Here is a 71,168-nt window from a genome sequence, read left to right on the forward strand (position 1 = left end):
CAGATCCCACAAGAGCCAGCTCCTCACGCAGGGCCACCATGAGTGAGGTGGGTGCATGACTGTCCCATTGGGAAGTAGCATCTGAAACCCGGCCCTGAGATGCCCGCTTACCTGTGCCCACAGGAGAATGGAGACAGGACAAGCAGGAGCTGCCCCTCGGGGTCCAGGACATTCAGGTGCAATGAACCAGCTGACAGGCACCCCGGAAGGCAAGGCAGTGGCATCACTGTTTCTACCCAGCCTGCAGGAGCCCATCCACAGGGGCTCTACTCGCCCCTCAAAAGACCCCTCCCCAAGGAAGGCGCCTGCCCCTGATTGCCCTCCTCCAGGACCAGAACCTTGTCACCTGGAGGGGTCTGCACCCACCCCTCCTCCCCGTCAAGGCATTTTTTCAAGCCAGAAATGGGGGTGCATCGGTGGTCAAAGGATTTGATCAAAAGATGGTGAAAGCGCTATCCAGCCATTCCAGTAAAACAACATCTGGCCGCACGGTTGATGAAAACTGCCACTGGAAAGAACAGAGCAGCTTGAAAGCAGTTTTCTCTGGAGGTCCTGCTTCTCAGGTGCCCTGAATACCCATAGAGGGGAATCTCTCCACGTGGTTTCAATGGGCCAATAGCTCTGGCCCCAGAGGACATAGCTCCCAACAAAGGATTCCTAGGATCCATGTAGCCCGATGTCAGGCTTTGTCACCAGGCGCCCCTGCCCCGCAACTTGCCCTGTCTGCGGGTCATCCTTTATGGGCTGCCCCCTTGTTTGCCCGACATAGCAGAACTCTCACCCCACAGGAGGGCTTTGGTTGGCCCCTGTCCAGAGGGCCCCACTGGCGAGGGGTCTCTGCCATGTGGGAGGCCCCTCAGAGCTTCTCTGTGTCCTTCTCTGGACTTGGACAGAGCCGGACTTCGGACATGCCCTTTGGGACTCAGTGAAGGAGGAGGTGCCCAGAAGAATTGGACACCTCGGAAATGGAAAGGTGGTTCACTCTACCAGGTTGTGATGGGGGCACTTCCTGGCCTGTAGCAGGTGGGGCAGAGAAAACATAGGAGCAGGGAAGGGAAGAAAGAGCAGGGTGGTCAGCCCACCCCTGCCCTTCCAGCAGGACCGCCCCCCACCCCAGCCCTGCCCTTCCCTGCCCTCCTCAGAGTTAGAAAGACCACGGGTCCTCGGGGAGGGGAGGATGCTCAGTCCCTCCCCTTGAAGAGAGAGCTTCCGGTCAGGGGTCTCAGAGAGGGCTGCATATAACTCCCCGCATCCTGGCCTTAAGCTAAACGTGCTGTGTGCTGGGGGAGTGGGGGGCACTGACTGACTCAGCCTCTCTTTGTTGTTAGCGCCCAGATGGGCACATTTTGAAATGGAACCATCCATGCCACCTCCCCCGGGTGTACCACTGGGGTGCCCTGAGATCGCGGGTGGAGGGAGGAGGTGGCAGAGGGCTCCCCAGGGGCCTTGGTCCACTGCCATCGCGCCCAGCCCCCTGGACCCCTCACTGACCCTTCCCCAGAGAACCCACGGGCCGCCTCCTGCTTCGACCCCCAGTCCCCGGCTCCTGGCCCCTGGCCCGGCTCTCCCCAGAGCTCTCTGCCTCCCTGACTTTGCCCAGTAATAGCACGAGCAGGCCTTTTCTCCCTCTTTTAGTCAAAATCAATGACAATGACAGAGTTATAAAGCGAGCTGTGGGGAGGAAGAAGAAAGCGCCTGGTGTCAAAATTGATGCAGGAGACAGTTAGAGGAACCTATTAGGATTTCAGTTGCCTTAGGGTGTGCTGCTTGGCGCTGAGCAGTGTGATGTCAGCGAAACCCACTGGCAGGAGGCGGCCTTCTTCCCCGGCACACCTGTCATTAATGTGGAAGGCAGAACACCGCAGCGATTAGTCTGGGGGCGCGCAGGCGGGAGGGGCGGGGGACTCCATAGGGAGCCTTAAAAATGCGATTTGTGGGCAGAGGAAAGGGGGAGCCCGAGGGTCTGCTGTGATTCCAGGAGCCCCAAGTCTGCGGCTGGGGGTGTCCTTCTGGGTGTCTGGGGGCCTCTGGCGAGTGGGGCGCTGTGCACAGGGGCTGATCCTGGCAGGGAGAGAGAGCCTGGAGGATGCAGCCTGGAGCGCCCAGCCCTGGAGGGAGGGCCCTTTGTGTTCTTGTTACTCCTGCTGGCAGGAGGCCAGCACACCTGCTCACGCCTCTCCCTTCACCTCCCCGCAGCACTGAGGACCCACCGTGCTCCTCCCCACCGGAGCTGCACCGGGAAAGGGGGTGAACCCCCACCAGCCATTTAGGATGCTCGGATTAGCTGGGATCCTCGTCCCTTGGCCACAGTCCCTTTTCAACGTCCACCAGAAAGGGAGTGGGTGACGGCACCAACCCCGATCACTCCCCCTCCACCCTCCCTAGAGAGACAAAAACAGACCAGGCACGGGGGCGTTCACGTGGCAAAAACTCAAGCTTCAGACCCTCGATGCCCGGTAATCTTAGGCAGCTGCCTGTTCCCTCATCTGTGAAGTGGGGGTGCTAATATCTGCTTAGGCTAAAGTCAGGGCCACCCTACACCTCTGCCCCACCCCATAACCTCCCTGCGTGTGTGTTAAGTCGCTTCCATCATGTCTGACTCTTTGCAACCCCATGGGCTGTGGCCCGCCAGGCTCCTCTGTCCATGGAATTCTCCAGGCAAGAATACTAGAGTAGGTCTCCATGCCCTCCTCCGGGGGATCTTCTGCACCCAGGAATCGAACTCCGGTCTCTTCCATCTCCTACCTTGGCAGGCAGGTTCTTTACCGCTAGCACCACCAGGGAAGCCCGGCGGCCTCCCTCTCCTTCACAATTGCTCCTGCTAACCCAGTGCCCCTCCCACCAGGGGAAAGCGTGGACAGCCAGGCTGGCTGGGACGGGACTTGGTATGGGATCGCGTGTGGCTAATGTTCCCATTAAATAAATACGTTTTGCTAATTGGATTACTCAGACAGTATAATATACTATTGGATTTCCAACATGATGCTAATAAATTGTGTGAAGAACTTAATCACGTTAGCATCCCAAAAGCTTGTAGGAGATGAAATTAGAAAATCAGGCCAAGCTGACATCTAGGGCTTCTGTGAGGTTTGCAGTCTTGAGGAGCTTCCATGAGCTTCCCTGAGCTGGAGGCTTTGAAGCTATGTATGGGGTATGGGGAAGGGGATGGGGGACGACAGGAGGGGAGAATGGGGTGTATTCAGCCAGAAAGTGAGAGCCCGTGTCTCAGGAATAGGTCCCTGGGATGGGCCCCTGGGGCTGGAGGCAGAGGAGCAAGGGGGAGGAAGGCTCCTGGGTGGATGAGGACAGCCCTCTTGCGGCCCCAGCCCTCACACTCCACCTGCACCACCAAAGTGGCCGTGGGGTCTGGGTGGTTCCCTTAAGGCTCCTTGAAAACAGCACCAGGACCCTGCAAACTGTTCTCCAGGCTCACCGCCCGCCTCCCCGTGATGGAGACCCGCCCTCTTCCTGGTGCCTCTAAATGTGTTTTTCCACCAGAGAACTGGTGGTGGGAAAGGCCTGGGATTTGGGGGGCAGGGGAAGGAGCAAGGGCTGAGTCAAAGTCAAAGACGAGGCCGATCTCCTCTTCCTCAATCCCCTCGCTGGGGCTGCAGAGAAGAATGGCTTCCCCCTCACTTTCTAATCTGGAAAATTGTGGTTGGCGTTTAATTAACATTGTTGTATGTGCTGTCTGCTGAGTCACTTCAGTCATATCTGACTCTTTGCGACCCCATGGTGGACTGTAGCCCACCAGGCCCCCCTGTCCATGGGATTCTCCAGGCAAGAATACTGGAGTGGTTTGCCATGCCCTCCTCCAGGAGGTCTTCCTGACCCAGGGATCAAACCAGCATCTCTTATATCTCCCTGCATTGGTACCCCAGTTCTTTACCACTAATGCCACCTAGGAAGCCCTAATTAACACTGGTAAGAGACTTGAAAAGTGAGGACCGGAATGTATGAGCTCATTACTTCTCCTGACTTCCTGATCACCAGCCCCCAACACCCAGGAGGGGTTGAGAGAGAGGATTTCTTGGGAGGGGGGTACAAAACATGCCCCCCTCCCAGCCCAGTGTGCAAGTGTCAAAGCACAAGGCAGGCCCTTCAAATAACATGCAAACACACACACCCACTCGGGTACGTGCACACATGCACGCTCTCACACGCATCTGCACACACAGATGCCCCAAACTGGAGCATCTCTCGAATGACCAGAACCTCATTAAAATAATAAGTGACTTCATGGCAGCTTCCCAGGTATTAATGCAAATGTTTCTCTTACTCTCCAGGTTCAAGAGCAACACCTTATACAACTCTAATTAGCATAACAAAATCCGGTTAAGGAGGAGAGAAAAAAAAACCCTCTTGTTTGCTGCTTCCTGGCAATTAGCTAGAACAATTATTGCAGCATCCGGAATTTCCAGCCTCAGAGATGCCAGGGACCCACTTGAGCACATCAGGAGCCAATTTTGAGAAGCCAAAATAAGGCCATTATGAAGAATGCTCACCCCACGCACCACATGTATGCTTGTAAGCCAGGAGCACACCTGCCTTTACACCCAGGCAGCGCTCCCCACATCAACACATGGCCACACTCACCCCTGCTCACACACCCTCCTCATGTACCACTCCCCTGTTCATTCAGCAAAGGGCAGTGGGTATCCGCATGGACCAGCCCTTCTGCTCTCTGCCCCATCCCCCAAAGGTCTTGTTCCTTTTATTCAATGTGCCCTTAGTGCTGGCCTTCTATATACCTGTGCTGAGTGATGACCATGTGAAGATTAAGACAAGACAGGCCCTTCTGCAGAGAGGTCATGGAGGAGGGGCTCTGATCTCTTCTGGGCAGGTAAGTATCAGGGAAGTCCTCTTGAACCAGGGGATGACAGAGCTGGGTTTAAGGATAAAAAGGAGTTGGCCAGGTGGGAGTAGGTGTGGTATGTTTTAGTCACTAAGTCCTGTCTGACTCTTTGCGACCCCATGGACTATAACCCATCAGGCTCCTCTGTCCATGAGATTTCCCAGGCAGGAATACTGGAGTGGGTCACCATTTCCTTCTCCAGGGGATCTCCCGACCCAGGGATCGAACCTACATCTCCTGCACGGACAGGTGGATTCTTTATCACTCCTCCAGGGAAGCTCAAGAGGAGCAGAGGGAAGGCTTATTTAGCCACCAGGCAATAAAGTCATGAAAGCCAGGAACAGTGGGGGACAGGCGGCCTGGCAGTGGCACCAGAGAAAGAGAGAGCCAGCGGGTGGCTGAAGGACTGTAGCAGGTCTGAGGCTGGGTCTTGGGGAGCAGGTGAAAGGGACCTGGGGATGGAGGGGACTTGGTGGGAGAGGCAAGGCCATGGTCAGCAGGCCCAGGGAGGATGCTGTTATCATATCCAGCTGAGAGTAGACAGCCCCTCCACCCCAGGCAGAGATCCAGGAGGGAAGCGAGGGTTCTGGACTCTGGGAGAGAGCTCTGAGTGCCTGGATATGAGGAGGAAGGGAGATGGAGGACACGTCCAGAGTGACTACGTGGATGTGAGGAGGAGAAGCTTGGGGAAGGATGGTGTTGGTGCGATGGTTTGGGGCCCCTAAGGAGGAGGGGCCTGATCTAGAATGAGGATGGGGAAAATCCTGGTTTCCTTAGACTTTTTTTCATACTTCCTCTTCCTAATTTCTTGGCCACTTTTGTTACTCTCCTCAAAGATTTCTGTTCCTTTTTTTTTTTTTCCTTCAAATTTTTGGCTGCTCTGGGTCTTTGTTGCTGTGCTTGGGCTGCTTCTAGGTGCGGAGAGCAAGGGCTACTCTTCATTTCAGAGCACAGGCGTCTCACTGCAGTGGCTTCTCTTGTTGGGGAGCACGGGCTCTAGGGCACATGGGCCTCAGTAGTTGCGACACATGGGTTCAGTAGTTGTGACTCCTGGGCTCTAGAGCCCAGGCTCAGTAGTCATGCTGCATGGGGCTTAGTTGCTCCGAAGCACGTGGGATCTTCTGGGATCAATGATTGAACAAGTGTCTCCTGCAGATGGAGTCTTCGCCACCGAGCCCCCAGGGAAGCCCAGATTTCTGTTCTTGACATGACCTTCTGATAATGCCTTTGTTGAAGGCAAAAAGCTGGGGGAACCACAAAGTCATCCAAATGCCATTTCTTATTCAACCCGCAACCCAGCCCTTGCCACACGGCGGGGGGGGGGGGGGGGGGACGGCGTGGCCAGAAGGGAGAGCTCCCCCGGCCCCCTCCACCACTGCTCTTTGTCTCTGCACTGCCCGAGCCTCGGCCGCCCAGCAAGGGCAGGCGGAATCCAGGGTAAATGCGGAGAAGTCTCCATGACAATTACAAGGAGCTGGCAGTGATGTTATTTGCGGCAACTGGAGGTAAGAAAATAATGGGAGTAATTTAAACCCCAGGGTCCTAGGTTGGAATCTACAAGCAGTAAAAAGGGAAAGGAAGAAGAGGGAAGAGGGGAGGAGGGCAGGGCAGGGGAAGGCAGAGGTGTCTGGGCAAAGGCACAAGGAGTTCCAAGCAGAGCCAAGACAGGGGTGAAGCTCAGAGGGCTGGAAGAGCTCAAAGAAACCCTGCCCGAGCAGAGTAAAGAGCGAGAAGCCTGAGGAGAGAGAAGGCCAGGCAGAGAACGCTCTCAGAGGTGGGCAGCGGTGTGCTGGAGCCGGCTTCTACCTGCCCCAGAGACCCAATTATTCACTCCTCAGGAATCCTGTCAGCTGGTTGTTAAATCCAACAGTTAAAAATTAAACTTCCAATTAAATAAATTTTATGAATAAACCGTGGAAATAAAAAATGCAAAGTTCTCCACTTCCTAATAATTTCACTACATTTTATTTTTAGCGGTACGCTCGAGATGGTGGAAATAGTATACAGTGCTGACTAGCCCACGTCTCCTTCCAGCTCTGAGTTCAAGGACGTCATGTGGTTAGTTTGAAATCTGCTGTTTGAAGGAAGATCCACACCACAGAAAATACCACGGAAACCGGCAAACTATGAACCAGAGTTTGATTCACATAGTTTTATTGGTTGTCTAGACCTAAGAAAGTGACAGAGAGAATGTTCATACAGATTCACATTAAAATGGATTTAATGCTATTACACTGTGAAGAACAACAACAAAAAAAAGATGATCAATTTTGGGTTGCATTGCAACCATAGGTTGGTTACAAATACAAGAGCACAGAAAAAAAATATTAGCAAAACCATTCTGAATAATAACTCATCATATAGGATTTACAATAGGGAGTATTGTGTATGTTATTATTTTTTGTAAATGTGTGCTTTTCGATCAGGAAAATTGATAATAAATGCATACACACTGGTTTTTCAGAGAGCTGAGAGTTAAACATTTACCAGAACACCACTCTCTGAAAACCATTACTGGGTGGAAGGACTTCAGCCTGATTCAAAAGGGCTTCCCAGGTGACGCTAGTGATAAAGAACCTGCCTGCCTATGCAGGAAACCTAAGAGACATGGGTTCAATCCCTGGGTCAGGAAGATTTCACAGGCTTTGGAGCCTCCCTGGAGGAGGGCATGACAACCCACTCCTGTATTCTTGCCTGGAGAATCCCATGGACAGAGAAGCCTGGCAGGCTACAATCCATGGGGCTGATAGAGTTGGACACAACTAAAGCGACTTAGCACGTAGGCACACACCATCCCCTAGGACTGAAAGCCCAGAAGGATCTGTAATAGGATTTGGTTGGGGACACTGGTTCAAGGTGGAGAATAGCAAGGCTGTCAGAGAGGAGGCCATGAAAGGTGTCCCTGCATCGTGTATACACCGGTGATGGGGTGTAAGTGGGTGGTGGGGGGTACACAGCTGAGAGCCAGAGATAAAGCCCTCTGATCACTCTCGTGACCCAAGGAGCACGGCCTGCAGCCCACCACCCTCTGCTCCTTTATACTCCTCTCAGGCTGTGAGCCATCTTCCTGGGATCATAGCTGAGCGGACTCACTCCATGAGTTGCTGACACCAAGGGCTGACCTTATTTTGCAGGTCTCCCCCGTCGCTCTCGAATCAGGGCACGGCACAGCATGGGCTTCCACTCTGTGCAGGTAGATCAGTTGTCCAGTCATTGGCCTTCCGCGAGCTTAGTCAAAGTCAATGAATCTGGTTCATTCTTATCAAACAGACAGAGCCGTGTCTGAATTCCTACAGAGGCCACACTGGTGAGGGCCAAGTGCCAGACAGGGCGGCCAAGGCTTGAGATGAGCACTCCTTCCTCCCGACCCCCAGCCCCACGGGGCAGCCCCTCCAAAGCCATCCAGAGGAATCAAAGCTGGCGAGAGCAGCTGCCGAACATCCAGAAGAACTTTCTTTCCTCCCTGGCTTTTCACGGGCTGTGGGGCCTCGTGCCCGCAGGCGCAGTGAGAAGCCAGCAGCCAATTCACTGTATTGTCTGAAGCCCCCGCATGGTGCCATCGTCTGGTCTTTCATCCTTTTTGGTAAAAAGAAAAAATCCTCACTGACCCCTCTGAAGCACAGGAGATGGCTCACTGCCCACCGAGGAATGATGCTCTACAAGGTTAAGCATGTTTGCCCGAGAAATATGGATAATGCTCTTATCATGTATGACCTTTACTCTATGTGGAACACTGTCCATGACAAAAATGCCATTTTTTTAAATGGCTCTCACACCAGGGTATCCAGCCATTAATCACGATGCCTGCGAGTGACTGTGGGCACTGCAGTACAGGAAATCCTGGAGGCCCGGCTTAGATTCCGGGCTTTCTGCTGGCTGCCTGCAAGCCTTCACTTCATTACGATGGGCCCGGCATCCTGAGCTGGGCTCCCTGAGAGGGCTCGCGGAAGGAGCCTGCGTTCTCTGTATCCCTGGCAGCAGAGTCAATGGGGTCCTCATTTTAAGGCATCTGTTTCCTCTCCAAGCTGATAAATAACTCTTCATGATGCCTCTGCTAAGGCTGTATATTGAGGGTCAACTGCATCTGAGATTCTGGGGGCTGCACACCCCCTCTTCCTCTATCTCTGGCTGCAGCTCTGGGTATTGTTTGGTGGGAGAACAGCTGATGTGCCTGCTTCCCCCACCCCCACCTGCCTAATTGGAGGGATGGCAAGGCATAGCATTCAGGATGCTCATTTCCACAAAAGCATTTTCCGCCATCAGCCAGCGAACCCGCGTCCCCATCCAATTAGGTAGCCACCAGCCACACGGGGCTCAGGAGCCACTGGTCCAGATCAAGGGGGGCTGCAGATGTAAAATACACACTGGATTTTAAAAGCTTCACACACAAACCAATGCAAAATGTCTTATTCATAGTTTTCATACTGATGACACATGGAAATAATAATGCTTCTGATAGATTAGGTTAAATACAATGTATTATTCAATTGAATTCCACCTTTTTCTTTTCACTTATCTAACTTGGTTACTAGAAAATTTTAAATTGCAGGTGTGGCTGGCATTATACTTCTGTTGGGAGCACCGCTATAGGCCAAACATACATGCCACGCAGAGGCCTGGCCTGGGTGTCGGACAGCAGGGAAGGCCAGGTCCCTGCCCTGCAGGTGGGTGCTCCCAACCTCATTGGGGTGGGGCACTTCTTACACAAGCGTCTGTGCAAACCAGCACCTTTTGGAGACTGTATTTTCCAAGTCTGATGCTCCAACAAGGATGAGTCGTGACACACTTCACCTTCTGAAAAGACACCTAGTGATGTACTCGGGGATAGACAGAGGCAAGCAGCATCCCCCACGCCCCTTTCAGAAGGGAACCAGAGAGACCTCAACAGGGAGCAGACAGTACGTGTCCACCATAAACAGCTAGCAACGCCCCCACCCCTGCGTGCTGCTCAGATATCCCTTCCCCTGCAAACTGACTCTTGGACCTGTCCTCAGTCACTTCTTAAAATGGCCAGGAAACAAGCACCGAGGGTCTGTTACCGCTGAGCCAGGAACTTCCTGACACCTTCTGGGTAGTTTCCAGGCCACACACAGCTATAACCCAGTTTCCGCCACTGTCCAAAAAAGCACTGGGAAGCCTGGGTACCCGCCCCGTGACGGTGGGAGTGTTTCTCCAACCAGACCGTCCTGGGTCTAACTCACACACAAATGAAGAGTCAGAGCCTTCAAGCGCTGAGGGCGGCAGAGGGTCAGGGAGTCGGCTGTGCGGGCCGCTGTCCCCTCCCCCTAAGGGATTTACCTGGCAGACGTCTTGGAGCATCCTTGTACAGCAGACTTTACCGGGTGCTGAGGGCTCAGAAAGGAATAGGTGGTACCCCAGGTGGGCACATTCACTGATTGTTCCAAACACAGCAGTGAGATAGAGAAGAAGGGCCATGAAATGCCGGGACATTTAGCCCAAACTGCATGGAGGAGATGGGGAAAATGATGCCTCAGATGCTTTAAAGCACAGATTATAGGTACCCGAGAAAAGAGAGGTGTGAAGAGGCATTAGAGAAGCAAGTCTCCGGGGAATGTGGCAGGGCTGACCACGGGAAGTATGTGGGCCCACGCACTCCGGGCAATTTGGTTTTAGTGAACAGTAAAGGCCTTGGGCTTCTCAGGTGGTTCTAAGGTAAAGAATCCTCCTGCAATGTAGGAGACACAGGAGATGCGGGTTTGATCCCTGAATTGGGAAGATCCCCTGGAGGAAGGCACAGCAACCCACTCCAATATTCTTGCCTGGAGAACCCTATGGACTGAGGAGCCTGGCAGGCTGCAGTCCATGGGGTCACAAAGAGTCAGACACGACTGAAGCAATTTAGCACACACACACACAAAGGCCGAGGCCAGGGTTTCCCTCGTGGCTCGGGAGTAAAGAATCTGCCTGCCAATGCAGGAAACATAGGAGGTGCAGGTTCGATCCCTGGGTTGGGAAGATCCCCTGGAGAAGGAAATGGCAACCCACTCCAGTATTCTTGCCTGGAGAACCCCATGGACAGAGGAACCTGGCAGGCTACAGTCCATGGGGTCGCAAAGCATCAGACACAACTTAACGACTAAACAACAACCACCACAAAGGCCAAGGCAGGGACTGACCGGAAACAAAACTGGAAGGACAAAGGGGCAGGGGGGAAGGGCAAGAGGAGCCTTGAATGCCACACCCAGAAATCAATCATTTTTCTCCCATGGGCAATGGGCTGTCCCTAAAGCCTTCCTGGCTGGAGCAGAGGAGGTCAGGTCTAGATTTTTCATTAAGTTGCTCTGGCAACCAGAGCATGGCGTGGGATTAATGCCAAAGGCACAAAGTCTGGGGCCTGAACTCAGACACAGGGATTAGGAATGGAAAAAAAGTGAAGAGCCAAGAAATATTTAAAAGATGTAATTGGCCAGACTCAGTGTCAGATTCAATATGGGGGTCAAGGGAGAACCCCTTATGTGTCTCCCCAGGGTAGGCTCCAATTTCCAGATAAGAGAGAACCACAGGCGTCCTCAAATACATCCTGTGGGCAGAAACAGCGTCTGCCAACGCAGTATCCCTGGGACGGAGCAGCCCTGGCAGCCACCCACTGGCCTCCTGCTGCCCTCTCGCTGGCTGTTGGAACAGCCCAGGGCGCCAGGGTGAGTCCTGAGCTGCCCAAAGCAGCAGGTCAAACCCAGCCAAGTAACTAAATAAAGATGTGATTGTAATAATGATTAAATTGAAGCACCCCATTAATTTCATGTGAGAGGTGGGGAAACACGAGATAGCGCTTCCTGAAACTCATTGTTTGCCTGGCCCCAAGACATCCCCACGCGACGTCTGGTTGGGTCTAATTTAAGTATGTAAATTTAATGGTTCAGTAAGTAAAATTGCCTTTATTGTTTGGAATGGTTTGTGCAATAATTTATGGGCTCGGCTGGTTCATTTGATGGATCTCTATGATGGAGTAGGTGACGGCCATGGAGTGGGTATTTATATAAAGAACTCAGGAAGGGTGTGGGGAGGTATTTAAGCCTGCAATCCAGAGCATCGTATTCCCCGCCAGCAGGAACAGACTGGAAGCCACCAAGGAATGAGGAAAGGTATTCCAACCCGGGAGAGGCCAGCTGCAAATAGCCAGGACTGCTGCAGCCTTGCATATCCTGGAGGGTCAGTGAGCAGGAGCCCAGATGAGCTTCAATCCTTCATTCCTTGGTTTTTAAAATGCATTGAGTGTTGGACTTCCTGGCAGTCCAGTGGTTAAGGCTTCACCTTTCAACAAAGGGGGTGTGGGTTTGATCTCTGGTGGGGGAGTTAAGATCCACATGGCTTGTGGCCAAAAAACCAAAACATGAAAGAGAAGCAATTTTGTAACAAATTCAACAAAGATGTTTAAAATGGCCTGGACTTTTAAAATCTTATAAATTAAAAACAAAATAAAATGCATTGAGTGTAATGTGCCATGCAGAAATTGGGAGGACGAACTGGGAGCACTCTGCAAAAACGTCTAGGCATTTTGGCGTTTCGTCAGCCACTCACTTCTCACCCAGCCTGTGTGTGCCGCCGAGATTCTGGCAGCGTGGGTTTCCATCGCCACCCCCTCCCCCAACACGCACTCCACCCTTTGCCTGCTGGGGGCAGCAGATGACGGTGGGCAACACAGGAGCTGACAGTGACGAGTGAAGATGGCAGACTCAGGGACAGATCCTGACCAAGCCTGAGCAGAGGAGGTCAGCTGGAGGGCCAGGATGGAGGTGCACAGGGGACCCAGTTTCTCTGTCCCGCTATGGATGGTGCCAACAGAGCAATTAGAAGATCCAAGGTTGAGAGGTAAGGAGCTCAAGGCTCTTCCAAACTCCATGGACTTAGGAGGTGGGAGGACAGAGCAGATGGCCATAGAAACTTCATCTTCTTTATTTTTTGCCCAAGATAATTGGTCAATACCCATGAGCACCTGCAGCTTGATAGCAAGAAGATGCTACAAGAAGATGGTGCTCTGGGGGACTGCAGCCCCACTTGTGCTGTCGAGCAATCCCTTAATTGTTCCTCCCTTGGTCGTTCCCCACCCCATCCTCCTTCCACCTCCCCCAGTTCCCTTTGAGCCCCTGTCCCCCCCAAAATTGAGTAGACACAGAAAGTCAGACAGAGACAGAATCCTCTTTTATTGGCTATGTAACTTTTGTCCTGGGCCAGTGTTAAACTGAGTCTTCACAGAAAGAAAATCTGATGGGAAAATAGAGTCTGGGGAGTCTGCTTAGAGTGTGAAATCTGGGAGCCCTGTTAAAAAAATATTCCATCTTTAAAGCATGAAAGTGTTAGTCATTCAGTCGTGTCCAACTCTTTGAGACTCCATGGACTGTAGCCCGCCAATCTCCTCTGTCCGTGGGATTCTCCAGGCAAGAATACTGGAGTGGGTTGCTGTTTCCTGTTCCACAGTATCTTCCCAACCCAGGGATCAAAGCCGGGTCTCCTGCGTTGCAGGCAGATTCTTTACCATCCACGCCACCAGGGAAGCCCCTTTAAAGAGCGGGAGCATTTTAATTCAGGGCCCAAGGATACTGCTTTTGACATCAGACCATGAGTCTCGCCTCTTGGAGGAAAGATGGCGTGTGAGTGAGTGGCTGAGACGTGTGCATTCCAGCAGTCAGCTCCAGCTGGCAGCCTCCCCATTCTGGTAGAGGCTACTGACGCCCCCTCAGAGGAACTGAACCCCTCTTGCTCTGTCCCGGTTTGAACCCTCCCCCTTCTAGGTCTCTCCCCACCCCACCCCCCCCACCACCCCCTGCAATGTGTATCTCTATCAGAGTGGGTATAAATGAGCATCACCACCTCTCAATTTTCCACGGCTGGTTATCCACTTTGTGGATTATCTAAAGTCAATTTTGGCTTCCAGACCAGCATTGCTGCACCTGACCGCCCTCCCCACCCGACCTGAGTGGGGGAGAGTCAAAGGGGAAGCCCACTCATTTGTGATCTGGCCAAAGAAAGATGTTTCTCAAGGTGACAAACCAAACCACTGTCGATGTTGGAGGCTGTCCACATACTGCATGAGTCCCTTCAAACGAAGGGTCTAGAAAGGGTGAATCTATAGAGACAGAAAGCAGAGAGAAGGCTGCAGGGGCTGGAGAAAGACAGGAATGGGGTAGAACTGTTACCTGAAAACTGGGTTCACCTCTTGGTGGATGTTGAACCAAAAGACAAAATCAAGCTAAAGGTTGGAAGAAGAAAGGATTTCTTTTTACTAGCAGCAGGTAAGGAGACTACAGGGGCTATTTCCCAAAGCATTGTCTCCCTGAATGGCAAAATTGGGGGATTTTTAAGCTAAGCGTGAGTGATTGTTCATGAAGTGGCTTGAGCAGAGAATTCACTGGGCAACGGTGGACAGAGTCCAAGCTTTAGTTGGTTAAAGTCAGGAGGATCAGCACCATCCTTTCATCCTCCACCTAGGTAGGGGTCTTAGTTCCTGCAGAGCTTTAAGACTGTATCAGATTGTGCTGTATCGGTAAATTCTTGAGGAGGAATTAGGACTCTGTTTTATCTCCAACCTATTATTTTGTCTTGTTTTATTGAAGTGCAACTGTGCCGAAGAATTAATGCTAATTGTGGTGCCAAAGAAGACTCTTGAAAATCCCTTGGAATGCGAGGAGATCAAGGAATCAGTCCTAAAGGAAATCAACCCTCAACATTCACTGGAAGGACTCATGTTGAAGCTGAAGCTCCAATACTTTGGCCACCTGATGCGAAGAGCCTCAGGAAAAAAAAAACTCTCATTGGAAAAGACCCTGATGGTGGGAAAGATTGAAGGCAAAAGGAGAAGGGGGCAGCAGAGGATGAGATGGTTGGATAGCATCACTGACTCAATGGACATGAATATGAGCAAACTCTGGGAAAATAGTGGTGGACAGAGGAGCAGCCCCTGGGCTTGCAATGCGTGGGACACAGCTTAATGACTGAACAACAAAAAGAAGTTGCTTTACAAGATTGTATTAGTTTCTGTGGTACAACAAAGTGAATCAGCTGTGTGTATACATGTGTCTTCTCTCTTTGGGGCCTCCCTCCCACTCCACCCACCCCGCCCATCTGGTTTCTTGACTGCTTTTCCTTTGTTCCTGCATTCTGTTACTTTCCCTAAGATCACTGATAACTAAGACTGGTTTAAGGGCAAACATCGTGGCCAAACTTAGATCACAAAACGGCTTAGACCAAAAAGGCTTCTCTTATGATGTCAAGAAAGCCATGTCTGGTTCTCTTGCTCCAGGGACACCCTACCCTATCTGCTTTACATACGTGTGTGTTGTGGGGGTTCCTTTTGCGGTGATAAAGATGTTTAGGGGCTAGATAGTGGTGATGGTCGCACAGCACTGCAAGTGTACCAAATGCCACTGAAATGTATTTAAAATAGCTTAAGTGGGAACTTTTAGACAATGCATATTTTACCACAGTAAAAAAAAAAAAAATAGCCACTCACCCAAGAGGGGAGGAGTGATATTGACTTTATAAACAGTTACTGCACATAATTCAAAATGGGCACTTGAGAAGCATTAGAAATCATGACTTTTTTTTTTTTTTAATGCCCATAATGGAGCCTGGGGAAAAACCCAAACCAATAATAATAAAATAGTAAGGCCTAACAGCTGTGGGGATAAAGTCATCTCTTTGGCTCACATGTGGATAATCGAGAGTTAACTCTTAATAAAATAATAAAACGCGAGAGCAGCGGGAATAAAGATTACCTCCTTAGCCAACTGTCAGAGACCATCTTCATAAAATAATGACCCTCTTTTTTATTTCCCTCATTTTATTGTACAAGATGTAATTGTAGCCAGGCTGTTCCCCAACTTCCAGGGGAAGGTAACTGTCAATCAAGATGAAAAATGTCATCATTTAAGTCCGTCCCGGCCTGACAGGAAGGTCCATATGGTCTATGAGGGAGGCCCGTGGAGTGGTGATTTATGCCACCACCAGCAGGGCAGCTTTCTCCGAGACAGTCATGGCCCGCGAGGCCAGGACAGTCACCTCCAGAAGCTCGGGCCACCAGGTCATGTTCCCCACTCAGCTGCAGACTGAACAGATGACGTGCCCCACCGTGGGGGTCCTTGGTGAGGCTCCCAAGATGGGAGAGAGGGGCAGGGTCTCCACCCAGAAAACACAGGTGGAGAGATGGTGCTGAAATAAAACAGCTGGTTTCCACTGTCCTCCGCTGAAAGTTTTTATCTAGAGAGCAAATGCCCGAACCTGGGAGTCTGGGCATCATTGTGTCGGGTTTTGCTATTGTTGCCTTGTTGCTTTTTTTCTTTTTTTGGCTTAAGTTTGGAAGTGTTGTTTGTTTCTTTTGCAAGGATGCATACCAGAGCTAAATTTTCGGGCGTCCGTGTGCTGCCCCTTGAACGTGCACCCAGCCAGGGACACTCCTGGTCCAGAGAGCCTGGTCCCCGCCTCAGCCTCCTATAGCTTAAACCAAGGCTCTATGGGCTGAGCCCTGTCGCCCCCACCCTTGACTCCAGCCAGGAAGCTGGAGACCAAGTTGTCAGACTCCCACAACCCAAGAATCAGAGGAGCCCGGGGTTAGTAGATCCATGAAGCAGGACCATGCCTGGTCTGTCTGATGTCCAGCCTCGCTGATGAAGCGTCCCCCAAAACTCCCCCCAGGTAACACAAACCTGGAAGCCCTGCAATGGGGCTGCTGCTGCTCTGGATAAACAGACCCAATCATGGCTCCTCCTCCTTTTGAGCCTGCCGCCACCTCCGAAGTTGTGTTCTTTTTTTTTTAAATAAACACCATCTGAATAGCAACACAATCACACAGTGAAGGCGTCTGCCTGTCAACCCCACCCCTCTAGTGTCCACTTGCCCAGGGAGGCCAGCAGAGTTTCTCCTAGGGAATCAGGAGCCCGGGGAGGCTCCAGGAATTTCTGAGGACAACAGCAGGAGATGGCAGAGCGCATGCCCACCACCCACACTGCACACACACACACACATGCTCTTGCACGCGCATGCACACTCACTCACGTGCTCTCCCTACTCTTAAAAGTCACCCACACACCTCACTGGCATCCAGTCCCATTAACTGACTGCTTCTCCCTGTCGTCGTAGTAGACTGTTCAGCAAAGCTCCTTCTTTTGTTTCTGCTTCTCATTTTGAGAGGGGTCCATTTTGATGAATATTAACACTCCGTCTGAACCTCTTTCTTAACCATTTTAAAGGGCAATTTCTCTCTTCGGCAGAGGCATTGATCAATTGACCCAAAGCAAGGGATGGGGATCAATACAGAGAGCAGGAATGGGGAGCATGTTCCGGAGTCTTTGGATGGCCAAGATTTGACATCTCTTTCTTCCCCCAAAACTCCTCCTTCTGCTGCCCAGACTAAGCTTCAAACAGTAGGGCTGGAGGGGCTTCTAGAACATGCAGGGCTCTGCGCCTGAAGCCGACCAAATTACCTCTGAAACAATGTGATAATCAGCTGAGCAAGGGACGGCTGCCCCGGGGCACCGTCCTGCTAATCCTGCTTGGCAGTCTCCTCCCCTCTCCTCGAGAGGCTCCAGGCCCCCTGCTCTGGGTGGCAGCCTCCTCCCTCAAGAAGCCAGGCTCCTGGCTGGCCAGCTCGCCTGGGCCGGGGCACCAGCCCAGGGTGGGCAGCAGGACGAACCCTGACAATCCCCGCCAGCTTGTCCTCCCCGTCCCCTCTCCTCCCTCCTCTCCTTTCCTCCACCCCACCCCGTCTTTCCTCTCCCCAGATCTGCTGTAACTGACATTTTCCATCTGACAGGTTCTGTTTTCCCTGCCTCCGGTTGCCAGGGAAACAAGCAGAGAGGACTGCAGCCAGGGAGCCGTGAGCTGCCTTTTTTAAGGGGCCCTGGACATAAACAGCACTTTCCATAATGGGCACCCAGCACAGAGGTCTTAAAAAAAAAAAAAAAACAGCACAGAAGAGGCTAAAGTGGGAGAGGAAAAAAGTCAAGTTTTAATCCACTCCCTGATGAGCTGAAATACCAGACACCTGGTCCCCAGACCTCCATGGGCCCCAGCTCCTACGGGGCAAAACCAGGAATCTCTGTGGGCAAGACTCAGCACCACTACCTGAGACTCAGGCTCCGCTGAGCTGCAAGGGGGATGTTAAGAGTGAAACCACCTTGGGGTTGAAAAGAAGCTCTTCAAGACGTGACGGGGACCATGCTGCTCCCTCCTCGCGTGCGGGTCTGTAAGCCCACCTGTCACCTTTGGATTCTACCTCTGCAGTATTTCTGACCCATTCCCCATCTTCACCACTCCTGCCCACGTGGGCTTCTACCATTTTCCACGAGCCTATAGACTTACTCCTAGTCAGTTCCCACCCCCTCCACCTCCCCTACAATCTTGCCACCCAGTGATGTTCCCCTGCACAGACCTGTTCCCCTGTGGAGCCCTCAGTGATTCCAACTTGAGCGCATTTGCTGCCAAATCCTTAGCCTGGCACCCAACACCCTTCACCATCTGACCTTGACTAACTTTCCCGCTCCTTCTCCCATCTACATCCTGCACCCTGACTGGGTCACATGGAGCCCCAAGCCCCATGGGCTCTTTCATACCTCCATTTCCTCAACCTGGAAGCCTCTGCCTCCTTACCCCCACCCTGCTACCCGCAACCCAGTTAAAATGTCAACTCCAGGCAGAACCCCCACTGCCCTTCCTGGCCACATGGGTCCTCCTCCTCCATTTTACTCTCAACTCCTCTGTCGAGCACCCCACCTGGGGTCTGGTTACAGGTCCTTTGCCCTCCCAGGTCTGAGGATTCTGAGGGCTAAGAAACAGCCTACACCTGGCACAGTCCATTGCATACAGCAGGTGCTCAATAAATGTTACTTCTTTGTCCTCCTGGTAGACCCATCAAGGAAAAAGGCAGATCTCCTTGTGATAGAGAGGACCCAGCAGTGGCATCTCAAACACACCTGCAGGGCAGGTTCACCTGATCACAGGCAGGACCACATTCCTGCCTGATAGAAAAAACCATCCAGTTTAGAGGAAAAACCTCTTTTAAATAGATTCATTTGAAAATCCTCACGATGTAAGGTTGGAAAATTTTTAAAAGATTAAAAATAGATTCAACTTTCTTCAATAGTAACAACTCAAAGGGAGAAATAAAGTATTGTTCATCATCAGATAACCTTTTCAATATTTTTAAAAAGTAATAGAGAACCACATTGTTATTGTTGCTCAGTCACTAAGTCGTGTCCAGCTCTTTGTGATCCCATGGACTGCAGCACACCAGGCTTCCCCGTCCTTCACCATCTCCCAGAGTTTGCTCAAAGTCATGTCCATTGAGTCGGTGATGCCATCCAGCCATCTCATCCTCTGTCACTCCCTTCTCCTCCTGCCCTCAATCTTTCCCAGCATCAGGGTCTTTTCCAATGAATCAGCTCTTCACATCAGGTGGTCAAAGTACTGGAGCTTCAGCTTCAGCATAGAGAACCACACGGTTCCTGTATAAGACTAATTCACAGCACAGGTCTCCTGAAGTCCAGGAAATGAACTGGAATTGTTTGGTAAGCACCACAGAGGAGGGTAAGTGAGCTGGACTACAGCTGGAGAGGGGACATCAGACACGGGGCAGCCGAGGTCCTAGCCAGAGGGTGGGAAAGAGGGGGTACAAGGGAGGAGAGGGGACAACCCAGGGCGACTGACCTGGCAGGTCTGAGAGCTAAGGATTCAGGGTCTGCGAGGTGCTAGTTGACAAATACACAGCAGTATCTGAGAAAATCTAATTGGATCAGATTGGGCTTCCCAGATGGCTCAGAGGTGAAGAATCAACCTGCCAACGCAGGAGATGCAGGAGATCCCTGGGTTGAGAAGATCCCCGAGAGAAGGAAAAGGTAACCCACTCCAGTATTCTTGCCTGGAAAAAGTCCCATGGACAGAGAAACCTAGTGGTCTATAGTCCACAGGGTGCAAAGAGTCAGCCACGACTGAGCAACTAAGCATGAAGCACACACGAGTTTGATCAGATCAGAGAATACTGAAAACACGCAGCAAGGGGACCATAAGATGTTGTGTGTGGGACTTCCCTGGTAGTCCAGGGGTTAAGAACTCACCTTCTAATACAGGGGAGGAAGGTTCGATCCCTGGTCAGGGAACTAAGATCCCACATGCCACCGGGTGACTAAGCTCGCACACCGCAATGAAGGCCCAATGCACCCAAATAAATACTAAAAAAAAAAGAAAAAAGATGTTGTGTGTGATGCAGGTAAGAGGGGGAAGGGGGAAGGCCTAGGTGGAAACTAGGACTCACAGGTGATTGAGACTCAGAAATGCAGTTGATGTTGTCGTGCTATTTTTATGCTTATAAAATTAAAAACTAAAACTGAGGGCAATCTCAATAGAACCATTGTGAGATCAGCCTGCAAGACACTGAGAGGCCTGAACGGGGTGAGGGACTTGGGTGCCGACGTGCATATGCTAGTCGGACAGAGAGGGGGGACTTTGCAAAAAGTGGACCACCAGGTCGAGGCAACTGGGTAGATGCCGGGGGAGGTGGAGCGGGAACCAGTGGGTTGGACGTGGCCTTCAATGACCAGCTTCCTCATTCCTGGTGATTCAGATCATGCCTGCCAAGTGGTAGGTAGTTGGCAGCTTCTCCTGCAATGCCCAACACTGCTGAATAACAGAGTGAATGAGTTTTGAACTGGTGCTTTGGGAGTGATGGGGAGAGCCTCTCCAGGTGGTCTACTCCCCGGGCAAAGGCTGGCTGCCAGGGGCTGGTTCCCAGAGCATCCTCCTGGCTCAGATGCCGTTGACGTCCACAGTGGGGCATCTCCGCACAAGGCTTGCTCCCCTTTTGGACATGCTGGGGGCTCAGGGGTGTTCTGTGGGCCTCCCAAGAGTACAAAACAACCAGAGGGAGGGTGAAACAGTTCTGAACTAAAGCAGGGGCTGTAAGGAGCCACCGCTCTATGGGATCCAACCCTCGGAAATCTCTCCTGTATTTTTTTCCAGGACCAAAGGGAGCTGGTGTGATAAATGACAAGTCTGTCTCAGGAAGCTCAGGCCCACCCAGCATCCAGGTGGCCACATCCCAGGGGGATGAGAATTATCATACACCTCATTTGCATCACGGTTTTTAATTTACCAAAGTGCTTCCCCATCTTCATTTCTTCTTCCCTACAATCCTTTAAGTACCAGAGACAGAGACTTAACCTTCCTTTCTGTGTGTAAAGCTCAACCACTTCATTATGTAGATTGTCAAGTCATTGTGAAGGAAAACTGAGGCCCAAGAATGTTAGAAAAACTGCCCAAGGGGCCAGAGTCCGAGCAGAGACTGAATGGGTGGTTTGTATCTTCTAGGTCAGGGCATTTCTTAGACAATACTGCCTCCTGGAAGAGGTGCTTAATAGACAGTGGCTAATATGATGACGGTGATGACAATGATGGTATGTATCAGATTCATGTTTTATAAGTTTGCAATAAATGATGAGAGTTTCCCAGATTACTCACTGGGTAAAGAGTCTGCCTGCAATTCAGGAGACATAAAAGACCCAGGTTTGATCCCTGGTTTGGGAAGATTCCCTGGAAAAGAGCATGGAAACCCACTCCAATATTCTTGCCTGGAGAATCCCATGGACAGAGGAGCCTGTTGGGCTATAGTCCATGCAATCACAGAGTCAGAACTGACTGAGCGACTAAGCATGCAATATATGTTAGAATCAACATTAATGATGAAACTAGAGAGGAGATCAGGGACCAGACTGAAGAGGAGCTTGGATACGAAGGTTAAGAGTTTCAACTTTTCCCAGAAGAATTGGGGAACCAGGCTGTTTCCAGCAAGGAGTGTGTTGGTGTTCCCCCCCTCAACTCCCAGCACCCCCCCCCCCAAAAAAAGATACATCCATGTCCTAATCCCAGGGAATCTATGAAGGTGACCTCATTCAGATAAAGGGTTTTTGCAGATGCGATTAACTTGAAATCTTGTTTTGTTTGTTTTTTTTTTTTTCTGGTGGGACCTAAATGCAATCACAAGTGTCCTATAAAAGGGGCTGAGAGAGATGAGAGAGACAGAAGATGAGGCCATGTGATGACGGAGACAGAAACTGGAGGGATGCAACCACAGGCCAGGGAATCAGAAACCAAAAAAAGCAAGAAAGATCGTGCTCTCAAGGCCCTGAGAGAGAGAGCACAGCCCAGCCAATGCCAGACTCCAGGCCTCCAGAACCAACAGAGAATAAATCTCTGCTATTTATCCCCCCAAGCCTGTGCTAGGCTATCACAGCGGCCACAGGGGATTGATATGCGGTGCCCCATGCCACACCCAGGGAGACGGGCTCCATTTAATTCTCCGTTCCCTTCACAGGCCGGTCGGGCATGGCTTGTCAGCTAGGCTAGGACCGGAGAGCAGGCCCGAGGGAGCCGTGCCCAGGTTCCTGCCGTTGGTGAGCACAGAGGCTCGGCCAGGGCCCAGGTGTCCTCCCCTATCGCAGGTCTCCCTCGCCAAGCTCTAGAAGGCCCGGCACCCTAACTCAGGACTGTGCCCCCACCTGCTTTTGCTCCTTAACACAGACCCCACTCCTGGGGACCTAAAGATATTTCCACCTGCTTTTTGAATCAGTTCAATAAAGACTTAAAAGAAATCTCGCCTTAACTCAGAATCCACTTAAAAAAAAAAAAAAGCAGGGTGAGTTGGGAGACAGACCCCAAACTGTAGGAACAGACCTCCTTTTCTCTGGCTGTGGTGACTGGTCACCCCTCAGAGGCCACGACTGAGCCCCGGGGGGGGGGGGTCTGGGGAGCCCTCAAGGATTGCTCTCATCCTCAGGTTACCCTCTGAGGAGGTCAGACCCAAATCTCTCTGGTCTTCAGTTTACTCATCTGCAAAATGGGATGGTTTTAGTGACTACTTCCCAGGGCTATTAGGAAGGATTAAGCTGACGAGAAAATATGTGCCATGTGTTCAGTGAGATGCCTGGGCAAGTCAAGATCTTCCTGGGTGATGGGCATGGCATGAGGTTGGGGGTGGAGATGGGGATGGGGAACAAAACCATGTGATGAGAGTGGGCAGCACTCCCAGGAGGCCATGCAGCTTGTTTGGCGGCTTGAGTACTCAATAGGAAGGCATCAACTCTCCAGCCTTTCCAAGTGGGGCAGGCTTGCTCTGAGCCAGGCCGGTGTCCACAATGCCCAGGGCTCCAGGACCCTGCCCACCACCCTCCAGGAGAGGCCGCGCCACGTCACTGGCCAGGGAAATCCTCGGGGCACGTTCATCCCAGGGGCACGTTCATCCCAGGGGCACCGCCAGCCCTGCCCACCTTTTCTGGCTCCAGGAACACGGCCTGGCCAGCCCCCTCCCTGTGTGTGTCATCCAAATTAATTGTCTTTGTTAGGGTAATCGTGCAAGTGTCCCTCTGATTCCTCCTCATGCAGCAGATTCCTGTGTGTTGCTAAAAATACAAACGCATGACTCACAGCTTCTGAGGACCATAAAGGAGAGAGAACACTGCATGGCCTTTCTGCGCCTTGGAGTCAGGCCAGGGTACCAGCTGGGGCGGAGGGGGCTGAGCACAAGTACTGCGCTTGCGCCAGCTGCAGAAGGCAGAAAGAGGAGGGGTCCAGGCAGCCCGGAGCTCCGAGCTGTCCACAGCTGGGTGGTTCTGTCTTCAGGGCCTGACACCACGGCTGTTAAGAAAACTTTTGGCCTCGTTTCTTTGAGCTCTTCATCCGCTCTGCTGTTTGGAGCGTTAGCTTGAGAAAGGTTAAGATCCCAAGATCCTGGTTCTTGTTCGTGGCCTTTTGTATCCACCTCCCACCTGCTCACACCTGCCCTTCAGAGGCAGCGAGTGGTTCCCATGTGCGTGACCAGGTGTGCCCGCCGTCTCCGGGCCTCCATGGGCTTGCACCAGCAGAGAGCGAGCCCTCGCTCCCCGGCGCTGTCTTGGGAACGTCTTCCATGTTCTGCGAGGCTGACCTTCATTTGCTTTGGGGACAGACCTCGGGGGGCCAAGAGGCAGCATCTCATGACCTTGAAGAGATGGGACTTTGGAATCAAAGACACTCTCTCTCTAGCAACTTCTGCTTCCTCCTCATCCAATCAGGGCATTAGCAGATGCCCCCACCCTCACTCTCAAGGGTGAAGTGATAGGATTATGGGAGAGCAAATATGCAAAGCCCTGGCCCAGAGAAAGGCTCCATACACATCCCCACTGATCCGCGGGTAGTGGTACTCTTACCATCTTCATTGCTCCCACATGCAGGGCCCACACTTACCCCATCCTCACCTCACATCTGGATCTTCAGGGCTCTCCTTCCTGCGTGCCTCGGCCTCTGAGTCACAGACAGTTGGCTGAAAAGCAAACGCTGTCAGTCCCTGACCCTGGGAAGCAGCTGCTGAAGAAAAGAAAGCCTTCAGGAGAATTTCCTTGGCAGCCAAGGCCCTCCGATGAATCAGGGGTCTTTGATTACTTTATTCCAGGCAACCTTCTGGGTCATCTCCCGTTCCCCTCCAGGGTGGGGACAGAGCCTGCAGGAAGGGGCACGCAGGAGAGGTAAAGGGGAGAGGAGACAGGTTTGGGCTCAGAAATAAGAGGCTGACAATCCCTACCAGGCTCCCAGGGAAATCAGAATTGCCGTGGCTGGAGTTGAAGAGCCAGACATCCTTTCCCACGTCTGAAGCCCTTCACAGCGGCCACCACCTCCTTCTCCCTGAGGCAAGGGTGATACTAGGGCCTGCCTCTACACCAGCCCCCTGGAACCCTCCACCTCCAAGTGGGCAGAAGTAAATGTGACTGGCATCAGGTGAGAACTGGCTGCCAGGGCTCCATCCATGCCAGCTCCACTGTATTCTGCACCTTGTTCAGTATCTACACAGAACAGGACAGCCAGATGCCTGGTCCCCGGGGCTCTACAGCCCGACACTTTCAAACATACTGGGAAATGTTTAAATGTAGCTGTTAGCAGCAAACCACATTAAACAGCAAAACAACCCAGCTGGAGATCTGGTTGAGGGCACTTTGTACCCTCCCCCACCTCAACACCACCACATGTACCCTCTTTGTAAGCTCTGGTTGCAGCCACACTGATCCACAGGTAGCTAACTTTCCTGCAGCCAAGCCCATAATGAAAACTTGGAGGGCAAAAGTCCTTTTCATGTTGAACACCGATTGAACCAGAAAGTATTAGATTCTATCAGATCAGTCCCCAAATTGGCTACTACTGGTCTACCTTGGGAGTAATGTGAGATTTTTTTTTTTAATTATTAAGATGGTAGACCATTTGAATTTCATCTTCATTATATTCCTGGCCAAGATAAGTTTTGTCTTCTTGCCCGTCTGGGGTAGATTATTGTCCAGAACAGCCCTGGCTTGCTCACGCCTGCCTGTAGCTATGCCCCCAGCCCCTGCATTGCTGGTTCTGAGCCTGGTCATGTGACTGGCTTTACCAGTGTGAGGACAGCAAGCATGACACCATGGAGGCTTGGAAGGTGCTTGTGCACTTTGGACCCCTGAGACCAGAGGGCAGAGGCTGGGACTCACCTCCTGGGGGATGAGAGGTCACATGGAGCAGAGATGGGAGGCCTCGGCCGGGATCCCTGGACAAGCGGCCTGCCAGCTGCCACAAGGTGAGTAAGGTGGTCCTAGAACCCCCAGCCTCACTCCAATCATCAGCTGACCACTCAGTCAGCTAAACCTGCCCAGAAAAGAACTACCAGCTAACCCATGGAAACCCAAGAAATCATAGGCACTTAATTTAGGGACAGTTTATGATGGATACAACTTTCCAAACTCTGAGCATCATGAGGTGCTGGAAGGCAAAAATGTCTTGGATCAATATGCATTTCCATGCCTGAAACAGTACATTATGGAGAAAACGCAACAGGGGTTGCATGGAAAATGCACATACACACAAACACAACTCACACGCATGCAACAGGCATGCACACAGACAGACACGTCTCATGCATTTATCTTCTACATGAACTGTGGACATGTGAATTTCAAGTATTGCTCCTGCGACTTTCCTGGTGGAAATTTTCACTATAGGTACCACACCTGGCAGCCAGGTCAGTGGGCATGGCTGCCCTGCATTCTCTGGTCACTCTCAACACTGCCTGGGACATACCCCCACCACGGCTGGTACTCCAGCATCACAGGTGAAGGTTCATCACCACGTTCTTGACTAACTGGGCAGTGGGACCTACAGGAGAGTCACTGGAGAAGGCGATTGAGGTCTTGCAGGGCAAGAGACCAAGTCACTCCTTGACAACCCTTCCAGGAGTAGAATTTAGGGGGTCCTAGGCTATCTGCGGGGATCACCACTTTCCACAAGTTAAGACTTACCCCTGACTGTTTTGCCCTAAGAGCCCATGTGCACTTAGGTGTGACTGGAGTTTCTCCCTACAGAGGGAGCAGTCTTTTGAACAATCTAAATTGTTCTCTGAGCCTGAGAAATAGATGACCTCCCTTGTAGTTCAGTCAGTAAAGAATCTGACTGCAGTGCAGGAGACCAGGTTCTATTCCTGGGCCAGGAAGATCCCCTGGAGAAGGAAATGGCAACCCATTCCAGTATTCTTGCTGGGAGAATCCCATGGACAGAAGAGCCTAGCATGCTACAGTCCTTGAGGCTGCAAAGAGCAGGATACGACTGAGCAACTAAACAACAGCAGCAGCAGAGTTTATGGGGTCCAAGGTCAGGTGTTCTCAGAGCATCCCAGCACTTAGAGCTGCCTTGCACAGACAGGCTGGCGAGACAGGAGCCCGCCTGCGGTTGGGTCTCCTGCCAGGATTCCCGCCGCAACTCCAACCCCTCAGCCTCCAGCCTGCTGTCCAGTCCCACGGCAACCTCCCTGCCACCCTGGGAGTACCCAGACCAAAAGTCACCCTACTCCTCTCTCAGCCCAAGCCCAACCCAATTCCCCGGGAAATGCTCAAAAACACTGAGCTTAATAAAGTGCTGCCCACGGGGACTATCATGGACCACTTTAGGAAGACAAATTGCTCTAAGTTTTATGAGGGCAATCTGACAACATACATAAAATTTTCAAGTGGCCATATCTGTTGACATAGCACTTTTCCAAGTTAACCTCAAGTATAGAAAATTTAAGAATGCTTATTTCAGGGTTATTTGTAATAGCTAAAGAAATTGTGAGTGGCTGATCTATACAACACAAGCTCAAATATTCAGGGAACCAAAAGCAAAGGCACACCAAAAAAAGGTATTTTATTTTTGAGGAGGGGGAGAAGAGAGAGGCCAATTAGAATATCTCCTTTTTAGGGTTAGAATAGCATACTCAAATTGATCACCTACTGTGAATATATCCTGGTCCTGTCACATGACTTGTAGGATCCTAGAGAGAGTCAATTCCTAGGTAGGTTGATAAGAAGTCCAGGGTTCCTGAAGAGGAGAAAGGGATCCCGAGCCCTCAAAAAGGAGAAAGGGGCCTGGGACTCTCAAGGAGAAAAGGACAAAGGTTCTTTTCTACATTGCTTTGTCTTAGTCAATGTAACAATTGAGGACATATTTCTCCTTAACAAGAACCTTCTTACTAATCCTTTCATCTTAAAATGCATTTTATGGGAGCCGGTCTGGTAAGGTCTGTCTATTGTTCATTCTAATCTTGTTAATTTAAGATGTATGTTGGGGGAGTGGGTCTGAAAAAAATGTATAAAGCCTTGAAAAGACTAGTGAGGGGGGCATTCTCCGTCCCCCTTCCGTGTCCATGTCAGAAGCTTCCTCTGTCCCTTTTCTTACTTTAATAAAACTCTGCTACTCAAAAGCTATTGAGTGATCAAGCCTGGTCCCCGGTCCCAAAGCTAAATCTTCTTCAGAGATCACGAATCTGACACGACTGTGGAAGTCTAACCACTGGACTGCCAAGGAATTCCTTACTTTCTTAATTAAGTTAGATCTTTTGAAACATCTTCTGTGAAATAATAATTTAGAAATATGACTTTTTTCCCATCCATGTATTTTGTACAATAGTCTCTTCCTCTTCACCTTCAGCCTGTGTCATCACCACCACATCTTCTTTTGGGTCATCGAACAATTTTCAGGAGGCATCATTCCACTGGAAATTTCATCCCAGGCCACAGGGGCCCATTCACTTAATATGAGGACAGTGTTTCATTGTGTTTTGTTTGATTCATTCATCCTGTCGGGCATATTCCCAGTTTTCACAAGGTAACCTCTTATTGTATTGCATTCTAAATTGATATTTAAAGTCTTGTTTGCAACAGCATTGATTGAAGTCTAATAGATCAAATACAACATAATTCCTGTGTTTAAAAACTCTTGCTTTATACTAAATTACACAGAATAAATGTCTATCAAGGAGGGATTCCCTTCATCAGTGAGGCACCTCTATGCAATGGAAGACTACACAACCTTTCAAAAGGATATGATAGATCTCGAACATCTGCAATATATTTCTGAATGAAGAGAGCACACTGTGGAACAAGATGTTCAGAAAGATCCTATTTTTAAATACATTTATGTGTTAGTAATTGCATTAAATGTTATAAATTGAAATAGATCATATTAAAAGTTATTATCAAGGCAAGTAGGATAGTAAAAGCACTCACTTTTCTGAATTGCTGGCACTGCCTGGGGAGTAGGAAAAGTATTATATTTCCTTTATATTAATGTATAATAAACCAAGGAAGAATGTTGCAACTTCTAGTAGGATAACTATGAAAAGAACAGTAAGAGAGTTTAACTAATAAGCTTATGATGAAGGAAATGAAATAATAGCATTTACTTGATTAATCCAATAGAAAACAAGAAAGGAAATAACAGGGAATGCAGAATAGGTGGGACAAGTAAAAACCCCAGGGTACCATGGTAGATTTAAACCCTAACAAATCAGTAATAAGAATAAATGCAAATGAATTGACTACTCCAATTGAAAGACAAAGATTGTCCTTTAAAAAAAAAATCAAACTATACAGCTTCCTGTAATATCACAAAGTGTTGAAAGTAAAAGGTTGAAAAACAGGACAGGTTTATTTCTGGCTCACGAGATTACCCTGGGAGGACTGGGTGCCTTCCAGGGCGTGGCTCAGCCTTGCCCCTCCTCTGCGCTGGTGAGGCTCACACAGGCAATTCAGCGCCCCCTTCAGGATGTGGCAGGCATCACCCTGCTCACGTTCCTCACAGAGCACGTCACAGGGCCTCGACCACCTCAAGGGGCTGAGAGGAGCATCAACCACACACTCGGAAGGAAAAGACTCTACCACACACACACACACAGTGAGGAACACACAGTAGGACACAAGGGAGTGCAGAGGGCCACCGTGGGGCACAGCCTTCTGACTCAGACCTCCATCCCCTGAGAGGGTCCTCCGGATGGCTGGTCGTCCTACTGTGCGTGCGTGCGTGCGAAAGTCAGAGACAGAGACACACATCTGTAAAGTTGACTCCTACAATCAGCAGAACTCCACCCGGTCTGCTGGCCAGGTGTTGGTTGCCACCAGGTCCAAGGAGGCTCCCTTCTGAGGCTTCATTCAACCTTGTTGGCTGGAACTAGGTCACAGGTAAAAATGAGTCATGGGCCAGAGAAGCAGACGACGCAGGAAGCGGAGGGGAGTAGAGCTTCCAGGCCTCAGTGACCCACGGCAGCTCAGCACTCCCTAGTGCTGAGGGACTCTAGCTGCCCCAGCCATGTCCTTTCAAACCCAGCCTCCTTCTCCTGGCTGAACTCTTCTCCACGCTGTCCGAGCAGATGGCTAATCCAGTGGTGGGAAGGCAGTACCCACAGGCCAAGATCATGCCTTCAGCCAAGTACAGTCTTGTCTATTGCTTCCTTCCATGGCCAAACACTTCCCTGTGGCCAATCTCCAGCGAATGTCCTTGCGGGCCACAAGGGTCAGGGTGAGCTTGTAAACGGGCTGGTGGAACTGGACTCCATGCTTGCTCCTCCTGTCTGTTGGTCTTGGGGCCTCACTTGGTCCAATTTTACTCAGGTTATCACCAGGGCTTTCAAATGTGGATGCTTCAGCCTAGGGTGTTTTGGTCTAATGCACCTATGGAAGATTCCAGGTGCTTTGGAACCTCAGAAAAGTCCACCAGGCAGTAGGATGTATACATCAGAAGCTCAGAAGGAAAGCTTGGCCTCAAGATATAGACATAGAGACCATCTCAGTTATCTGTGACCAGCCACTCCAAATGTGGTATAAAACAGCCACTGTATCATGCACAGTGGTGGAGCAGGACCTCAGATGGAAAGCAGTGCAGATGGCTTGTGTCTGTTCTGCAAGGTCTGAAACCTCAGCTGGAAAGACTCAGAATATGGGGGCGATCTGAATGATTGGAGCTGAGATTCACTGAAAGTACCTCCCTGGCACCTGGACTGAATGCCTCAGCAGAGCTGGTCCATCTGAGCACCTACCTCTCGGGCCTCCGTGGGCCTTCGGTCTCCCACAGATGGTGACGGAGTTCCAAGAAGGATGTCCCAAGAGAGTGTCTGAAAGTGACTATTCCAAGGGACCAGATGGAGGCTGCTTGGCCTCTTCTGACCTTGTCTCAAGTCATGTGATCCACAGGATCTACTGGTAACAAGGGAGTCACGCAGGCCAGAGTCATTCTGGGGTCATTGCGGGGAGGGGAATGAGACCCTGGCCCTCAGTGGAGGGGGGGTGGCAGGATCACGCAGCCAGAGACAGTGGGAGAGGCAGGGGAGATGTGGATATGGCTGGGGTGACGTGGCCCCAGGTGTCATCAGCCCCTGGTGGGATTTGGAATCATGGAACTGACACATAAAATGAGAAGAGTGTCGTGCAGGGCAGAGGGAAAGAAACCACGTGGGAGACAGGGAGACGCATGGCAGGGAAGGAAGGCCCCTGGTGGACAGTGTCGCCAGCACACGCCCAGCGGCGAGGCTTCCCGCTCACCTGCTACAGCCGGACCAGCAATCTCTGTGCCGACTTCTCAGTTCCCTGCCAGTTGGGAGGAGACTTGGACAAACTCCAGGAGATGGTGAGGGACAGGGAGGCCTGGCATGCTGCCATCCATGGGGTTACAAAGAGTTGGACACGACTTAGCAACGGAAAAACATCAACAACATGGGAAGGAGTTCTGAAAGTTTAAGGTGTGACCCTTTTCCATTGTTCCCACTGAATGTCCTTGAAGTTACAGTCAGAGCTGGGGGGACAGGGAAGGAAGGGCTCACCGATGTGGATGAAGTACTGAACAGAGAGTCTGCAGGTGGGCATCCATCTGAGCTCCGACACTGAGCACCTCGGCAGAGCCGCCTCTGCTGATCCCGCTGCCTCTGTTGAAGTAAGGACCCAGCTGGAGGTCCTCAGAGCCTCTACAGCCTCGGGAGAATCCTCACCCCTTGCTTCCATCTGCTCTCACCTGCACACACGTACACACACACACACACACTCTCTCTCTCTCTTCCAGACAGACATGACGGTGGCTCTTACTCCATAGGCTTGGGAGCTTTCCCAGATCAAATGACAAGAGATGAAAAGCATGGGCTTGATTCTTCCTCATCCAGTTCCCACTTTTATTGGAGCCCAGGATCCTTCAGGCTGTGGAGAGGGAGGCAGACACTGATGAAATCTCACATAGAAGCAGCAGCCAGAAACATCCCACTCCAGGGAGCCACTCTCTTCCAGGGACGAGTCACCGGAATTCCCCGCTTGGAGGAGGGAGGTTAAGGCGAGGCCACCTCACATCGGAGGAGTGTGGAGAGTGTCCTGCGCTCCCACACAGGGATCACACCTGCCTGGCATCTCCCCCAGTGGACTGGTACACATCTCTGTGTACCAGTCAATTATTTGGGGCCAGCCTCAGTTCCCACATCTGTAAAATGGGAATTGTAACATCATAAAACTTCCAAGGCTTTTTTCAGAACATCCCAGGGCAGTGCTCATGACAGCATTTGTAAATCATGAATGCGTGCATTGTAAAAATATTGTATTTTTTTAAATGATGTTTTGTGTTCATGGGAAGGGCAAAACAACAGATTCTGGGAACTGTGGGTATGAGCTCAGAACATCTCTGAGCAGGACATGAAAGCGATTCCTGTGGCCCCGGGACCAGGGCAGCAGTGTGAGGGATTGGTGGATGGCGAGGCCGCAGCACAGCCTCTGCCTGGCCCGACCCCATAGGGCTCTGCAGCAGCCAGCAAGCCAGAGCTGGTCCCTCGCCTCCTGCCTTCCCCTCCAAATGGTTTCCAGGAAAGGCACTGTTGCCATGGGAACACATGTCCAATTATTCTACTTGCAGAAAATCACTCATCAGCCAACTTGGCTGGAACATACTCCTTTCTGCAGAGCAAACCTGCATCTTGTTTTTTCACCTCCGCCATGACCAGCTCTTTGAGCAAAGAAATGGAGAAGCAGGCCAGAGGACTCAGGCCACAAGAGAGATGGTCTTCTGGGCAGAGAAGACAGAGGGTACGAGAGAGAAGCAGGCCCTTTAGTAAAGCGCAGGCAGGCTCCCAGGTCTGCAGGGTGGTACACAAGCTGGAGGCAGAGGGATGGCAGGTGGGCAAGGACTGGGACCATCGATCACCACCAACCAGTATTACTGAGCACTCACTCTGAGCCAGGCTCTGCTAGATGCTGAGCAGAAATGGATGCTTCCAACATCTCTTTATGCCTTCAGTGGGTGGGGATTCAGAGTCCAGAGGAGGGCAGAGACTGGTGAGCAGATCGATCACAACAAGTGATCAGGACACAACAGAATGTTTAGAGTAGTCAGGAGTAGACCAGAAGGTGAAAGAATGGAAGGTAAATGACAGGCTGGGTTTTGATGTATGAATAGGAGTTTGCCAAACAGACTAGGTATGTGGGTGTGTGCTCTGGGCAGAGGAGACATGATTAAGTAGTGGACTCCTGGAGCAACAAAGTGCATTCTGAGAGCCAGTGGTTGAGGCTGCCCCAGTGGGGTGCTCGGATAGGGAGGGAAGGGGGAAGAGGAGGGCAGGATTAGAGGCTGGAAGCCACATGTGCCCCCGCAAGGAGTGTGGCCTTCAGCCTGCAGTGCAGCTGGAAGAACTCAGTCAGATTCGCATTGGGCAGAGGCAGGCAGGACAGAGAGGAGGATGGGAGCCTGGAAGACCAGCCAGAAGGCGGGGCCACCGTCCAGGGAGGAGGCCCAACGGGAGTCAGCACAAAAGGAACAAAGGAGGATCTGCAGGTCGGGGGCACGGAGCAAGGGTGGAGCCCAGGACCAGAGCTCCGCCCAGTTCTCAGCTCTGGGAGACAAAGTTTGGAGGTGGCCTTAACCAGATGAGAATAGTGGAGAGGTGGGGCTGGGGGAAGGAACAAGATCAGATGGGGTCACGCTGAACAGGAGGCAGTGAGGTGTCGACAGCCTGAGTTCAAGTCCCAGGCTCTGCTTAGTGGCCATCTGTGCAGCCCTAGGCCAATCACTGACCCTCGTCTCTGTAAGATGACCCCCACTTCCTTGGGTTCTCATGAGGACTCACTGAGGTCAGCCCCAATGGTGGGTGTTAAGTACCTGAGGATGCAGCAGCTCTGAGCCCGTCACCCCAGGGGTTCCGGGTCAGGGTACTCCTGCAGACGCTGCCATGCACAGCCCCCTCGGAGTTCAGTAAAGAAGCTGGTCCCCTGCTCACCCAGCCACCTGACACTTTGCACCCGGAAACAGCTGTCCTCCCAGATAGTGTCCTCTGAAGCCCACCGACCTGCCATTTCCAGCCTTCCAGCCCCACCTTGTCACTTGGAACATACTGACTGGGCCTTCATCCTCGGTTTGGGGTCCTACCTGCCCAGAGGGTCGTGACTTGTCTCCCAGCTGGCATACTCGGTAGACGCTGTGTGTTCGTGTGTCGCCCCTTCTACCGAGGACCTCCTGGCTCTTGGGATGGAGCAGTCAGGCCTCTGGATCTTGTGTCTTGGAAATGTCCAAGAAGATGACTTACCTTGACTACCTTCACCCACAGCACCTCTCAGCAAGACACACCACTAGCTCCCTGCAAGCAAAGCAATAACAAGGGGATCTGGCATGGAGGGCTTTCCAAAGTGCTTCCCCCTTCTTAGGACAGAGCCTGCCCATCAGAGACCCTTGGTAAATGTGTTAGCAGAAGAGTTAATGAATAATCATACAACTGCTTCTCTAAGGCAGCCTCCATTCTCCCTAGTGGCCAGAGTTCATCTGCAAGGAATTGAGTGTGTGTCTGAGCAGGAAGTCCCCAGCTGAGACCGGATAGGGCCACCTGGCCATTGCAGAGCAAAGGGGAATAGCTGGCATGCAGGACCAAGCAGGATGAGTCCAGGGAGCAGGCACAACCAAGGCTGGTAGCTGCTGGCAGGGGGAAGGAACTGGGGAGAAAGACGGCATAAAGATTAAAGCACAATCTTGACCCCAAGGAGCAGAGGAGGGGCTGAGGCAGCAGGACCCTTCAGCTGGGGCAGATGGCCCAGGGTCACTCCCGTAGGGCGATTGGTCAGTGCTCTAGGGAGCATTTGACTGGAGCTCTGTGGGGGCTGTCCCCACCCTGATTCTAGTACAGCTGGGCTCCTCTGGGCAGCAAAAGCTGACTTCTACAGTCCAGAAGTTCCTAAGTCCTCAGACTGTCTGGGACCTTCTCTATCTGCACCTCCCTCCTCCCAGGACGAGGACATCATTGCTGGCCTCTTGGGGCCTTTCCTTGGTGGCACCTGCTGGGATGACCACTGGTTCTCCAGCTAGGGGACTTCCAGGGCCTCAGACACTCCACGCACACCCCACCCCAACTTGCCGGACCACACAGCAGTCTCCTCGAGACTTATCCTGGGAGGGAGGAGGAAGTCATCAACTTTGGGCTTTACAGAACCATGATTGAAAACCTCCACTATAGCCAAGTGACCTTGGACAAGTCAGGCTCCCAGGACTGAGGTTTCCTGTCTATTCCGTGGAGGAGATGACATCTGCCCTCCGGAGCCCCAACATACCCACCGCAGGGAAAGGAAATCAGGAGCAGACAAGCTGGGAGCACCGTACATGGGGCTTCCCTGTCCCCGCCCCCATTGCCTCCTTCCACCCTGCTCTGTGGTCTACAGAGCTCGCCTTCTGAACCAAAATTTAGAACATGCGACTTTACAAAGGATTGTCGTCCTCTTGTTTCAACACACAAAGGAGTCCAGACTGATTCCTTGGACAGACACGTGCATCAGTGACACCCTGACCCCAGGGGCCAGCCCTCCTGCCTCACCTGTTACCTGGGCCGTGACCCCAACACCTGATCCTTGTCACAGAGACATCCATTGGCCTGGACGTCATGGCTCAGCCCTGAGTCAGGCAAACAACAGCCCCTGGAGGGGAACCAGGCCCCACCCCTACCCCAGAAGCAAAATGATGCAAAAAATAAGGCCATCAAACACTCACCAGACCCTCCAGGTGGAGCCGCACAGGGGCTGACACCAAGCAGGTCCTGGGGATCCGTTACAAATTACTCTATTTGGGAAAAAAAAAATGGTGGGAGGAATCATCACAAAGGAAAGGCTCATTTTTCTATGTTTTTTTAGGGCAAAGCTCTCAGCTCTGCAGAACCGTCCCAATTTCCTCCTGCTTTTATCAAAAAGGTGGGTTCTTTTGGTCCCCTGCGAAGTACGTGGCAACATTATCTGGATATCTACTCCCTTCCAAAGAGAAAAAAATCTCTTCCTGTCTAAAACAATAAAAAGGTGGGTAATTAGCGTGTAACGGTTAATGGATAATTTTAGACGGGTGAGCCGAGTTCATAACATCATTCTGAATAGATTTACTTTTAACTGAACTCTCTTTTTTTCCCCTCCTTTCTTCTGCGATAATTTTTTTTGTTGTAACTGTAATTAGCTTAATTGAGATCTTCCCTAACGAAAACAAAGAAGAACGTGTGCAGGAGAACTGGATTCTGGGGAAGCCGCACGGCTAGCAGCACCCTCTTTCCCCAGGCAACCTCCAGGTCCCCCGGGGGACCACCCTCTGCCACTGGTGGCTTCTGCCCTCCGTCTGCCAGCTGAGCAGGCAGGTAGGCTGTTGCATGTCTAGTTGTCTTCATTCATTTATTCCCCTTCTTCCAGAACCACAAAAGCCCAAGAGCTCTGGATTTTTATTCCTACTCACTACCATTACCCAGGGTAATGACTCTGAGCACAAAGCCCAGAAAGAGAAGGCTGCCGGCAGGTCCCGCCCTCTGAGTGTTAGCATCAGACCTCGAAGGAGAGGGGCAAAGGTGAGTTGACAACAAAGGAAGGCCCCCCACCCCCACCTCCACCCCCCGCCCCGACCTGTGCAGCCAGGAGTTCTGGTTCTGGGACTCTGCCCCCGCCCACCTTACTCTGGGCAAGAGCCAGTCCTCTGCCTCCAGGCAGCTCCTAACACTTGGCCACTTGATTCTGACTGGGCAGCGGCCCAGGTCTCATCGCCCGAGTTCCTGACCACAGCTCCCACGCTGCCGACTCCGCTTCCCTCAAGGCCCTGACCTCTGGGTTTCTGCCCCAACCCCCAAGCTGCTCACGGGCCCCCGATTCTTGGAGGCATCTTCCATTCAATGGACAGGACCCTGAACTTTCCCTGACACCCCTTGGACTGCTCCAGTCTCTTCCTCTGGCAAACGCAGGGATGTGGGGTGTTTGGAAGTGTTCCCGCAGACCTGTCTGGGTGGCTCCCGGGCAGGAGGTCTGGCCCACATCTCTGAGGACTTCCCAGGCCAGACATCTACACGGGTCTTTCGAGTGACAGTTGAGAGCAACTGTGCAAAGGCATAAAGTAAATGCCCGGGAAGGTCAGAGAGAGGACATTGGTCCACGGGACAGGCAGCCCCAGCAGGTTCCAGAGACGTGGTCAGGAATGAGCTGTAGGACATACCTTACATGTGTACCACCCACGGATCTAAGGTCCTAAATGTGCCAAACGCAGCGAGGACAGTGGGATGTCAAGTTCCCACTCAAACAAATGTTTCTCCCCCAACACTGGGGGGTAGGGGCTGTCCCGGCGACCTCAGCTCCCTGCCTTACCAGCATGGGCCCAGCTGCCTCTTCCCCAGGTCACCAGGACCTTTGCCATGATGGCCAGTCCCTGGGAGACAACAGTGACCTTCAGAAAATGACCACCATGGTTAAGGCCACGATGTAGCCATTCATGTGGTGGGCAGGCCCCAGGTCAACAGAGGACACAGGCCAACAGCAGAAGCAGCAGCAGTTGGCAGGCCAGAAGCCATCTCCTGAAGGACTAGTCCAGAGGGCCTCGGGGGCACCTCTCTCTCCAGCCAGGCCCCACCCCTCCAAACAGGTCCCTCCCCTCCAGCCAGGCCCCGCCCCTCCAGATAGGTCCCTCCCCTCCAGACAGGTCCCTCCCCTCCAGCCAAGCCCCGCCCCTCAGCTAGGCCCCTCCCTTCTCCTTGCCCACAGAGCTTTCCTCCCAGGAGGGCCGAGCTGCTCTGGGGAGGAAACTCCACCCAGATTTTTCATTGTTTTTACAGAAAAGTTGGTTTCTGCCAAAAGGGAAAAATTAAAATGGGAACAGACTTTCTCCGCCCCTACCCCCACCCCCAGCCTCTGGGAATCGTTATGCTCTTCATGAAACCCTGTGGCCGGGTCTGGCCGGCCACCAATCCTGGGCCTGGCGAGTTCTCTCTCCTCACTGACTGAGGAAGGCTTCCCCTGCCTGGGAGGCCCAGGCCCCTTCGCTGTCTGGATCAAAGGCAAAAAAAAAAAGAAGCAGGACCATCAGGAGGGTCCTGAGTGGGCGGGGCGGGAGCACCACTGGCAGAGAGAGCAACAGGCAGGCAGGGACCCCTGCAGACCCTGGTCATCTCAGGGAGACCACTGCCACTCTGGAGGCACAAGTCAGGGTTCCAATTTCAAAAGCGCATCTGTGAGTTTCTGTAGCTCCCCAGCCCTGATCATGAAGCACAGCTCTCTCCTTCCGAAAGTCTTCCTCTCATTCCTTGTTGAGATCCACCAGATCCTGACTCCCAGAGGCCACCCGCTCAGCCACCAGCTCACCTTCAAGCCCGCTGAGCTATGGGCAGCTTATATTCCCTTTCCCGGTTCCTCTGACTCACACAGTCTTGGGTTGAGGGGGGCACCCTGCTCTCAGAGGCAGGCCCTCTTCTGCCCCTCCTCCCCACCTGAGGAAGTCCAAGGGTAGCCAGGTCTGCGTTCCTGCCCCAGCCAGAGCCCGGGCCTCCCAGCCCCTAACAGTCAGGTACTCTGTCGTCTGTCCCAGGCAGGCAATGTCTTTAAACAATGAATCAGGGAGGTCAGGTGAAAGGCACCTGGGCCAGCAGGCTTGGAAATAATGCTGCCTTCATACACGACAGGAGAGAACAGAAGACCTCCACCACTTCCCGCCTCCTCCGGAGAACTCCAAGGATGAGAGAGACAGAGGCTGGCATCCAGGCTTTACCTGAGGGCAATGGAGGTGGGAAGGGTCCACGGAGGTCCGCCCACATCCCTGCAGCCCTTTCCATCTCTGGGCTCACTGACCTAACATCCCACCGCCAGCAGGCCAAGGGGTCTCCTTCCCAGCCCTAGGACCACAGAGCCAAAAGACCAGGGAGTTCACACCTTCTCCCCACCAAAGCAGCTGCAATGAAAACCCAGAAAGTTTTGGTGGGGACACAGCCCAGGCCCCTTGCTCTGTGGGGAGGTGACCTCTGTTCCACACTGTCTCTCAAGAACCTACCGCCCTACCAGTGCTCCCGAGGGCCACCCCCCTTTTATACCCCTGGACTCAAGTCCTTGCTTTAGGGTCTGCATGGAGGGCTCCAAAATAAGTTGGGGGCACAGGCAAAGCCACAAGCACCCCTTTCCCTGTTCCTAGTCACACACATCACACAAATAAGGGTACAGGCCAGCGGTCAGTGCAGCCCGAGTCAACAGTGCAGTAGGGCTGCCTGAGAAAGCTTGTAACATTGCAGTCATCCTTGGGCACAGAAACACAAAAAATTGTGTCCAGTGAAATGTAGCTGAATATCTAGTGGAATCCTGGAGGAGGGCATGACAACCCACTCCAGTATTCTTGCCTGGAGAATCCCATGGACAGAGGAGCCTGGTGGGCTGCAGTCCATGGGGGTCGCGAAGAGTCAGACGTGACTGAGCGACCAAGCACAGCACATCTAGTGGAATGCAGCTGACCACTGCCATGTGGATGGTGACCAGTTTTGCATATTTCCACATTTGCTTTAGCCTTCCTGATGTGAGGTTCTTGGAATCAGTTCTAATATCATACCAGTTCTAACGTCAGACATCATACGGTGTTTTCATTCATTAATGAGTTAAACAAAATTTTTGGCACGTATCCCTTGTGAATTGGTGTGAGAGTCATGGTCTTACCTTTTACCAAAAAAAAAAAACAAACCTGTAACTGGCTTTTGGGGGGAGACACAATTCAGCTCATAACATATGGTCTGTGCATTTTGTCTCCATAAAGCTGTTTTTCTTTAGGAGTGAAGGTTCCCTACAGCTTTTGCCAAAGAAGGGGATCCGACTCCTCTCCAAGGGAGGCCACCATTGAACCCCCTCCTTATTTCTCTAGATGCTGAATCAGAGGGTGACTCTCAGCTTCCCTACCCCACAGCAGGCAGACCAGGTGGCAGGCAGGAATCTAACCAACAGATCTTCAACCCAGTGGGGCAGGGGGATCCGGTGGGGCTGGAACATCTCCAGAAGTCACAGCCCATGGCAAGGTGACAGGTATCTCTCCAAACATCCACAGAAGAGCTAATCAAGCCTGTTGATGTTTACTGAACATTCGGGGCTTCCCTGGTGGCTAATACAGTAAAGAATCTGCCTGCAATGCAGGAAACCCAGATTCTATCCCTGGGTCAGGAAGATCCCCTGGAGGAAGGCATGGCAACCCACTCCAGTGTCCACGCCTAGAGAATTTCATGGACAGAGGAACCTGGCGGGCTACAGTCCCTGGGGTCACAAAGAACTGGACACAACTGAGAGACTAACAATTTCACTTTTTTTCACATGGGAAGTACAGGAGAAGAAAATATAGCAAGTCAACTACCAGAGCCTCACCCAATGGGGGCACCAAGGGGGTTTCAGCCCTGACCTCAGACAGCTCACAACCTGGCCAGCAACTCCCCACACAAGCCTGAAAGGCTGGCTGTGCCCCAGACCATGAGTATGGGTGGGATGCTGGGGTATGCTGGGTGGCAGACATCCTACACCCTCTCCTCTTCCTGGTGCCCCAAGGGCTCCACAGAGATGGCTTGAATGTGGAGCAGAGCCGTGGGGGATGGGCTTCCCCAGCACCAGGCGTCCGGGCGAGACAAGCCCCAGAGGGCTCTGCTCCCTCTCCAAAAATGTCTCACCCATCATGCCGCTTGTCAGAGCCTGCAGCCCCCTTGTGACGCCCCCGCGTGACGCACAAGGTGGGTGATGGCTTCAAGACTTGGGCTGTCTCTCCTTTTCTTATGAGTCACTCTCCTTGGCATATGTCTTGGGCTCAGGCACCTTCAAAGCCCTCCATGGATATTAACTAATTAGTGTAAATACTGGAATGCGGAGATTACCTATTAGCAGGTTGCTGTTGGTATTAGATCATTAAAGGTGATGAAAACCCTCCCTGAGCACTCCTCCAGGACTCAGCTCCAACTTTTTCCCCTGCAAGTCTGATCTCGGGGCTGAGAAGAGCATAATGAGGTAGATTTCGAGTGGGTGAGAAACAGTAGCTCCTTCTGTCCCCTACAGCAGACTCGACGACCGTGGATGCTCAAGAGGAAATCTTGGCCTGCACCATGGGAGGCGAAAGATGCAGACCTGTTTGTGAGGGTCCCTGGGTGTCCAGGCAATCTATGGCCTCCAGAGTGTCCACATGTCAGCACTCAGCTGGTGCCAGGGAGGATCCTCATCCTTGGAGCCTCCAGAAGGACAGCCGTGGGGCAGAGCGGGTCATGGGAGCCCATGGTTTCTGAGTTCTGCTGGGATACTGACCAGATCAGTAGCCCTAGAAAGTCACTTCATTCATTCACTTAGCAAATTCCCCAAGGCATTAAAAACAGAGATTCTCAGTTGACAGTAAAAGCAAAGGCAGCAAAAGCAAAAATCAGCAGGTGGGACTATATTCTGCTAAAAAGCTTCTACACAGCAAGGGAAGCCATTTGCAAAAAGAAAAGGCAACCTATTACATGGAAGAAAATATTTGTAAACCATCCATCTGATAAGGGGTTAATATCCAAAATACAGAAATAACTAAAACAACTCAACAGCAAAAAAACCAAACCGATTAAAAAATGGACAAAGGATCTGAATAGACATTTTCCAAAGAAGACATACAGGTGGCCAACAGGTACATGAAAAGATGCTCCAAGATGTTATTAACCAAGGAAAATACAAAGCAAAACCACAGTTAGATACCACCTCACACCTGTTAGGATGACAACCATCAAAAAGATAAGAAATAACGAGAGTTGGTGAGGATGTGGAGAAAGGGGAACCCTTGTGCACTGTTTGTGGGAATGTAAATTGGTACAGCCACTGTACCAATGTGGAAAACCATGTGAAGCCTCCTCAGAAAACTAAAAATAGAACTACCCTATAATCCAGCAATTCTACTCCTGGGTATTTTTCCAAAAAAATAAAAATAAACGGCATTAACCCCAAAAGATACCTGTACCCCGTGTTCATTGCAATGTTATTTATAATAGCCAAAATATGTAAACAACCTAAGTGCCCACCAACAGAAGAGTGGATAAAGAAATTGTGAGATACACACACACAATGAAGTATTATGCAGCCGTTAAAAAGAATGTAATCTTGTCATTTGCAACAACATAGATGGAACTTGAGGGCATTATGCCATCATGCTAAGTGAAATAAATCAGACAAGAGAAAGACCAAAAAAGAAAAAAAAGCCTATAGTTACAGAGAACAGACTGGAGGTTGCTAGAGGTCATGAAGGGCAAGATGAGTGAGAGGACTTAAAACATACAAGCTTCTACTTATAAAATAATTAAGTCACATATAATATACAGTATGGCAACTATGGTTAACACTACTAGATAGTTAATAATACTGGGAGTTGTTAAGAAAGTAAATCATAAAAGTTCTCATCGCAGGAAAAAAATTCTGTAACCATGTACAGCGATGGAGGTGAGCTAGATGTACCATGATGATCATTTCACAGAGTATACAAATCCTTACTCAATGTGTTGTACACCTGAAACTTATATAATGTTATATGTCAATTATTCCTCAATTAAAAAGCAAGCCCCAATATTCTTATCTCATCAGCTAGTCCTGGCACTGTCACTTTCTACATTTATCCAAAATTGACCACTTCTCATCATCCCCAGGCAGTCACTACGGTTCGAGACAACTAGGTCAGCACAGTAGCATCCAAACAGGTCCCCTTGCCCCTGCTCCCAACACACACACACACACACACACACACACACACACACCCCACACACACACACACACACCATGTGGCAGTCAGCACAGCAGTCTCTTTGTAGCTCCCAACCCTGCAGAGTAAGAGCCAAACCCTTACAGCCCCCACCTCACTTACTCCCACCATCCTCCTCGGCGCCCTTGGCCACACCTGGCGCATCCGGTCTCAAAGCCACAGTACCTGCTGCTCCGGGGCCCCGAGCCCTCCTCCCACAGACATCAGAGGGGTGCACTTCCTCCCTTTCCCTAAGTGGCTCTGCCCAACCTCATGTCTACACAGGGGTTGGCAAACTTTTCCCATAAAAGGCCAGATAGCAGATAGTTTCTCCTTTGGGAGCCGTAATCTTTGTGGCAACCACTCAACTCCAAAGCAGTCACAGGCAACATGCAAGGGAAGGAGTGTGGCTGAGTTCAAATAAGTTCAAATAAAACTTTATTTATAAACACGGGCTACAGTGAGCCAGATGTGGCCCAAGGCTGGTCTTAAAAGAACAACCCCCACCATTCTCTCATCTCTCCCTCTGCTACCCATCACCACATGTTGTTCAGTCGCTCAGTCGTGTCCTACTCTTTGCAACCCCATGGACTGCAGCATGCCAGGCTTCCTTGTCCTTCACTGTCTCCCAGAGTTTGGTCAAACTTATGTCCATTGATTTGGTGATCACCACGTGATGACACATGAATTGTCCACATCTTCATTATCTGCGTCCCCTGCAGCATTGATGCCACCAACACAAGGCCTCTATTTTGTTCATTGCTGCGTCTCTAAATCCCAAGACAGTGCCTGGCACATAATAGATACTTGATATAACAAAAATAGATAAATTAAATAGTCACAAACTGTTAAAATTTTAAAGAAAGTAACAGAAAGTCATAGCTAACATATAGATAAATATAGATAAGTAGAGTATACACACACACACACACACACACACACACACACACACAGTGCTTAAATGCTAAGGCAATAAGGAAGCGGAGTGAAGGAAAGGTTAAGTAACTTACTAAAGATCACAGACCTGAAAATAACACAGCCAAACAGACCCAGTTTCAGAGCCTGTGTCTCAACCCCTTTCCTGTGAAGTGAGGAGGTGGGAATAGAATTGCATCCCCATCTCTCGAGGCAGACACCGTCCTTGATGACAGCCAGGTCCTCCAGGCAGCTGCCACCCACAGATCACACGGATCTGCGAATGCATCTCTCCCATTTACCTGGAAAAGGTCACCAGAGCAGTCTCAACCCCTCACCCAGCCTGGATCACACAGGCAAGCGTCTGATTACTCCCCAAGGTCTTCTTCTTCTGCCTCAATCTCCTGAAAAGTCACGAAGACTTCAACTTAGGAACAGAAAAGAGTTCAGGCACCTTTTAAAACAAATCTGCCCTGAATGTGAACTGGCAGTGTTAATATTACCTATGACTTGCTGCAAAGGGTGGTGAGTAAATGGGAGAAGGTATCACCCTCCAAAATCCTGGCAAGAAAACCAGTCTGTGTCTCTCAGTTACTGCTCTCTCCATCTTTCTCTTTGTCTTTTTACCCAGGAACCAGTCCCTGGTAGCCTCCTATGTTCATGAAGGTGACTCTTAACCCCTTCCATCTGCCTGATGCTGGGATGGAGGTGGGGGGGCAGCCCTCATTAACTTCGGGGAAGCAATTCACCAGTTTCAATAAAGATCCCAGAATCACTATCTCTGGGGCCAGTCTCTCTATCAAGAGATGAGGGGGCCAGGTAGGACTAGCAGGGCCTTGAGACCAGCTCCCGCAGGCTCTCAACAAGAAGCTCCATACCAGCCTTATTTGGAAGGGAAACTCTCCAAGTCTCCAAGCCCCGTGAGTCACCCAGCAGGAATGCCTGTGACATTTCATAACAAATAATAACAATGCCTTACCTCCCTGGGCCTCCTAACAGGCTGTCACATTAGCTCATTCGACCTGCAGAAACCTGTGAGTGGGCAGGTCTAATATTTTATCGATAAGGTGCACAGAGCGCAGACAGCCTGACCCGACATCCAAGCTGAGCCGAACGATCCAGGCTTCCGGCTCGTACCCCGGGGCAGCTCAGACACTTCCTCCCCGCAGGCCAGGCCTCCCGCTTCTCTGATGCATGAACCAGCGCTGAGGCAACAATGACCGAAGTCCAGGTGCCCTCGAGCCCGTGCTCCGCAACAAGGGAAGCTACCGCAATGAGAAGCCTGCACACTTAGAGAGTAGCCCCTACTCGTCACAGCTAGAGAAAGCCCGTGTGCAGCCACAAAGACCCAGTGCAACCAGAAATAAAAATTAATTAATTGAAAAATAACACACTTCCTGGACCAGAAGAATAAAATAAATGGACCAAAAACCTTACCTAGAAGTTGTTGTGCTGTGTATGCTTAGTCGCTCAGTTGTGTCCGACTCTTTGCAACCCCATGGACTGTAGCCCGCCAGGCTCCTCTGTCCACGGGGATTCTCCAGGCAAGAGTACTGGTGTGGATTGCCATGCCCTCCTTCAGGGGGTCTTTCCACCCAGGGAATCGAACCCAGGTCCTCCGCATCGCAGACTGAAATTTTACCAACTGAGCCACCAGGGAAGCCCAAGAATACTGGAGTGGGTAGTCTATCCCTTCTCCAGGGGATCTTCCAGACCCAGGAATCGAACCGGCATCTCCTGCATGGCAGGCAGATTGTTTACCAGCTAAGCTACCGAGATGTACTAAAAAACTACTCCAAATAAACTACAAAGACAAAATAAGAAATTATTAATCGACAACTAGAAAGGAATAAGATTAATATATTAAAAAAAAAAAAAGTCACATCTCACACCTCTGTGAGTCAAGAGCTTCCCACTGCATGAATACAAGCCCAAAGTGGACATCCTTGGCCGGACCCCAGACCCTATCCTAGAAGTTTCCTCTAGAGGCTTCTAGAGGGTGCATCAGCTGTTTTATTAAAGTGCAATACACATAAAGAAAAGCATAAAAGTGTGTGTCCAACTCTGTGAATTTTCACAAAGTATTAATAGCACACCTGTGTGAGCAACACCAGCTCAGCACCAAAGAAGAATACCGCCAACCCCCCGGGTGCCCTCCTGCCTTCTCTTGTCCCAGACCACCCCCCACCTCACCTAGACAGCCACCAACTTGACTTCCAGGCGAGAGACTGATCTTGACTCTTCTTTTAAATCCCTGGCTGCTCACTCCAGTATTCTTGTCTGGAGAATTCCATGAACAGAGGATACAGTCCATGGGTTCACGAAGAGTCGGTCATGACCGACTTTCTTCCTTTTTCACTTTCTTCCTTTTCAAAGGCTTCCCAGGTGGCCCTAGTGGTAAAGAATTCACCTGCCAATGCAGGAGACATTAGACAGGCGGGTTTGATCCTTGGGCCGGGAAGATCCCCTGGAGGCAGGCATGGAAACTCACTCCAGGATTCTTGCCTGGAGAAACCCATAGACAGAGGAGCCTGGCAGGCTACGGTCTATGGGGTCACAAAGAGTTGGCCAGGACTGAGCAACTGAGAACACATAGGGTATAATCGCTGTTGTTTAGTCACTAAGTTCCAATTGGCAGGTGGATTCTTCACCTCCAAGCCACCTAGGAAGCCCATAATGCTATCTCATTGTATTTTTAATGTATGTTTCAATGATGATTATGAAGTTGAGCACCTTTTTATACCCTTGTAATTTGTCTTTTTCATATCGATTTGTAGAAGTTTTTTATGTATCCTGGGCACTAAATGTAGATAGCGGTGTGACTATAAATGCTAGAAACAGAGATGAACCCAAGTGACAGACGCCCTCTCAGGCTCTACCATGGTAAAGTCTTTCTCCTTTATTCCATTAGTGCAGTGAGTTACTGTGATAGAATTTCCACTGTGAAAACATCTCTCTGTTCCTGGAATGAACCCAGTTTGGTTCTGGTGCATCCACCCTTTCACACAGCATCGGGTCTGGTTTCCTGGTGTTTGGTTCTGGACTGTGGTACCCACATTTGTGAGCAAGGTCAGCCAGTGATTTCTGGACGAGACTCTGGAAGGTTTAGACGTCCGTGTTTGACTCACACAGCGAGGCAGACGGTATTCCCCACCACCCCCTCACGCACTCTGCGTCCTGCTGATTAGTGAAAAGTTGGTTCGATGCACACATTAGTTGTTGATTTGGGGAAAGGCCCACACAGCTCATCTTTCCAGGCCTGGGGACTGTGTCTGGGGGTCCTGTCTGTGGCCTCATCTGTTTTCTGAGTATGGGGGAGGGGGACTTGGCAGGTCTCACCTGACAAAAATCCCTGAAATGAACAGGGAGTCGGGGCTGCACCCCGGAGGCTCTGCTTCCCAATCCTTTCTTCCCTCTCTGCTCCCATCTCCCGTGTCCTCTTCCTCCTACCTCTTCCTCTGCCTCCATCTCTCTCTCTCTCCCTTTCAAGACCCCTCATAGACCCCTCCTCAACGCCACGTGTGTGTGTGTGTGTTTGTGTGTGTGCATGCACTCACATGAACCCAGCCACAGCACCCACCGCTGGGAGATGCTGGAAGCTGCTGACCGCACCAATCACTCACCTGCTGTGGTCAAATTCAGGTCTGTAGCTCCCCCAACCCCTCCCACGCCTCCACAGTCCCCCCACCCTGGCTGATGCCCCCGCCTCCTCTGTCTTGCTCTTTGCTGGAGCTGCAACCCCGCAGTGCCCCATGGCACTTCGGAATGCCATGAAACAGCCTTCAGAGCGCTGTGAAAGATTCATGAGGGCGAGAGTGTGGAGGCGGGCAGGGGTTATAAAGGCTGGCACTGGGCTCTCAGCTGGAGGGCAGGCAGGGAGAGTGAGCCCTGGCCACAGAGGAGGGTGCCTGACTGCGTTGCCCCCAAAGTCAGCGCATCACTGCCAAGGGAGGAGGGCGAAGGGCGCAGGGGTTCCACCTGTGCAAACACGAAAGGCCTGGGCCAGATATTGACGCCTGTGCTGGATCAGGTGCCTGGGCCACCCACCGCCTTTCGAAGGGGTTGTTCCCTTAACGACAATTAAAGGTTATGGAGCCAGCATGTGCAGTCACCCAAACACCTGAGTGTCACTCTAAAAATGGAGCTCTCTCAGGGATGTGCCCACAGTGGAAAGGTAAAGTGAATGGGTGGGTGCGGCTCCAGAAAGAGGGAGCCTAGGAAAGGAGATGCGTTCTACCACCTTCTGTGCCAAATCCAGGGGGCTGTGATGACAACTGAGAGTTCTGCAGAGTGGTCCTCCCGGTCTCCTATCCCCCCCATCTTCAGCCTGACCTCCAGGCAGAGGCTGATGAGGACAAACATCCTGGTCCCTCCCCTTTCACTGGCCCATGTGGCTGGTCTGAGCCACTGGTCCTGAAAAGGGAGGAGCAGGAGGAAGGCCAGGGCTGGAGCCGCCGAGTTCTGACCTGGGCACTGCCGCTGAGTCGCGTGATGCTCCTGGGAGCATCCTTTCACACCGTAGAGCCCATGGCCCTTCTGTGAAGGGACACAATTGCCCCAAGTAGCATGAGCCATTCCTTTCCATCCTGATGGTCCCCCAGTCCATGCGATCTGGGGTCAGCGGAGCAGGCCCATGGCACCAGGGGTCACAGTGGGAAGCTGCCCCGCATCCCTGGAGGAGGGTCTGCCTGCGCTTCCCCCAAGCCAGGGGCTTCATGGGCTCTCAGCAGGGGTTGTCTCACCATTATTGCTAATTGCAATAACGAGAATAATAGTTATCATCCTAATCATAGCCTGGCTGAGTAGGATTGTGGCAGGCTTAAGGGAGTCATTTACACCAAAGAGATGATATTCTTAGAAGCAAGAGGCATCCCTCAGGCTCCAGATGGCTGGGGAAGTGGCCAGGGAGGAAACAAACCCCAAGACCTGGACTGTAATTGGTGGCCACGGGTTGGCACCTGTGCCAGGAGGCCCTAGTGACAGCACAGTAGGTAGAAGGACTTCCTGTCTGGGCTCAGCAGGCAGGGGTGTGTGCTGGCCCTCAATCTTATTACTAGAAGCGCCATGTGCCATGGGACCCCCAAGATTAGCCCTCCGCCTGCACCCCCGGGGAGCACACCTCCTGCTGGCCTCTGCACCTGTTTTCAGGGGAGATTCTAACACACGAGAGTTTGCCCATTTGGTGATCGGGAGAGCAAGGCAGGTAAGGACAGTGAGGGAGAGAAGGTAGGTTGGAGAAACGGTGCTGCCAAGCACTCTGGGTGCCAGAGGGGAACCTGCACTGGTGGGGGGAGTAGGCTGGCTTTTCAGGGCCTCAAAGACCCCCCAGCAGAGCTGTGCTTGCCCTCAGGAGGGTGAGAGCAGCTCTAGCTAGTGTCAGACAGCAGGTAGTCCGGTCTCTCCTCCTTCTGCCTGGTCCCTGTCCCTGCTTCCTGCTACCCAGCCCGGCAGGAGGGAGCTGCCCTCAGCAGATCTGCCCTAGAGGCTTGCCGGACACAGGGACATCTGACCCAGGAGTCCAGGAGAGAAAGCTGATGGGCGCAACCTGGGTCTAGTTCATCGCCAACTCAGATGCCTGAGGCCAGGGAAGAGTCACACAGGATCCACGTGGGGTAAACAGTTAAAGGCTGGGCATTACAGGCTTCCCAGGTGGTGCTAGTGGCAAGGAACCCGCCTGCCAATGCAGGAGACATAAGAGATGTGGGTTCGATCCCTGGGTCAGGAAGATCCCTAGAGGAGGGCATGGCAACCCACTCCAGTATTCTTGCCTGGAGAAGCCCGTGGACAGAGGAGCCTGGGGGGTTACAGTCCATGGGATCGCAAAGAGCCGGACAGGACCAAAGTGACTTAGCACATTACCAGCTGAGCCGCTATCCTTGATGGTGTCGTATCGCATCCTATGAGATGTGGCAGGAGTGTGCAGCCCACGGACGCAGAACGATGTCTTGCCGGAGGCCGTGAGGGAGGGGTCTTTAGAAGCGTGAGGGGCAGCCAGGGGAAGATGAGATGAGTTCTGTGGCCTGCGACCCTTGGAGGGCAGAGCAGGGAAGGGCGGTGGCACTAAGGAAGCAGGCTTGATGTCAGGAGGCTTCTGGTAGCCAGGGGAACTGAGCCACCTCTCATGGAAGGGCTGCCTTGGAGCATCTGGGTTCCACACCACCTAAACGTTTGGGTGGACTCATGCCCAACCGCCAAGGACAGTGGACAGCAGGGTCCCGTGAGGCCTCTGAACTGGTCAGGGCCCTCCAGAGAAATAGAACCAACAGGAGAGAGGGGTAGAGACAGACACAAGAGAAAAAGAGGCTGATTTACTCTAAGGGATTGGCTCCCACAATTACAGACACTGGGAAGTCCCGCCATCTGCCATTTATAAACCGGAAAAGCCCGTGGTGTAAGTTCCAACCTGAGGGCGGGAGGAGACACGTATCCCAGCTCAACAGTCAACCAGAGAGAACTCTCCCTCCCTCCAACCTTTCTGCCCTGCTCAAGCCCTCAATGGATTGGATAATGCCCACCCACTCTGGGGAAGGCAGTTTGCTTTATCCGGCCCCCCAGTTCACAGGCTAATCTCTTCTAGAAACACCCTCACAGAAACCCCTGGAAAGAACTTTTCACCAGCTCCCCAGGTGCCCCGTGAAGCAGTCCAGTTGACACATACAGTCAGCCATCAGAGCCCTGCCCTATGGCAACTCCGGGTCCCTCGTGGTCCTCAAAACCCCACGTGACCAGGCTCCTGTTCATCCCTCCTTAACCCTCCCTGAAGGGCCCCCAGGGTCCCTCAGGGCCACATTATCCACCTTCCAGGCTGGGCTCCTGCTGGTCCCTCCGTGTCTCTCCTATGCACCCTCTACTTTTCATCATAAGCATCACCTCTGGAGAAGACTCTTGAGAGTCCCTTGGACTGCAAGGAGATCAAACCAGTCAATGCTAAAGGAAATCAACACTGATATCCATTGGAAGGACAGACGCTGATGCTGAAGCTCCAAACTTGGTCACCTGATGCGAAGAGCTGACTCACTGGAAAAGACCCTGATTCTGGGAAAGACTGAAGGCAAGAGGAGAAGAAGACAACGGAAGGTCAGATGGTTGAATGGCATCACTGACTCTACGGACATGACTTTGAGCAAACTCCAGGAGATAGTGAAGGACAGGGAAGCCTGGCGTGCTGCAGTCCATGGGGTCGCAAAGAGCTGGACAAGACTTAGCGACTGAACAATAGCAATCATCTCTTCCAGAGAGCCTCTCTGATAGGGTCAGAGATCGCCCTTCCTTGGTCATACTCAACTCTCAGGGCGATTTGCAAACTGTGATGACGGAAGGGAACTGGGAGCTGTGAAGGAAACCCCCGGGAGAGGGGGTGGGGAGGGTCTAGACATCGCAGGAGGGCCGGCTCCCTCCAAGCACTGGGGGTGAACACAGCATCCAAGAAAATCTAAACCACATTTCAGTCCTCCTTTATCAACATGTTACATGACCCTGAAACCAGTCAGTCAACAGACTGCAAGACCCCATGTCCAACTCCAGCTCCTGAGCAGTTTTCAGAAGACCGAGTCCCCCATGTAACTAGCATAACCCCAAGCAGGCGGCTGCGTACTGTCCAGAGAAGGGAGAGACAGCAGGGACCCTGCTGGGTTTCCTTTGCCTGCAGTGGCATCATGACTGAGCCCTGGGTGCCGGAGGGAGGAGGGTCAGAGATGGGGGAGGACGCCGAAGACGGAAGGAGGGAGGCAGGGAAGTGGGGCAGGGGAGCACTGCTTCTCATTCCCCAGTGAGGCCCCGAGGCTGATGCATGCAGTCAACCCAAATCTAATCTCAGAAAAGAACAATGAAAAAAAAAGGAGCCGACCTGACTCCCAGGCTTTTGCCTTTTCTGCCTTGAGATCAGGGAGGAATCCAGGTATTTGAGGAGTGGTCCCATGGTGGAAGCCTGTGCCAAGACCACTGCTTGCTCTGGGGTCCTAAGCAGACTCCAGGAAGAAGCTCCCACCCAGGGAGGCCCCCGAAACCAGCCAGGCCTGAGCAAAATTGGCCAGACTCCCCAGGCCCCTCCTCGATTCTTTCTGCCCACCTCCTGCCCCAGAAGAAGTCACGGGCTTCTCCCAGCTGGCTCCCTGGTCCCACCTCTGGATGGGCCCCTCGGGGTCTAACAAGACCAATTACAGTCCTTGGTGTGTTAAAGGCACTTATGGAGGAGACCCCCTCCTGAGCCCCAGGCCGTGGGTTCCTGCTGAACGGACCACGTGCTGCTGTGAGCGAGGGAGCCGTGGTGAGCCAGGCACTGACCACACCGAGGGGGCTCCTTGCAGACCCTCTCACCCCTTCCACTTCTGTCTGGTCAGCAGTTTCCATCAGGTCTCTCTGCCCCCTGTCCCGTCTGCTTCTGCCTTATCTCGCTGTCACCTCAGAGGGATGAGGAAGTAGCAGTTGTTGGGTTTGTTGAATATGGAACATAGATCCAGAAGGGGCAGCACGTGGCCTGACCCCTGGGGCGCCTCAGCCTTAATGCAGAGACCAAGATCCACACATCCAACCTGCCTGGGTAAACAGAAAAAATAATGCCCACCTCAGGGTTATTTGTCAGATGCATGTACATGTGGTGATGAGTAATCAGATACAAATTCATTTTAAACCACGACAGAATTCAAAGTAGCTTTTTGTCATTGTGAGTTTTCTCAACCAATGAATCCTAAAAATAAAAGCACCAGCATGTGAAGAGATCCTCAAAGAGTCTGACATTAAAATGCCGCTCAGAGACTCAAAACGATGGGGCACCTCCTCTCCATAGAAGATCCTTTCTTTTTGCAGAAGAAAATGAAGTTCAGAGAGGTTGAGAGGCTCGCCAGGGTCACACAGCTTATTAGGGTCATGATGCCTGGACCGACCCAGGTTCTGACCTCAGGCCAGGGGACTTTAATCCCTCTGACTCTGCAGTCCTCTTCTGTACAATGGAATTGTTGAAAGGATTCAATGGAAGGATCCGGGCACAGGAGTTGACACGATGCCCAACTCATAGGAGGTACTCAACGAGTGATGGAGATTATTACTATTGTTATCATTGTCACAATGATAGCCTGCAACCCTGTGCATTCTCTATCTGCTTCTAAGCCACACTGACCCTGGGAATCACTGACCACACACACACACACACATTAGAGCTGGTTGCAATGTGGTCAGGTAGTACAGTCCCCTTTAAAGCTTCCCATCCCTACCTGCGTGTGAGAGCTGAGAAATAAACATCCCTTGGCACGGAGCCCTGCTTGTGAGCTCCCATAGCAACCAGTATTTTTCCTACCACAGCGCTGATCTTTCTGAATTGCCTTCACCTGGGGAAAAGTCCGAGTCCCACATCAAAGAGCAAACAAAGCGGGATTGAGAACCAGGTGAAGAGTTCACTGGTTACCACTAGTGCTTAACAGAGTAATCAGCTAATCAGTTGATGGATAGATATTGGAAAAATGGACGGACAGATGGATGGATGGGTAGGTCAATTAATGGAAGGATGGTAGATGATGGATGGAAAGATGGATGGATGGATGAGTAGGTGAATGTGTGAGATGGATGGAAGGATGATAGATGATGGATGGAAAGATGGGTGCACAGGTGGATGAATGGGTAGGTGGATGGGTGGATGGATGAACCATTTTCTCAAGATACTTTCTAAAACTTCAGAGAGGAAAGTATTAAACAAGAGGGTGAAAAAGCCAGGCCCAATACTTCAGATGGACTCCAGATGACATTTCCAGAGCTATGGAACACCACAAAGAGCTTCCCTGGATTCCAGCATCTGTGCCCACCCTCACAGGTCAGCACTGCCTTGGAGATGAGGATAGGAGGCCAGGTGGGAAATAGAAAAAACCCATGGATCCTCATCCCTGTCCCAGGAGCGAACTGCCTTCTGCCCTGAGCAGAAGAAGGTACACGCAGAGGAGGCCAGGTCTACTAGACCAGGGAAGGAAGGAGGGACTTGAATGGTGACTGAATTGATACAGCAGCTGCAAGAAGGGTTTCCTCTGAGGACTCCAGTCTCTGGCCCTGGAAGAAGGTGGAAGATCGGGGGACTGGGCCTCTCCCACTCCCAGCCCAAGGCCAAGGACGAGCATCTAGGGCTGTGGAACTGGCCTCACGCTGTTGCTCCCACTGGGGAGGGAGTGGGTGGCTGCCTGTAAGCTCCTCTTGCCTTCATCTATTTATAGCCCTGGCTGCTTGTTTTATTTATTTGTTTTTTGGCTCCTGCATCCCAAGATCCTGTATGCTTTGTTCTGCTGGAAGGAACACAGCTGCGTGGCCTTGGATGCTGCCTCCCACTAGGACCCCCACCTTGATGTGACAACAGAAAGCCTCCCACAGACACACAAGCATTCACGTGTGCACACCCACAGGGTGACCACACTCTGGGTCAGGGCCTCCTTGCCCTCCCTCCGCCTCAAGCCCGCCCCACTGGTCCCAGTCCCAGCCCCCCGCCCATCTCTGCTGACCAAGGCAAACCTTATTTTACACAAAAACTCGTCTCTGGAGTGTTCACATTCATGTCTAATTTTGAAAATCAAATATCTTTAAGGATTGAATATTCAGATCCTTCTGCAGAGGAAACTCTGGAGCAGGTCTTGGAGTAAAATGAGAAATTCTTTTTGTAAGCAAAGGCCTGGCCATCAGTAATCAGCTGGGAACCCGTAATAGGGACTCAGAGTTTCAACTTCAACTCTTAGAAACAGTCCATTTTGTGAGCAAATGGGTTTGGGATCCCAAGTTTTTACTGTCAGTCCAAAGGGATCAATTCTAAGAATTAGTATCTGGGTTCATTGGGATGCCTGGAGCCAGCCCCCGTCTCTCTCCCCTGGTCCCCTCAGAGTGGGTTTCTGGGCAGTTTGGCCTGACCCAGCACAGGCTCTCCACACTTCATTGGTGCCTGGGCAAGACCTGGACCCACCAGCCTGGGGCTGTCACTCCTTTGTGGAAGGAAGAGCAAAGAAGGGACCCTGCCACCCATTAGTAGGGGGTGTGGGGGAGGGGCAGGCCACTAAGGTCCCCCAGGGACCCTGGGTGTGAGTGAGTGCTGAGGTGGGCACCTTGGGAGACACTCTTGCCTCCACCAGACAGACCCAGACCAGATCTGGCTGTTGGCAGAATAAACTAAAAAGTTGCCAATGTTTTAGAAACATCACAATATCCTTCATTAGTACTGGACCAGGGGGGCTAGGTGGGAAACACTACCAGCTGAGAAGCTGAGGTTGGACCTAAAATGTCTATATCAAGTAGGGGCCATGGTGAGAGCAGTGGGCAGGGGTGAGCGACCCAGGGTGCCCAGGTTTTTTTTCCTTGGGTCCTCTTACTGAGATCCACAGTTCTGTGTGTGCATGTGTATGCCGTCTACGTGTTTTTGATCATTTCTTTCTCTGCAGAGAAGAGAAGTAAGATAAACAGCCATCCAAACTTGGCCCCTCTGGCCAGAATTCCCACTCAAACAGTGAGACGCCCAGAGAGCAGCTGTCCCCCACCTACCACCCACCCAAGTCCCCCAGGGCCCCCACTCCACCCCCTGGAGGTGGGCTCTGCCAGCCGGACAGGCAGGCCCAGGCTGGACCCTGCAGACCAAGCAGCTAGTGCTCTGGGGGAAGACTTCTTTTTCCAGCTATGAAATTCCAAGAGGCATCTTCAGGAACCAGCCAGACCCAACCAGGCAGACCTAGCAGCTTAGCCTCCAACAAAGGGCCCTGAAGGAGACCTGTCCCGTGAACGTCTCTCCAGGCCTTTTACTATTATTATTAAAAGATGATATGAGGACTTCCCTGGTGGTCCAGTGGCTAAGACTCCACAGTCCCAGTGCAGAACCAGCTTCAGTCCTTGGTTAGAGAACTAGATCCCACATGCTGCAACTGAAGATCCCACCTGCTGCAACTAAGACTTAGTGCAAGCCAAGTACTTTTACATATTTACTTATGTATAAATAAATAAATACACTTTTTAAAAAGAGTTCTTACAAAAAGACCATTCAGTCCAGAGGTTAAGAGCCAGGACTTTGGCTCTGAAAGGGCTGGGTTCAAATTATGCTCTACCACTTATTAACTGTGTAACTAGGGGCAAGTCACTTAACCTCTCTGTGCCCCGTTATCTTCAGCCTGTGCAGTGATGATAATGTCAATATCGCCTCCCCGGGATATTGTGAAGAGTGAAAGGGAGGACATACATAAAGCAGCTAGCACGCTGCCCAACACAGGTGAGTTATCGGTGATGAAGATATTATTGCCCTTTTTATTTACAGCTCATTATTTAGTGAGCCGTGTGATTCTATCTGGGCTTCCCTGGTGGCTCAGTGGTAAAGAAACTGCCTGCCAATGTAGGAGATGCAGGTTCAATTCCTGGGTCAGGAAGATCCCCTGGAGAAGGAAATGGCAACCCACTCCAGTACTCTTGCCTGGCGAAATCACGTGGATGGAGGAGCCTTGTGGGCTATGGACTATGATTCTATTTATAGCAAACTGCAACTTACAGATGTCATGGGCCCAATGGCAGCTTCCAGCCCCATGCACTAAGCCACGTTCAGCCTGCTTTGAAGTAGGGCTAAGGAGGCGCAAGGCTTCCAACCTGGCCGGACCCACCTACCCCTCATCTTCTTTCTCCAGATCCTCAGGTGCCATTGTTCATCCACGCTGGGCTGGGTGCTCCCTGCACAGCCTCACCTGCAGTTCCCCAGATCCAAACCTGCCTTCCTTTGGACAAGCATTGAAGCTAAAGGGGTAAGTCTTTCTGGGGCTGCCCACATCCCCCTGGGCTGGCCTTCCCTGGGAAGGGGAAGGGAAACACTTGCCAGACTTTCAGTTCCTCTGTCTCCATTTACTATTGAGCCCAGAGAGGGTAAGCCACTTGCCCCAAGACACACAGCAAGGCAGTGGCAGAAGATTCTCGGGGTTCTGCATTCCAGCCTTTGGTCTTCTTCACCAGACTTGAAGCAACCTAATTGCTTCATGTCCCAGGAACATGATGAGCCCTCAGAAAATATTAAAGGCCCCCTCCTCCCTCCTGAGGCCTCCCGAGAGCTTCTCACACACTTCCTGCTGTCTTCACGCTGCGGTCAAAGGCTCATCTCTCTCCTCCACCTGCAGGAAGACAAGCTGCTGTGCTGGAGGAGACATTAAACCCAGCCGGGGATGGGGGGGAGGGCGAGGGGGACAGGGCGCTGGGAGAGCTAACAACCTTGATGAGCAGCTGTGAAGCCAGCAGCCACCTCCGCCCACAGCACGGAAGTCAGGCTGCACCCTGCACAGAGCCTGGGGTCCTCAGCCAAGCACCTGGGGTGTTGGGCAAGCCTGCTTCTCCCGGGCTCAAGCGGGGCCCCCGGGAGCTCTGACATGGCCTTCACCGCCACAGAGCCCTTGGGCGTCCCAGGGACAAGCTCCTCTCCGCCCAGCAGGCAGCCTCTCAGCAGTCCGAGAGCCTGCAGAGCCTGAGACGACTGCATCCACAGATTAAAAATAACAGCGTGGATCCCTTCCCGTCGCCGCATCCCAGGACCTTCTGTGGTTCTGAGCCCTGCAGGGCAAGCTCAGGAATTCACGGCCACAGATCTGAGATGGGGAGACAGGCGGGTCAGAAGCACCTCGGGCACTTGGTCCAATTCCCTCGCTTCTCTCCTCGGACCCGTGAGAAGACAGCAGGCTCGTGGACCAGAAGCTGTTTCAGGAATGGACTTAAATTCGAGCCCTGCCACAGCCCCGTGGGGGAGGCCAGAGCGGGTGTGCCCATCCCGTCTGTCAGGTGAGGCAAAGCCGTGGCTGCTGGCCCGGCAGCCTGTCCTGCGCACCCCAGGGGCTGAGGCAGTGTCTGTTCTCTCCTCACCCTCCTGCCTGCAGGACAAGGTCGGCCACCTAAGCTCCTGGACGGGGTGCTGGAAGCGCACAGAGAGAGCATTAGAGAAACAGGTGGAGTCCTGTTTTACTGACTGACGGAATTGGTTAAAGCGACGCTCAGGTGGTAAAGAACCCACTTGCCAATGCAGGTAAACATAAGAGATGTGGGCTAGATCCTTGGGTCTGGAAGATCCCCTGGAGGAGGAAACGGCAACCCACTCCAGTATTCTTGCCTGGAGACTGCTATGGACAGAGGAGCCTGGCAGGCTACAGTCCATGGGGTCGCAGAGTCGGACACGACTGGAGTGACAGCATGCACACAGGTTTGCATGGAATCAGGGCTGCCTTCCTGGAAGAGGAGGACTGCAAGCCAGGTTTGGAAGGATATAGGCTCCATCGCTGACCTGACTCCCGGCGTTAGAGTGGGTGTGCTGTGCTGCCCGCCTGCTTGCTCAGTCGGGGGGCCTCCTGTCGGTGCTGTTTCATGGCCTCCAAGAGTGGCTGTCGCCTCCGAGGGGTCCTACACAAACCGAGCTGGGTTGTGTTCGGGGTATATCTGAGCATCGAGGGAGAAAGATGAAACGGCAGTCTTTTCCACTGACTCGCTGTCACTTTCCCGTTGTGAGCTTCTAGTGGCGCTGGGGAAGCGTTGAGGCTCCAGGAGCAGCCTCTTGCCTACAGCAACGGGGCGTGGGAGGAAACCAGGGGTGTCCTGGGACTGGGCACCCCCTCCCTCCCTTGCCAGCAGCGTGGATTCCCCCATAATCTCTGGGTTCCAGATCAATGGCTTGGGAGAGGACAAGCTGTCCACAGCACCACCAGCCTCTACACACACACACACACACACACACACACACACTTAAATACACACACACACAGAGAAAGAGTCCTGGCAGGAGGGCCAGCCAACACAATGCCTTGAATGAGGAGAAAGAAATGGGCAGACGCCCTGTCCGGGAGTTATATCTGCCAGGAGCCCCTGTAAGAACAGCATACTAAGTCCCTGTGGCTGGGTGGACCTCACTGAAGTGTGGGGAAAAAAGGGACCCAATGAGGGCCAGAGCAGGCAGCCAGCTGCCGGGCCTGGAGCCCACAGAACTCACCACAGGCTGCAGGCCCCCAAATAGACCAAGAAGCTCTGGAGGCTGGGCCCCAGCTGCCAGGGAAGCCGGTCCTGCAAGGAGGGCCCTGGGGAGGCCTGGGCCTCCCAGCCTGTAGCACCTTCCTCTGGGTTGTTTAGTCTCTCAAAGCTGTTTCCTATTTAACAGGGAAGGGGAACGCTGTTCAGACTTGAAGCCAACCGGCCCACTTGGGAAATCTCCTACCCCATCAGCTTGGAAATTTCCTGCCCGCAGGCCTATAGATGGAGGAGGGCGTCACCACCCCCGAAAGGCTTTTCTGAGAAAGAGCCAGGGACAGCCAGCTGTCTGCACGACGAGAATGGACACCGCCTCCCGGGTCATGCAAATCCAGTCTGTCTCCATCACTTGTCCTTGGGCCGAGCGCAGAGGCCACCGGCCCACTGGGCCCCCTCTCAGAAATTCTGCACCGCTGTGAGTCCAGCCCTGACAACAAAGCCCACTGCCTTTCTTTTTTCCTTTAAACTGGAATATAATTGCTTTACAGTGTTGTGTTAGTCTCTGCTGTAAAACAACGTGAGTCAGCCATACGGACACACATATCCCCTCCTTCTAGAGCCTCCCTCCCACCCGCTCATCACAGGGCACCGAGCTGAGCTCCCCGGGCTACACAGCAGCTTCCTGCTTGCTATTTATTTACACATGGTAGTGTATATATGGGCCTTCCCTGGTGGCTCAGATGGTAAAGAATCTGCCTGCAATGCCGGAGATCTGGGATCAATCCCTGAATCGGGAAGATTCCCCATGGACAGAGGAGCCTGGCGCGCTACAGTCCCTGGGGTCGCAAAGAGTCGGACACGACTGAGCGACTAACGCTTTCTTTAGTGTATGTGTCAATGCTACTCTCTCAGTTCGTCCCACCCTCTCCTTCCCCCACTGCGTCCACAAGTCCATCCTCTCCATCTGCACCTCTATTCCTGTCCTACAAAGAGGTTCATCAGTACCATTTTTCTAGATTCCATATGTAAACCTTTATATGTACTGCCTTTCTTTTAAAACCAATAGTAGGGACTTTCCTGGCAGTCCAGTGGTTAAAACTGTACTTCCCTTGCAGGGGGTACAGATTCCCTCCTGGTCACGGAACTAAGATCCCACATGCCAGGTGATGCAGTTAAAAAAAAAAATAACAGTCATGGATAAACATCATATTTAATTTGCGGTCCATCCAAACAATGGAGTATTATTCAGAGATTAAAAAGAATAACCTATTAAGTCATCAAAGTACATGGAAGAAACAAATTCGTGTTGCTAAGTGAAAGAAGCCAGTCTATAAAGGCTACAGGCTGTCTGATTCCAAATATATGATATTCTGGGAAAAGCAACACTATGCAGACAGTAGGGCTTCCCATGTGGCGCTAGTGATAAAGAACCCACCTGCCAAAGCAGGAGATGTAAGAGATGTGAGTTCGATCCTTGGGTCGGCAAGATCCCCTGGAGGAGGGCATGGCAACCCACTCCAGTATTCTTGCTGGAGAATCCCATGGACAGAGAAGCCTGATGGCCTACAGTCCATGGGGTCACAAAGAGTCAGACACGACTGAAGTGACTTAGCACGCATTCGTGGAGACAGTAAAAAGGTCAGTGGTTGCCAAGGGTAAGCAGGGAGGAAGGGATGAATAGGCAGAGCTTGGATGATTTTTAGAACAGTAAAACTATTCTGTTTGCTACCGTACGGGTGGGTACTTTTGTCAAGCAAATGTCATACGTGTCAAAACCTGTAGAAAGTATGATAGCTGGTGAACCTTAATGTAAACACTGGACTCTAGTTAATAATGATGTTCTAATATTGGTTCATTTGTAATGAGCTAATTAGTACCACGCTAGTGTAAGATGCCAATAAGAAGGGAAACTGTGCATGTGTCTGTGTGGGTCTCTATGTGTGTGTGTGTGTCTGTGTGTCTGTCTGTGAGTATCTGTGTCTATGTGTCTGTGTGTGTGTCTGTGTGCGTGTGTCTCTGTGTGTATGCATGTCTGTGTGTCTGTCTGTCTGTCTGTGTGTCTCTATGTGTGTGTGTGTATCTGTGTGTCTCTATGTGTGTGTGTCTCTATGTTTGTATGTGTGTGTGTGTGTGTCAGGAGGGGGAGGTCCATGAGAAGTCTTTGTACTTTCAGCTCAATTTTTCTGTAAACCTAAACCTGCTATAAAAGAAAGTCTATTGATTAAATAATAATAACAAATTATACACAGCACAGGTTTTGTTACTTTCTATATGCAACGTTCCGACATCTGGAACCTCACTGACCCTGGAAGGACTGCCCCCTCCCAGGGCTGACCTATTCCTGGAGATAATTCCCAGGGAGCCCATCTTGCATGGACAGACCGACCACCCCAGAGCCCACATCCCCCTCTGTGGGGCTCTTACTACGAGGCCACCATTCACCTGCTTTCACCTCCCCCAGGGCCAGCTGCTTGCCACCTCGCGGCAGCACCTCTGCCCAGAGCCCTCTGCAATTATTCAAAGCAGCCCACCCTAACCCTGCTCACCCGGCCTCACCCACTCCTTTCCACAGAAACCGCAAGACGAGTTCTCGTCCACATTGTTCCTTTCCCGACTTTATGACTGACCTTGGTGGTTCCCCAGGTGGCCCTGCACGGCTGGAGGGCCCCTTCCTCTCGGGAACTATGAGTAACAACCTCTCTTTTAAGTGGTAGTCGACTCCTGATCTGTTGGGCTCGCCATCCTGGAATAACAAGAAAAACTACATTTAAAAAATTGGGGGTGGGGGTTGTTGGGAGGGAGGGGATGTATATATGCACACGTGCCAAGTCACTTCGGTCGTGTTGGACTCTTTACGACCCTATGCGCTGCAGCCCACCAGGCTCCCCTGTGCACGGGATTCTCCAGGCAAGAATACTGGAGTGGGTTGCCGCGACCTCCTCCATGGGATCTCCCTGACCCAAGAATCGAACCTGCATCTCTTAGGTCTCCTGCATTGGCTGGTGTGTTGTTTATCACTAGTGCCACCTGGGAAGCCATATATATATATATGTGTGTGTGTATATATATATATAGTTATGACTGGTTTGTGTTGTTGTACAGCAGAAACCAACACAACATTAAAGTAATTGTCCTCCAATTAAAAAAAGAATAGCACCTCAGTTTGAAGTAAAAAGGCAAAAAGAGAAAATAAAAATTCTTTGGCCTATGGGATCTTAGTTCCCTAAAGTGGGATCGAACTCATGCCCCCCTGCATTGGAAGCAAGGAGTCTTAACCACTGGACCACCAGGGAAGTCCTAAGAAAGCCTGCATTTTAAAGCAGTGCCAACCCAGGGACCTGCACGCTGTGAGGCACTGGACGAGGCATCCACCGAGACTCCAGTTTTTCGGGCTGCGCAGAAAGACCCTAAACAGATGGGGGGTTCACCTGCAGGGTAACAACAAGACCCGTGTTCTCTGGAACTCCTGGGAGGTGGGAGCAGGGATGGAGGCCCCACCCACCCACCCCGTCACTTCCCAGGGGAGTAAACGGAGGCCCAGATTGGGGAGCGTTTGCCCAAGGTCTCCAAGCTCGCTGGTGGCCCAGCCTGCACTCAGGTTTGTGTGGGAAACCACAGAAGCCGAGCGAGGCTGTGTGTCCCCGTGGCCGCCACAACCCTTGGTGGGTGAGGGTCGGTCCTTTCTGCCACACTGCTGCTGGGTTCTGATCAAGCTCCTGGAGGCTCTGCCCACCAAACAGAAAGCAGGTCCCAGGCATCCCACCGCCCACTTCCCCCTCCCCAGGGTCCTGGCCTCTCCTGGCCTCGGCACCTCCCAGAGCCCCAGCCCTCGAGTTTGGGAGTCCCCAAGGCTCGCAGGTGGGGTCTTAGTGCTGACACGTGGAGACCCCTCTGTGCCCACAGCCATCCTCTTCCTCCTCACCCCGGGCAAGCAGCAAAGCCAAGATACGCTCTCAGCTGGGCAGCATGAGAAGGAGGCTGACTCCTGGGGGCTTCTGGTAGCTGTGTGCAGCCCCAGAAATGAAAACCTCCAGAGCCCAGGTGAGACAGAAAAGGGGACCCGGCTGCAATGCAATTACATCAGCTAATGGGGTGCAGTGGACTTCCCTGCTGGCTCAGTGGTATAGAATCCGCCTGCAATGCAGGAGACGCAGGTTCGATCCCTGGGTTAGGAAGATCCCCTGGAGATGGAAAGGGCAACCACCTCCAGTAATAACGGGGTAATCCCACAGCCAGAGGAGCCTGGTGGGCTACAGTCCATGGGGTTGCAAAGAGTCAGACACGACTGAGCCACTGAACAGCAGCAATGGGGTATATTAGGTGGTGACCTGAACCCCGGTGAGCCTGTGGAGGGGCAGTCTGGTTCCAGGTTATGTGTGTACACATGTGTGTATCTGTGTGTGTGCATCTGTGTGTATGTGTGCATGTGTTTCTAGAGGTGGGTGGGGCTCTCCTGAAGGATATTCTTAAGCAGATCTGATGAAGTTACCAAGAAGTGCTCAGACCAGCAGCAGGAAAAGTAAACAAATAACCACTTATATAAACAGCAAGACTGGGCAGGAACAATTTTTGGAAAGGAAAATTGTTGGGGAAAGATTGGCAAGCGATGGGAAGTAATAAATCCCACGTCAGTCTGAAGATCCCTGCTCTCAAAGAGGCTTTGGGCCGATGAATAACAATAAGGCTCTGATGCGCCAGGACGGGCGGGACACCGTCTCATGTGCCACTTCCATAGGACAACATGGGTGGCGCTGGACTCAGGACGGGGCTTTCCTCCGCCCCGTGGCTGCAGGCCCGGGTCCCCAGCTGTGCCCTTTAACTCAGCCCAAACCACAGGGAGCTGGGAGAGCTCGGTGTCCATGGGGAGGGGAGCTGGGGTCCAGCTCACTGGCACGGTGACACCAGAGGAGTGAGCTTTGTCTGGAAGCCAGCGTCACGGCAGAAGGGAGGGAGGGAGCTGAGCTGATGACAGATGAAGAGGGTCCTTCTTCACACAAGGGTCGTACAGCCATCGGCAGCTGACTCGAGCCTCCAGACCCTGCGTTCCGTGCCCCTCCATACCTCCCCTATAGTGGTAGTTTAGTCGCTAAGTCATGTCCGACTCTTGCGACCCCATGGGCAGTAGTCTGTCAGGCTCCTCTGTCCATGGGATTCTCCAGGCAAGCATACTGGAGTGGGTTGCCATTTCCTTCTCTAGAGATACCTCCCCTGAGGGCTTCCCAACTTGGGGGGAATGGTTCTATCTTCTCAAGCTCAGGATGATGAGTCTGCTTTGCAGATACTGCAGAATCTAGTGGCATAAGCACTGAGCAGAGTGAGGCAGCGTGAAGTGACCCGTGCATACATGCCAAGTTGCTTCAGTCGTTTCTGACTCTTTGAGACCCTATGGACTGTAGGCCGCAGGGCTCCTCTGTCCGTGGGATTCTCCAGGCAAGAATATTGGAGTGAGTAGCCATTCCCTCCTCCAGGGGATCTTCCTGACCCAGGGATTGAAACTGCATCTCATATCTCCTGCATTGGCAGGCAGGTTCTTTATCACTAGCACCAACTGGGAACACCCACGTGGCACCTAAAATACAGATTCCCAGGCTGGGCCCAGGCAAGGCTACCGGTCATCAGGTTTGGAAACCACAAGAGAAGCGAAGTGGGTATTTGATTCAGGCCCATGAGGCCAAGATGATTCCTGATTCAGCCTGCTTTAGCCTTGACCTGCCACATGAACTTGGGCAATCCCAATCTCTGGCTCCATCTCAGGTTTTCTCCTCTGCACAGTGGGAATCAGCTTTGGCTCTGCCAGCCCATCAGGTGAGAAAATGAGATGTAAACTTTTACAAGCCATCCAGCACTGAATAAATACAAGATGCTGCTATTATGATGTCACTTCCTAAGGGTTGTGCTGAGCACAGAGCCACTCCCACGCCAGCCTCGGGCCAGCCCTGCCCCTCTGCCAGCCCTGGGTTCCCAGCCTCCTCCACAGCTGGAGTCCTCCCAGCTTCTCTTGCATTTATCCCAGCCCCAGGGCCCTCCCTGAAGGAATCAGTAGACTGGTAACCTCAGTCGCTGACTTGCATTGTATGTACCAGCATGTCTCATTCTCCCAGCAGCCCCATTTTTCAGATGAGAAAACTGAGGCTTAGAGAAGATAAGAAATTGTCCAAAGTCAGTGCGAACAAGTGGTGAGGGGGAACCTCAGCCTCGGGTCTGTCTCGGGGCTTCTATGCCAGATTCCATGAGCGTTTACCCTCCACCTTCAGGAATTCTGCCACGTCTATACCCTACCCAGACTGTTATCTACAGCAGTGCATGTAAGTGGATTCTGTACAGTTTATTGATTCATTTGACACATTTTTATTGAGGATCTAAGATGTGCCAGGGACCATGTAGGGACTAGAGACAGAGGGTGAACAAAATGGACAAAAATAACTTTCCATGTGGGATCTACCTTCTAATATGGTCCTCTGTTTACCTAACAGATTTTTTTTCTGCCTCACTGAGCAACTTGTGAGATCTTAGTTCCCCCACTAGGGATTGAACCCATGCCATAGCAGTGAAAACGGGGAGTTCTAACCATTGGACTGCCAGGGAATTCCTACTCAATGATTTTAGTCACCTTTCAGAGTAATAAAAGAAAAGTTGATGTTGCTACCACAGGTCAAAACTCAGTATTGTATTTTCTGATCCCATAAGGATGAAAACCATTAAAAATCAAGGTCACCATAGTCCAGCTGAGTGTTCTTCTTTGCTGGAGGTTTGGATCTTAATGCCTGCTCTCGTTTGATGAAAAAGGGAGATTTCCATTCTTCAGAAGTGCAAATGTAGAATTACTTTACAACCCAGGAATCCCACCCTTAGGTATATACCCCAAAAGAATTTTGAAAAGAAATGTCCAAATAAATTGTGTATGTGTACTTGCTCAGTCGTGTCCGACTCTTTGCAACCCCATGGACTGTAGCCTACCAGGCTCCTCTGTCCATGGGATTTCCCAGGCAAGAATACTGGAGTGGGTGGCCATTTCCTCCTCCAGGGGATCTTCCTGACCCAGGGATTGAGCCTGCATCTCCTGTGTCTCCTGCATTGGCAGGCAGATTCTTTGAGAGCAGGGATCTTCAGACTGACGTGGGATTTATTACTTCCCATCGCTTGCCAATCTTTCCCCAACAATTTTTCTCTCCAAAAATTGTTCCTGCCCAGTCTTGCTGTTTATGTAAGTGGTTATTTGTTTACTTTTCCTGCTGCTGCTCTGAGCACTTCTTGGTAACTTCATCAGATCTGCTTAAGAATATCCTTCAGGAGAGCCCCACCCACCTCTAGAAACACATGCACACATACACACAGATGCACACATGTGTACACACATAACCTGGAAGCTCAGATAAATACTTGTACACAAGTGTTCACAGTAACACCACTCACAAGAGCTGAAAGGTGGAAACAGCTCACTGTCCAGCAGTGGATGATGGATAAACAAAACACAGTCCACCCATACAATGGAATATTCTCAGTCATAAAAAGGAATAAAGCTCTGACACAAGCTACAACAGAGATGGACCTTGAAACATCATGCTAGGTGAAAGAAACCCCACACAAAAAGTCACGTATGGTATAATTGCATTTCCATGAAATATCCAGAATATATAACTCCACAGAGACAGAGAGCAAATGAGTGTTTGCCAGGAATGAAATGTGGGGATGGGGGAAGGGAGGGGGAAGGGAAACGTAAAGTGATTGCTTGTTGGGCACGGGCTCCTTCTAGGGTGATGAAACGTCTCTGAATCAGACAGAGGTGATCATTGCACAGTACTGGGAACGCAACAAATGCCACGGAAGTATACTCTTCAAAACGGTTCATGGTTAATTTTAGGTTATGCGTGTTTTCCCCTCATCTTTTTCAAAGGGAGATTTCCAAGTGTTAGCAAGGCTGTAGAGGTGTCTCTTTGCCAAATGAGATTTTCTCATTTGGCATTTCTCATTTCTCATTCTCAAATAAAAAGGAGAGGAAGAGAAGAGAATTACATGTTGCCTACTAATCGTCACGGTACTTTCATCTACGGTATCTTGTTGGGTCCTCACGATGATCTTGGGCTATAGACAGGAAGGTGATAGAGTCTGTATCAGTCAGCTCAGGTGGCCATATTAAAGTGTCACAGGGACTTCCCTGGTGGTCCAGTGGCTAAGACTCCACACCCCCAATGCAGGGGGCCTGGGTTCAATCCCTGGTCAGGGAACTAGAGCCCACAGGACACAACTAAGATCAAAGACCCCACATGCCACAACTAAGACCTGGCACAGCCAGATAAATAGCTTTTAATTGCATCAAAAAGAATAAAATAAAGTATCACAGCCTGGAGGGGAGGAGTCTATGGGGAGAATGGATACATGTGTGTGTATGGCTTAGTCCTTTTGCTGCTCACCTGAAACTTTTACAACATTGTTGATAGGCTATATCCCAATACAGAATAAAAAGTTGCAAAAGAAAAAAAAAGGTATCACAAAACTAGAAGCTTAAGGAACACAGATTTACTCTCTCACTGTCCTGGAGGCTGGAAGTTCAAGATGCTGGCCAGTTTGGTCTCCCCCAAGGCCTCTCTCCCTGGCGTGGGGGTGGCCGTCTCTCCCTAGGTCATCACACAGCCTTTGGTCTGTGAGTATCTGAGTCCCTGGTGTCTCTTTCTGAGTCCAAATTTCCTCTTCCCATAAGGAAACCAATCAGATGGGACTAGAGCCAACCCGAAAGGCCTCGTTTAAATTAACCATCTCTTATACGGCCCTGTCTCAAAATACAGTCACATTCTGAGGTGCTGGGGGTTAGGACTTGCGCATACATATAAATCTGGGAACACGCAATTTGGCAGTGTCCCAGTATTTATGGGATGAAGCAGGCAGGGAGAAACTAGTGCAGGTCACAGAGGGGAAGGGAGCAGGGCAGCCCAAGAACCTACGCAGTCTGATCCTCCATTGAAATATTTTCCTCTATGTCGACTGCATCTAGCAGTGTGGACGGCTGCAGACATGGCTGGGGTCCCAGGAACCGTCAAAGTCATCCATTCACACAGCATCTTGTTTCCGCAATCAGGTCCCTCTCCGTTATAAATTCTTCTCCGTCCAACAACCAGGCAGAACTTCATGGCGGACCTGATCTACCGTCTGGGTGGTAAGTGTGTGATTAGCTAATTAAATCTAATGAATTATGTGTCCACAAACCTGGTGGAAAAATTCCCCATGCCGAAGATGCACGCCCTGAACCCAGCATTTGTACCAGGAGAGATTGATGGCTACAGTGAGCGCTCGGAATTCAGAGCTGAGTCTTTGTTTAATATGCATCTTTCTTCTCCAGGCATCAAAGAGATTAATTTGTTAGAGTAAACAGACTTCAAAACAGGATTTGGTCTCTGAGAGTCTGTACCTGATTTGGCATTCCTGGCTCAGACTGCCCCAAGCCTTCATCATTTTGCAAGCTGGATGGAAGAGAGTGGGGGGAGGGGGAACGAGGGAGGGGGGAGGGAAAAAGGATGCCCAGGGAAGTGCCATGCGTGCTGGTTCTGCTCCTGCAGCTGAAGCCCAGGAACAAAGGGCCTCCAATAATGCAGAGACCAGCCCCCCAGCTTACTCCTCCCCACACCCACCACCTCACAGGAGCCCTGTCTCCACACGTTGTCAATATGTCCAAGGCTGTGCCTATGTCATTCCAGCCTGTTTTAAAGGACATCCCTGAAAAGATGTTCCCAGGACCAGCTGGTTGGCTGCCCCTAAGCCCTGCTCAAACCAGAAACCAGGGACCCCTTCAACTTCTCTGTGCCCCTTGACCCCGGAAGCCAATCCCTAAGCCTTCAGAGACCACCCCCTCTGAAACCCCTCATTCACGTAATAACACAAGACCCCTGCTCACGGCCGTCACCCTGCCAGGCTCTTGGCTCCGCTGAAGATCACACCTGCCATGTCGCCCTCTCCCCGCCTCCATTCAGGGCAGCTCCTTTGGCCTTGAGTCTTTCTTTTTAAGGTTATACTCCATTTAGAATTATTATAAATTATTGACTTAGCATTGAGTCTTAAATACTCCCCTCCACCATCAACACTGATTTCCTCCCCCATCCAACTCCTCTCTGCCTGCAAAACCCCACCACCCACCTCCACCCCCATCGAGCCTCCCCATCAGCTTAAGGGCTCCAGGAAGACAGTGTCTTTCTCACTCTGCATGCCCTCCTGCACCAAGAACAGTTGAATAAATGCTCGAGGAACTAGTTAATTTAAAGACTTGGCTGCTTAAAGATGAGCCAGTCTAAGAGTGGTGGGAGTTTCCAGCACATCTTCAGAGACCCAGAAGGCTCCGCATCTCCTGGGCTCAGTAACCATCTCTCCACCTCCTACCCCCACAGCAGGGCATCACTTTGGGATGGGTCTGGAAGACCTCAGTGAGAAAAGAGGCTCATTCCCTGCCTGGGCTGTCATCCCCTGCATCCCTTGATGTAAACACTGCTGAGCGATTCTGTGTTGCCAACCGACTCTCTGAAGGGCGTCTCCTCCACCAGCGTCCTGTTTGCCTGCAATCCCCAAGGGGTAAAAGGCCTTTTGGGAAATGAGTCTAGCTCTTCCTTGTTCAAACACATCTTTCAATAATTAGAGGGATGGGGAAGAGTCACAGACCCTTTAAGAAGCAGGTTAGGGCAGACATTTTTTAGAGAACCAGATTGTAAAAGGCAAGTTGCTTTAATAAGCCAGGGCTAAGCTAGGGGAGAGGAGGAGGGTCAAAGGGTGCTGGCTGGAGCCCGCTGGGAAGTGGTCAGTGCTGGGGCCAGGGGACCGAGACCCTCATCTTTTTCCCAGCACAGGTGCTAAGACCTAAAAGGCAGATGGAGCTTTCCTTTGGAAAGTGGTGATGGATACTCGGCTGCAGAAAGAGACTGTGGGCCTCGTTTATGATCACCAGGAATTAAAGAAACACCACTTCTGTATCCAGCTGTTCCACCCCCAGTCTACACATCCAAGATGGACAGAACAGGCCAGCAACACCCCAAAGCGTGGGGAGCCATCGTCCAGGCTCACCATGCCCCCAGGTGTGTTTGAAGCCCCACCAAGCACGGGATCCTGTACCTCCGTCTTCTTCGAGAACTTTCCATGTCGCTCAATTTCTGTCCCCCCGCCCCCCAGTAGAGTGTGAGCTCCTGGAGGTGGGGGTGCCCGTCCCTTGCTCACCACCCCATCCTTCTTGCTCAGCTGTGTGTCAGGTGGGCACCGACACAGCTTTGTTGAATAAACGAGTGAATGGTTTTTCCACATCTAGGAGAAGCACGGGGGAAATAGCAGCGGTGATATCTCAAGGGACTGGAGCCACCATGAGGTATAAAATAAGGAGCAGTGACAACAAGACCCCATCCTCTGCCTACTGTGGGGGGCCTCGGCACCTCCTCTTGCCAGCTCAGAAGCCAAGACGACACGCAGAGAGCTCTGGAACGCCGTGGATGACCGGGAAACGAAGAGGCCTCCCCTCTCCCCCTGGCTTGCTTATCAGACTCCCGCCCAAGGGATGGGGGCGGTAGCAGGGTGGGGGGGTTACAGGCTGCTTATTCCAAAACAGCTGAGTTTGCAAAGGGAAGATTCAGGATTTGGGGAGATTTGTGCTAATCCTTATGCAGGGACCCTTTAAGAAAAGAGCATAAGAGTATCATCCTTGCACAGGGTTTTTATTAAACCCTATGACAGGCGAACTCTTTGCTGGATTCCTCCCAGGGCTTCATGATGGTCCCAGAAAAATCCCACCCACACCTGCAAGAGAGAGGCCAACCTGGACCCATTTTTCTCCTGTTGCCCCACCCTCACGTTCTCTGAGCCAGCCAGGGAACCACACTGTGCTGCCCTGGAGAAGTAACTTAACTTCTCTGTGCCTCACATTCCCCAGGCTTAAAACAGATACAATGTCAGTGCCTACTTAGCAGTCCTTTTGGAGGCTTCAGGAGAGTTAACCCAAGGAAAGAATTTCATCCAGGTCCTGGCACATGGTGAGGACACAAGGTGTTCATCTAAATTGCTGTTTCTTCAGCCCTCCACCCCTCCGGGGTCAAACCCAAAGTCACACCATCTGTAGCTTAACAGTGGAATTGCAGCGTTAAAGGCCTGCCTGGTGATGGGGAAGGATTGTGACTATGGTTTTTTAAAAGGAATTTTATCTTTTGGAAGGGCTTCCCTGGTGACTCAGCAGTAAAGAATCCACTTCCCAATGCAGGAAACACAGGAGACGCAGGTTCGATCCCTGGGTTGGGAAGATCACCTGAAGGAGGGTATGGCAACCCACTCCAGTGTCCTTGCCTGGAGAATCCCCATGGATAGAGGAGCCTCATGGGCTACAGTTCGTGGGGTCAGCAAAGAGTTGGACACGACTGAAGTGACTGAGCATGCATGCACATCTTTTGGAGAGAAACACATTTTTAAAAGTCTTTAATTATTCATGTTGTAGTCTGCAAATTTTGCTCCCAATTGTGGGTGATTTTTGCTTCTATCTTGTAAGTAGACATTTTTTAATAAGATAAGTAAGTGAGTGAAGCCAACAGGTAAATATCGTAAGTGACTCATTCATATGTGATTGTTCAGACATCCCAAGAAGCCCCTGACCTGTGGTTCATGAGGCTGTCTTCACCAAAGCCTGAAAAAAATATAATAGATAAGTCAAGAATAGGTAAACCTAGAATAGGTAACTCCACTTGTAAAGCACCAGCAGAGCTCCTAGAAAGATCCAACCAGCCTCCAAAACTCTCCTAGCCCCACTGGGGGAGAGGCACCTGCCTCCCTGTCCTTCCCCATCACCCCAAGTCCAGCCACTCCTTTCCTCTCTGACCCCTGGCCTTAGCAACAGAGCGGTGTTCCGTCCAGGCCCACTGTCTGGGAACAGGTAGAAGGGAGGGGACACACCATGTTATGGGGAGACCCAGCTGAGCCACACTGATTGAGGATGTCCCTGTCCTGATGTTGCTGGGCCCCATCCTGGACCCCGAGGAGCCCAGCCCACCCTCAGAGGCTTGGGTCACTCTGTCTCTCTAGAATCAGAGGACTGGGCCCCCAGCACCAGACATGTGCCATCTAGTGCTGGGTCAGAGTCAGACAAATCTAGCAGGATCCTAGAACCTCCTCTGTGACATCGTGGGCCCATTTTTAACTCCCCTGAGGCAGTTTCCTCTTAAGAAAGATGAAAAGA

The 71,168-nt window shown here is 51.6% G+C and overlaps 2 long non-coding RNA genes across 5 annotated transcripts; both read right to left on the reverse strand.

The window, feature by feature from the left end:
• Window positions 1-19,202: 19,202 nt before the first annotated feature.
• Window positions 19,203-24,154, reverse strand: LOC122442325. Its single transcript, XR_006269635.1, has 3 exons — window positions 24,080-24,154; window positions 19,921-20,034; window positions 19,203-19,321 (listed from the first exon to the last, which is right to left on the reverse strand). It is a non-coding gene; the product is annotated as an uncharacterized LOC122442325 (long non-coding RNA).
• A 3,068-nt stretch (window positions 24,155-27,222) lies between these two features.
• Window positions 27,223-44,172, reverse strand: LOC122437296. 4 transcript variants are annotated; one of them, XR_006268217.1, is made up of 7 exons: window positions 42,272-42,357; window positions 35,150-35,218; window positions 33,548-33,755; window positions 31,234-31,341; window positions 30,975-31,076; window positions 30,697-30,806; window positions 27,223-30,354 (listed from the first exon to the last, which is right to left on the reverse strand). It is a non-coding gene; the product is annotated as an uncharacterized LOC122437296 (long non-coding RNA). The 4 variants fall into 4 exon arrangements; XR_006268216.1 differs by lacking the exon at window positions 42,272-42,357 and adding an exon at window positions 44,043-44,172 and having other exon boundaries at window positions 27,223-30,806; XR_006268215.1 differs by having other exon boundaries at window positions 27,223-30,806; window positions 42,335-42,409.
• Window positions 44,173-71,168: the final 26,996 nt, after the last annotated feature.

Source organism: Cervus canadensis, chromosome 1 (genome assembly GCF_019320065.1).
Source record: "Cervus canadensis isolate Bull #8, Minnesota chromosome 1, ASM1932006v1, whole genome shotgun sequence".
Taxonomy (NCBI): Eukaryota; Metazoa; Chordata; class Mammalia; order Artiodactyla; family Cervidae; genus Cervus; species Cervus canadensis.